We start from the raw sequence: 60,948 nt of genomic DNA, 5'->3' as shown, positions 1-60,948 counted from the left end.
TGTTTATCTTATTTGCCTAAAGAACGACTTAAATGATCAATTAGTCATTAAATATATGTCTAACAAGTCCAAAACATGCTTGTGTCATAATTATAGGAGCAGAACTGTTAGATGGTAACATGTTTGAATGTCTGTTGTTTTGTTTTTGGAATGTTTAAGCCAAGTAATGCCAGCCTGTAAAAATATTATTAATATTCAAGTGTAACCATGTGTTTTTTTTATCCTTAAACATATTTTTTATTAATATCCGAACCTAACCATGTGTTTTTTTTATGCTTGACTAAAACCATTAGCAAATGACAACAAAGTTGTAAAGTGGGAAGCTGTTGGGCAATACTGACATGGGCGGAACTATAACATTACAGTCAGTGGTGCAGCACCTCTATCCATCCCCATCTACTTCCTCCTAAGCCCTTTTGAACATTGAATAGTTGCGTAAGATCACATTTGTGACAGATTCACATGTTTCAATTTGCAAAGGAAATCGAAAGCATGTATCATTTTTAGAGCCTTGAAACTTTCTAAAAATTCTAAAATGCTAAATGTAGACATGTTATGATTCTGAAAGGCAGAAGTAGCCAAACAATGATTCTGTCGCCCCGAAAAGTGGAGTCATTTTACAGAAGTTTACCCTTTATTTATGAAACAGCAACATTTTGTGATGTTCCAACGCTGAAGCTATATGTTCCGTTGTTAGGCTACTTTGGATAAATCACTCAGGTGACATCAAAAAAGGGAACTAAGTGCAATCACAGTTGAAGCAAATTAAAAACAGATCACACAAGAAAAAAAAGAGACAACTGGCAGATTCTGTTTTGGATCTTTAATTGATAACAGTTACGCCAGTGTTACAGTAAACACACCAACAGGCTGAAGGTAGTAAATACCGATACAAGTTTCCCACTACTCTAATACTTCATACAGCAGAATAAATTATACCATGATAATATACACACATGCGGAACAGAAAAAGGAGAAAAGCAAAGCACAGATGTCAAAAAGCAACTAAACAGGTTAAGGGTCAAACAGACGGGAGGAGGGGTAAGGAGCTGTATGCCTTAAATATCCAAATGTTTTTCGACGCAAGTGTTAGAAATGGGTTTGATACACTAAAGACAATTCTAAAATTCTTCCTTTTTAAAATATACACGAGTGAGGCGTCTAGGTAGAGCAGCTCCAGCTGCTGCGAATCAGTGCGGAGTCAGAGTTGCTTTATCCTCCTCAAGTCTTATTGGTCCACAAATCAAATGTGACTGTTCAGTATTTCCAGACCAGAGAGGCTGGTGTCAGTTGCTTCGTCGTCGCAGTCGCGTTCATCGTTAGTGCCACACCCGAAAGGCTGTGAGGTCCGTGGTCCAGTCAGAGCTGGTCTGCGCTGATAATCAGTCTGTGAAACCAGTTGGTTGAAATGTTCTCTGACGGGTGACGACGCCTCCTCCAGCCACCTTTCAAAGATACAGCGTGGTCCATCTGAGACACCGAGCTCTCATTTTCCTATGAGCTCAGTTTGATCCTCTTCAACATAGCGTTAATTGGAACGCTTTCAATGGAATTTATATTTGACTAATTTATACAAATTCATCCTCACGTGGGCCAAAACCTGCAACAAAACTTTTGGCTGAATCAAGGGAACCAATTAAATACATTTAACCTAAACAAACAGAAAACAACCCAGTTAGAGAAACTCAAACAAAACATTAACTTCCACATATTCCTTGCCTACCTCCCACTCCATGTAGCTTTGTTTTAGTATAAAACATACTCTTTATAAAGAAACAATACACAATCTTCTCCAGCTACTGTACAATGTTTTTCTTTTCAGTTTTAAAGTCAACATAGGATCAAATCCGTCTTGAGCGGTAACAACTCTGTGTACATTATCACATTGATGTCAATTAAAAAAAAGAAAAAAAGAATAGGTCACATTCACCTTGAGGGAAAGCTGGTCCTGGTTCATGTTGAAAGTTAACTATGAGTGTTACACAAAAGTCTAATTTCCACTATTACTTTCAATTTTTTCTTTTCTTTACAATTTGGCGAGTACGTCAAAGCAGAGGATTAGACGGGGCTCCGGTCCAAACCAGAGTGGGGGGCCAAGCCGTGGTGTTACCTGTGCTCTTTCACAACTGACTGGATTATGTGATTTTCCAGAGTGCATGTGAATGGCACAGCTTGTCTACTTTTTAATCTCACAACAGAAAACGCTGGAATGCTGATAGTGTATTTGTAGACGGAGCCCGAGGAATGTTTCGAAGGAATGCTTGTTTAGTCAGAAAGAGGAAACCATCCGAAGGTGCATTTACAAAATGTGCTAAGGATGCTAAAACAACTGAAATACTGGTGGGTACAGGGAAGGGTCACTGGGAATTATCTTTGACATTATATTTGTGTGATTTAATCTGCTTTACACTGTTTAAGTGAAACGGGATTCCCTGGCAGATGGGATTTGGGTGGAGTGGGGAGGGGAGTTGGGGTTGAGTTAGCCCTCCTTGGCAAGGTCTATATTTCAAAATACATTAATTTCCCCAATCCTGTTTTTGAAAACAATGCCCGCCTCCCTCTGGGCCACAGCTAAGGATGTGATGGAGGTTACAAGGGGAAAGCTATTGGCCGCCAAAAGGCTGCTTAAATTCCCTGCAGAATTCATCCAGCCAGACTTCCCACAGAGTGGCCAAGTTCTTTAGGAATGTCAAGAGGAATATGAAAGTGGGAAGGTCAAATCGCTCATGAGCATTCGAGCTCGGGGAACAGCAGCTTGGAAAACAATCCTCCTCTCTTGTGTGAATGTGCCGACACGCAAGCATGCACACGCAACAGACACTCACTCCCAGATCGTCTCAGTCATCCGCTGTGTTTTTACACACCAACATCTTACAGAGAAAAGAGATACGAATGGAATCAAAGAACAAAATTACGTTAACCATAATCATATAACAGCAACAATAATCTTAACAATATCAAAAAGGAACAGGAAGAAGAGTCTTTCAAATGATATTGGCTTTGTTAACTACTATGAACAGCAAGGTCAAAGTACATGTTGTTGATGGCTCTAAATGTGTGCTGGACTGCAGCCAAGACATCGAGGAGTCCAGGCCAATGCAGACCCACTATCCTTGGAGTCCTGTCTGGCCCTCTAAGCAAAAATAAACAAGCTTTGGGGGGTTGGACTGAAGTACAAGTTGCAGGCAAATGTGCCTAAAGAATTAAGAAGAAATAATGCAGAGCCGCCTGGTGGTCTAAATCGGTTTGAAAAGTTTAGCTCCATTCCCCAGAGCGACTTGTCACACCCACAAGTGTCACTTTCTCTGATGTCATGGCTGAGCTGCAGAGCGAGCAGCAGAGAGGTAAGCTGGAGTCCAGACTTGATGGAGCATGGAGGAAGGTGGCAGAGGGTGAAACAGAGAGAGGGAGGTGCAGAGTGTGTCTCAAGTGGCTTTAGTAGGCCTGTCCCGTCTCCACCTGCAGCAGCCCCAGCACTGCTGAGTGGTCCCCAAGTTTCATCCTCCTCTGGGTGGACAAGCTCACGTTCTTAGCCAGGTAGTCTACAGCCGCTGCACAGAAACAACAAGAGAGAAACAGGCAAACACACATGAGACGTGTGGGGGACTGCAGAGACATATGTGCTTGTCACACTCGTTTATTTTCTCTGATGACTGCTGAAATAAGTTGTGGCAGAAAAGAATTAATGAAATAAAAAACAATTCACACAGCAAGAGTGAGAGATAAAACCCCTCCTGTGTCCCTTGTCTGAGGTTGGCATGCTGCTGGCACAGAGCATGTGCATCCTGGTACAGTCTCCATGCTGTCACTCACACGGGTACCCGTGTGTGTTCTGTGTGCCAGTCTTCATTACTACTGGCATCTCTGATTTCATGCCCTCCACACTCCACATGGCCGATCATTTTCATCCTCAGACAGCAGCTCTCTCTTCTCTCCTCCATTCATTACCCATCTACTGTGCTCAATCACCATCTTAATTAACCTCACATCAGCTCACATCCGCACTGCCATCAGTTTCTTGCTGCTGACAAAAGACTGGAACGCACACCCGAAACGTGACAGACTGGCACGCGCACACTTGCATTCATGTGTAACGAAATTTTTTTTTTTAAAAAGGATATCACCACATGCACAATAAGCCAAGCCATCACTAGAACCTACTCATAAATACAAACAAATGTCAGCTTGCTGGTGCTGGCTGGCTTGTTAGGGAAGTGCGCTTCATTTTACCTCATATGGATGTCTGTGACAGCATCAGTCAATTATGCTAATCTAATAAAGCAAACTCTTTCCTGCCTCGAGGGTGTGTGTGATGGAAACAAGAGAAAGAGAGGTGGGCAAGAGGACACTGTGGCCCCTAAGGGTGTGCCGTTCTTTGAAGTGGCCCTCTTCTCTTTCTCATCCAAGCGGAGTGGGGTGTGACTAAGGCAGCTCTGTACCAGGATGGAGGTGGTGGGGTGGTGTGTGGGTGTGTGTGTGGGGGTCTTTATCAAGAGCACGTGTCTGCCTCCACCATCCCGGGACAAAGGTCACAAGGCTCTCTGGCCTGGCAGTTGGGCATCACTTGAGAGTTTTTAGAGTCAACTTAGGTGTAGGATAGAAAGAAATAAGCATCTCTTGTCACATGAACAGAATAAATTAAGAGGGTTTACTTACTCTGGCCATACTGGCTGTACTGGTAGCCTGCGGTGACAGGGTCCACACTGTAGCTGGTGGTGCTGTAGGTGGGGGGGCAATATGACTGGGAGGAAGCCAGGCTGTCCACACTCTTGATGGTGTCCGAGCGCTGGCTGCAGCTGGCTGAGATGGGGTTAGAGCTCTCCAGGCTGCCGTGCAGAGGGGAAATGGAAAAGTCGTGCTGGGGCTGAGAGGGCACAGCGCCTGGGTTACTCAGGATACTCATCACCTGGAGGGAGCAGGAGAGAGAACGATGTTAAAAACTTGGAAAAGAGAAAATCAAAGCATTGAAAAAGTTGAGGATACTTTTTTCCTGCAAGTACAGTGCCATTGTTGCTCTTCACGGTGAAGATGCCAGTAGAAGTAAACCATTCCAACTCTGAAATGGGGAAAAGGAGAAACTTCCCCATCTTTTTTTTAAGAGCAAGGGGGAGGATATAAGTAGGGTGATGAGGTTAAAAAAAGGAGAAAGGGAACAAGAGACACTGTTTCCATTAGCTGATGCTGCCAGTAAGTGTTCTGCTGTGGGACAGAAGGGTCCCAGGGTGATAATAGACCCACCATCCTTGCCAGACAGCCCCTGTCCCAGAGCCTGAGGCCTGAGCCCAAGCCCGAGCCTACGGCACAACAAGCACCAAGGGAGTCCCTAATCCCTCGCCCCTAGCCTACCCATCTCATGAATAGTAATGGAGTTGGAACTAGTAAATGATCCCCTCAGATCCCCACACAAAGTAGGCTCCAGAAACCAAAGTGAGGGGGCCGCTGATGCGCCAGGTTTGGGTTTTCCTGAACATTACAGTGTGCATATTACCCATAATGCATAAAAGCCTCCAATTCAATATAGTATATTAATGTAATAGCAAGTGACAATAGTCAGAAGAGGGTCTGAAAATATGTTAAAATTGGAGAGATTACTCTTAGTGCTCCAGCAATCTTAAGCATAGAATACTGTGAAGACTTATGTTTTCTCATGCTGTGAGTTTCTTTAAGTGAAAAAAGCGGTGAATGTGCGTATGTGTGTGTGTGAGTGTGTGGTAAAAAGGGAACTGTCTCAGACATGCTTCCCACCTATAGCAGGGAAGCCTTCCTTTCAACATCAGGTTCATGTTGAGCTTCGCTATGCTGCACTGGCCTTTGGCCCCTTGGCTGCTAAACCAATTAGCCCATCATGGAGGTGGTTAAACAGGGGGTGATACACACATAGACATATGTTTGCAAGCATGAGCACACAAACGGAGACACATGCATACACATTCCCGCTCACATGCAGCAATGCAGGGGCAAGCCAAACAGTCTGCAAATGATGCGCCAGACCAGGAGCATCCCACAGAGGGGAAATTTACCACATTCTGCAAATTAATCATATTTTTAGAAAGGGCCTCCCTGGAAATATGAAGCACTCGAAGCGCATCAGAAACATAAAGGCCGGTTAGTCATTTCCACATGTTAATTCTATCAGTAAGGAAACCCCCACGTCCCCTCCACATCTGTGAACAGAGCATGTGACATTTATCCATAAGAGAGAGATTCATGGACTTCTTCATGTCGGACACATGCTATGCTCCCTCACATATGGAGCTGAGCAGAAAAAAAACTGAGAAGGAAGAGGAGTGAATGTCCTGGGTTGCTTAAAGTGAAGGGGGGGGGGTCCTGAGAAAGACAGCTGGAGGGCATGAGTCCATTTTAGTCATTGATTAATTGAAGCTTGATTAGATCGCTTCCTTATGAAATAGAATAGCCAACAATTGGTTAAATTATTATTCATGCTAATAAAAGTTCTTCAAAAGAAGATGACTTCTTATCGTAGACATGTTGCAGTTTTGCCATTTTAGCAAATTAGGATCGGTCGGCCACTTTCGAGTGTGACAAGTGTTGGCGTGTGTGAGGATATCCTTCAGATGTCCTCACACACAAAAAAAGAGCATGGTGTGTTAAGTTGTCCATGAGGGGAAACTGTACATTTTACTGGAGAGGTCAGATTCTAATTTGTATTGTGTTCACACTACTAAATAAAAATCAATACAGTTTCAGCATTGTACGCTGAATCTGATGAGGACACAGATGGGGGTGAACTAATCTGTTATGGTTGGAGTCATAAGTAAAGTTGTCTTCTTTCGCCCACATCTACAGTATTTTCAGCAATTCATAGGTCATTTGTAATTTGCCACTTTGATGTTCCCATAAAGTTTTTTTTCTCACATTTAAGTGTTAAATGATACTTTGCCACAAGAGCTCGTAAAAAACATTTACGGCTGGATACATTCACATATTTCTGTTGCTGCACGCTACATAAAACCAACTTTATAGGGATGAAATTTTGGCACAACGTGCATTATTCCTGCTTTTGGCTTCGATTCAAATTCTTCATCACGAACAGTTGAATGTATCAGTGCTGTACTGATGGAGCATCGCACAGATGGAGCTCAGATCTTAAATGACACATTTTTGTGGCGTTTGATTTCTTGTAAAACTTTAGAGCAGAGGGAAATTCTTCTTTATACATTCATACAACATGTTCTTGTAGAGCAGTGTTTCTCTCTGCTCCTCTTCCTTCCTCCCGCCATCACCCGCTCCCCCCCCCCACCTCCCCTTCCCTCCTTGCATACAGCGTCCTCAGCAGCTCGGAGTTCGTTTGTTGTTTGACGTTGTGAGAGTGCTGGTTTGGGAGATAATGTGAGCCAGGACCTAGTTTAAAGGACAATGCTCCAGGGCGTTCCCTGCCCCTCTCTCAACTCCCCCCCTTCTTCTTTTTCTGCTCTCACTCTCTACAGATAGATTACTTTATAAATAATAATAAAAAAAGTAATTAATTCTCTCAACTTCTGAGCCCTCCAGCCTGTGGCAAAGTGAGTGGGGAAGTACAAATTGATACAATGTGCATCCTTTCAGATAAATAAATAGCACACTTGAGACAAAAAGAGGCCCTTTCATACCTCCCTAATTTCTTCAACAGTCAAATTACATTTTTTTTGTTTGCGCTAATGTTTGAATAGTTGTTCTTTGTTGAATTTCTCTTTAGAATAAAACAACGTGACACAGACAGTGCTGGGAGTTATATGAGAGAAATTAAAACCAAAAGAAAAGTCAGTAAGAAAAAAGATAACGCAAATATGCCTCTTGCCATATTCTTGAAAATTATTATAATAAACATATCATGAAATTAATTTGTTGGCATGATTAACCTTTAGTTAACTAAATCACAACATATGTAATAAAAAAAATGTATAGCATTTATCTCTTTAGACTTAATAGTCCAACTTTCAATCATTAAGATCATACTACTGTCATGTTGGCACCAAACCTTAATAAGTGTGCAGACTCACACTGGATTATAACAACACAAATTCACAAGTGCAAAGAGAGGAAATAGAGCACTGAGGATATGATAGCCCTTAAACTATAGAATGAAGGCGAAGGGGGCAGAGGAGAGAGTGATACAGAGTGAGTGAGAGGGAAGTGGAGGCTTTGGGAAGTACAAAGACTCCTGTAGGACTGCGTTGGCCTGAGGGCCAGCCTGCCTGGAGAGCTGATAGGAACCCCTTCTGTTCCATTCCCAGCGCCAGCGCCAACACACCCCACTCCACAAATACTCTTAATCTGCGCAATACTGGATTAGTTCCTCTGTCACCGATACCTCCTCGCTTTGCCCAAATCAAAATGCCCTCAAGATGTACCTTTAAGTTAGGCAGAGGTCACCGGGGCTGAGTGGGAAAACTGAGCACTCCAAATGTCTGTAAGTTATCTGAGCGGTGCAGAATAGCATTGTGCACCTTAGAAGATCTGCTTGGCTGATACTCGCTCTAGCAGGGAAAGATTAAAGATCCACAGTGATGGCACTGAAATTCAGATCAATATTTGAAGGCCAGTCCGGAGGGTGTGATTATACAGGGAGAATCTTGTCTAATTCTGTGACCCACAAGTGACACAAATTCAGTATCTGGAAAGTGTCTGACATTGGAAACAAAAAAAAGTTAAGAGTCACAATTACTTATAAAAATGCAGGCAAACTTATTTTTTATTGTTTCAAAATCTTTAAAAATCTAAGTCAAACTCTTCATAACCTGAAACAAAACAAAAACAAATGGTGCAAATAACAAATGAAAATATCAGGGAGCCCCCCCCCTCCTGCCAAGTCAGTCAACTCTTACTCCCTCGGCATCCCGCCCTTCCCCCATCCCTCACATGAGAGGGCCGGCCCAGCGGGCAGTAAGGCCCCTCATCTGAGCAGACAAAATGACTATTTAAAAATAACAGTGATTGCATAAATTGAATTAAAGCGTTTTGGTCACGGTGGAGGTGGCGCGAGGGGTGGCGTGGGGCCGCAGCAGACAGCCGGGGATGGTGGCAGGCAGCAGATGATGGGCTCTGGCCTGCATGCCACTGCGTTAATTGGCCGCGGCACATTAATAAAAACTGAAAAGTGTCCTCAACCAGTGGCGCAGGATGAAGAGACAGAGGCAGGATGAGAGGTAGTACGGGAGGAAGGGCGGGGTGTGGGGGGGCGATGCTGGTGCTGGAAGGAGCGAAATGGGCCTTTGAAGAATGTAATGCATGTGGGGGGTTGAGGTGGGGTGCTAATTGTGTTCAATTAAGTGGCTGATTGGCACTGACAGAATCTGGGCATTGACAAGTCAGGCACAGATGAGGACGATTAGTGGGCAATGGAACAAGCTGTCACTCCTCCCAACACGTTAGCCACTCTGTGTCTCTTCTATCTGAGCTCCACTAAGTTGTTTATGCAACAAAGGAAACTTAAAGGAGTGGAAATGGAATATAGTTCATAGTTTATTTGAGGCCTGTCCACACCCCCTACATATTTTCATTAAGCTAAATCCTTTCTAGTCCACTTTTACTCATGCTAGCTTTAGCGTTCAAGAAAGCACAGCTGTTCAAGCTGGAGGAAGATCCCCCTCCCTCCTAAACGTCCCACAGTATAAGCTATAAACTTGGCCCTACACTAACCAGAGGTTAATATGCCGTCTATTGGACTGCAATTGGAGAACGTGTGGGGAGCAATCCTCTATTCTCTGCTAGTGATATGCTTGAGTAACTATGGGATGGATTCAGCCACTGGGAACAAGAGAGGCCCCCTCTCAGTGCACCCACACACACACATGCACACGTACACACACGCACACACACACACACACACACACACAGACTTCAACTCTTCGCACCTTGCACAGACGCCTCTTCTAAATTAAACGGCAGATTTTCTGATTCCAGGAGAGTGATTTCAGCAAGGCAGACACTGTGTGTGCGCGGGAGAGCGGCTCCAAGAGGAAGGCGAGGCGGATCGAGGGAGTTAGGAAGAAAAAAGGGGGAGGGAAGAAGAAGAAAAGGAGGAGGAGGAGGAGGAGGCTGTTTGCTGAAAACAGCAGGGGCCAGGTCTAGTGAAAAATGTCAGGTCAAATTGTTCTTGACAGTGTTAATATCTGCCCCTCATAGCCATAATTATATGTAAATAAATAGTGAAATAGCTCTCAGCTGGAGACTGAGAGGTGAGAGCTGCTGCATAAGACAACCAGCTGAGGACCCAACAACCTCCCCTATTCTCATTTTTTTGTCAAGGAGGAGACGAGTGCAACGAAGCTTGCTGGCAATATTAATGTTTCTGGATTTTGTTATTCTTAAAAGGAAAAATGCTGTATGTGCTGGTAAAACTTTTCGAAAGGGCGTATAGTGGAGAGGAAAAGTGGACAGAGTTTAGAAACCAATGAGGGACACGCAGAAAGAAAGAGGGAAGGACAGACAGGATGGGTGAGGGAAGAAGTCAGAGTGTATTAATCACAGCTATGCACCTGTCAGAGTGGCATCTGGAACTAACAGGAACCACATGCAGCTAGACACCATCCCAAACCTTGGGCTAGCAGGGCAGGTTCACAGCAGACAAGCCCTCCTTCCTCCCCAGCCATCCCATAACCCCCTGCACCCTGACCCCAGCCCCTGAGGAGATGAGTCATGCGGGATTTGCGACAGAGACACTTCCCCTGTGCAGCAGTCTGTTACCTCTGACTTATATCATCATCATTATTATTATTATTATTATTATTATTATTATTATTATTATTATTATTATTATTATTATTATTATTATTGTGGCATGGGTCACCCTCACATTGTGTGCGCATGAGGCAGGAAATCTCCACAGATGAGCTTGTGGCACTGTGTATGTCTGTGTGTAATAAATGTTTAAGATAGGATCGATGTCTGCGACTATACTTTAATAAAGGCAGGGCGACTCTCCACCTTATAGGCATTTCAGCTGCGTGGGACACACAGCATGTGAATCAGTCTCAGTCATTTTTCTCCTTAAATCCCCATCTTCTAGGATTTACTGAAATTCATATTGGCTGCCTCTGCAAGATAAATGTAAATCACATTCCCTTATATTTACTATTTATCAGGATGCAGCAGCTCACTTTCAGCAGGAAATATCTCTCACCCGCACACAAACACCCTTGCATTTAAATAGCATTTTTATTGTCCGCCATAGCCTTTCATCTGGGCGTAGGGAGAAGAGCTGCCTCTCCAGGGGAGAGAGCTGGAGCAGGAGAGGAAGGTGGGGAGAGGGAGAGAACGCAAAGCACTATTGGCAAGGCATCATTGGATGACAAAAAGCCAAGAAGAGGGAAGCAAGGTTGGTAGGTGAAAAATAGATTATGAATACACCGAGCGCCCAAGCAGAAATATTTTGGAATGAAAAAGAAAATGGCAGCACTCGGCTGCTCGAGAGACTTAAAAGATGGAGAGAGCAACAAATGGCTCTGGTGCGTGGATGCTAGAGAGATGCAGCACTATTAGAGGAGGAGGTCAACATTTAAAGCTGCAGCTCTGATTATGATGTGCTGTATGAGTGGTGATTCTTATTTCTAAAAGTGTCCCAGAGCCTCCTCTTTTGACAGAGAACCCAAATTAGTCATACTCTGCAACAGCTACAGCTGATACTGGCGCGTCTGCATGCCATTAAAGCAAAGCGACATGGAGAAGACCAATACAAGACAACTACAGTGCACGTAAAGGAACATTTGTGGTGAAAAATTTTTCCCAGAGTTCGAAAACAACAGAAAACACTAATAATCTGTTCAGAAACAGTATAGCCAGTGGATATGATTTACAGTCCCTGGATTTTCTTGGCAACTGCCAACAGCAGGTCTCTTTTTTCTGAAAGCTTCTTACATCTTTTTTTATACTTGCCAAATTGAAACAGTATTTGTTTTAATGGGAGTTCTAATTAACCAGTATGTATTCCCCCACTTGCTCTGCGAGTGGTTGAGCTATGAATGCAGGCGATGTGCTCATCCCCTTTGATTTGTTGTCAGTGGAGCCTGCCAGCTGACACTGTGCCCGGTGAGAGGCTTAATGCCCAAGTTTTAATAATGTGGGGGACTACATGAATCTCCCCCTCTCATTGGTATTCAGGTGCAGGATGTCTTGTTAGAAGTCAGGGAGGGAGGCGGAATGAAGCCAGAGCTCCAGATTGTTCCATATATTTCCCCCTCTCCATTTTTTTTTTTTTTTTTTTTTTTTGGCAACGGCAGAGCTTGCCTCTTAAAAATAATTCATCCCATTTTTAAAAGAAGCGTCTGCGCTAGCTAATGGAAGAGCAGCAGCACAGTTTGGAGTCTCCCCTGGCTTATCTCTCTCAGACAGTTGTGGGGAGTCGCTGGTGAGCATGGTGTCAGCGTGCGTGGTACGGTGCAGCGCCGCGCGGGCAGGCAGGCCTGGGGACACAGATCAAAGGGAGGCAGGGGTGAGAGCCGCTCTGCCTCTGATCCTGTGTACGTTTGTGTGTGTGTATATAAGTGTGTGTGCGTAGGCCCGGCCCACTCACACAGCCCAAAGGCCCTCCTCAGATACATACACGCACATCCTTGTCATTCCAAAACACATAACACTTTCACAAAACTGCAAAACAGAAAAAAAAGTTCCTCACAAAACTTTGCAAACTTCCTTCATCAAAACTGCAATAAAATCTCCCTCCACCACACTTATCCAGCTCACAGGAATAACGCTTGCCCTATCACGCTATCTGAAGACGTTACCTGTGAGCCCCCTGCTACAGCTCTGCTCGCACTTTTTATTCTGCAAATGCTTCTTGTTCTTTGTATTCCCTGAAATTGAGGAGTGCAACCCAAGTTGTGCCGCCCAGCTCATCTTGCGGCTTTCCAGCCAGTGCAGTTGTTTTCTTTCCTCTCCCAGCAGGTGTCCCTGTCATGCAATAATGTTTTCACACTAATGCAACGCCCATGAAGCCTAATTCAGAAAATCATCTAAAAGTATCTAAAGGTCGTCTTGCAGCCTCATATTACTTGCCTTTGTTGAAAGTAAACTGTAATCTTTTAAGAAGATTGAGTGTTGCCTGTCATTACTTAAAACAAAACTGTCGGTCAAAAGATAGTTTGGTTTTTTGTTCCTTAGCCTGCAAAACTTAAAATTGAGATTTTGTGATGGTGAACTGTAAGGCTGAGAGGTTGAACTCAAAATACTGGAATGCCCGTCCTCCATGCCCTTGGTTTTCCCTTTTTCCAACACCTGCTGTCCCACTAAATGAAATAAGACCAGCAACAAGACATACTTCTAGTTTCATACCTTTCGCCCAGTCAGCCACAGCTTCACTTTCACAGCCCCTTAATATACAGTCTCCATCAACCAGCCAAACATGTTGTATGTCCCACAATGACAGCGACCAGTTTGGGGTGTGGATGGCATTTTGACTGCATGTAATGGGAAAATGCGTGCTGTCGGGATAGGTTATGGGATTGGGATGGACGCGAGCTCCTGTCGGGACTGCTGAACGCTGCAGGATTCCATTACAGACTTGGCACCTCGCCACCGCAGCCCATTTACTACGAATCACAGAATTTTTGTCAATCTTTACAGCAACTGCAAGGCGATCGATGCCAGGCACTTGAAGAAATAGCTTGCACATACCAGTGCACAAGCATATCTCCTGCAAACAGACGCCATCTGTAACTTACAAAATCAAATTCTCATTTCCATCTCGATAGAGAGTCTCTTTGAGTTGTTTTTTTTTCCATTATAGGAAAGAAAAGCAGGGAAAATCATGAATTGAGGTGTAGAATATCAGTAATTTTCACAACTACGACTAAATTTGCTATGAGATTGTCTTTTGGTTTAATGTAAATGTTAGATAAGTTAAAGCCAGGTCTGAAGTTAACCGGAGTGTTTATAGTGCAAGTTTTTTGTGTGGTGAGTTTTATGTGGATAACCACATGCTTGTGAAGTGAGAAGGGCTGCCCAGCACAGCAGGATGCTGCACCAGAGAGTGAACTCCGATTCTGCTGTCAGTGGGAATATCCATCTACATGCTGAGAGACTGATAGGAATGCTACACAACATTCTGTATGCATTCAAAGCATTTCACTTCAGTGCAGCACGAATAACTGTGGAGTCAAAACGTCAGCGGCATATGCTGAACACAGAATCCACAATTTTACTTTAAAAAAAAGAGAAACAAAAAAATAAACAATAAACAAAAAAAGTGCATGACAGTTGGGTCTTCGCAGAGGTTTTCATCAATCACTCTCGATAGAGTAATTGAATACTGGAATTCATGCTATACAGTTGCCCAAAGGCTCCTGTCCTAATCCTCAGTATGACAGGAAATGTTTAATATCCCAACACATTCCTGAATGCCTGCAAAGAGGAGAGAAAGCGACAGTGCACCCCATGCCAGTATTAGAAAGACCCATTAATAAAAAATAAAAAAAACACCCCATGTTCCTGGTGTTTTTCTGCAGGTTTGCAGTGAGAGCATTAGCAGTTAAAACCCCTGTGCCACGATTAACAATCAAACACGCTGTGAGCCTCCATGTTATCCTCCGTCGCTCCAGCAGGAGAGAAAATCTCTTTTTTGTCACAAAATCCTTAATTCTTTCTTCTGTGAAGAAAGAGGGTAATACCAAGAATGTTTCCAATCTGCTTTGAGAAATATTTGAAGAAGAAAAAAAAAAACTCCCAATAAAACACGTGTGAACGACGGGGTAATTGTGGACAAATGCAGCATTGAAATTCATTTTCAACTCTTTACACACCATTTCAATCTTATTTTCTGCTTGTTAACCACATCTTGTTGGTGAGGGTGGGCAAGACTGGCCAGTATTGATGGGTAATTGTGTATAATTCAGTCCGTACACACGATTTGCATCAATAAAAATAATTTTTCATTCTGTGCTACTTAAAGCTCAACCCTTACCATAGAGTCGCATTTAAACGCTCGTTAATGGAGGTGTCCAAAAGAGGTTAACAAATGAAATCCAGAGCTTTTCAGAGAGGGAGGCAAACAAACCTCACATACAGCTCGATGCATTAAGATGGCAAAGAGGAGCGGGAGTAGAGTAGAAATGTAGAGGCTTATCATCATATGAAGAGTGCATAAGAGCAGATGAAGTGACCAGCATGCCGACAGCATTTGTCACTCAGCAGACAGAGCTGCCTGGAAATCATGCAGTAAAAGACATGAACAAAATCACACATAGCACTGGAGTCTTCCAGCTGCAGACAATTACGTGAAGAAGATTATGGGTCTACATTTATAAGCTTTAGCTAATTATTTCATCTGCATGTGTTCTCACTGCGCTGTGCAGGATTTAGACGTCCCAGGAAAGTCGAAACTGCTGTTTGGAACAGCTTGAGGACTTGCCATGCTATCAAGATGAATTTTAATTTGTTGATGTTAATCCAATTGTTTTACAAATGTAGCAATTTGGAGTAGCTAAAATAAATCCAGGGCTTTGGAAAGGCGAATATAAAAGCCCACACTGCCAGTTATTTTGCTGAACATGCTATTTCGCAATTTTAATTTCAGTTAAATACAATTAGATATTCTGAACAGTGAGAGGAGGAAGTGGAGGAGAAGTGTGGTAGTAAACCAAGGAATGTTAACACCACCTATGAGGGAACATTAAATTCAGAGCATATTCAGGCATATACCAAACGTAAAGCCTGTTGGACTGACCTGTGGGGAGAGCCCGTTGCCGACAGGGTTCATGTGGTTGCTGGATGCTGAGGGGCTCATGAATGTATCGGAGTAGCTGGAGAAACTGTGGCGATTGGATGACAGACCATAAGCAGAGCTGCTGTCAGCGCTCAGACCTCCCTGGTGCATGGAAGACGGAGGTAGGGGTTGGGGTCGGTGCAATGTGCTGCTGCCCTCTGACACACAAAAAAACATATGCAACATACAAATCAAGGTCAAAAATCTGAGCAGGGGCACAAGAATCCTCAAGGCAGTGTCCTCAAAATTAAAGCTCAGAGTCATAAGTCATACATTAAGTGTCCTTCCTGAAAATTCTTTAGAAAGTACAAACATGTTTATTCATGAAAAGTGTAAAGCACTGGCATGACCCCAACTCATAATGTATGACTTGTTTTTTTTTTCCTCTGTGACAAAGATGTGATTGTAAAGATAACTACTTGCTGCATGGTTCTTATATGCAAGCACATGATTCTTACAACTTTATTAACATGTACATGAAATATGGATGGCATACCACAAATAAACAGGACTAATGTAATCTTTACAAAAATTGGATTAATCTCACACAGCACACTGTATGTTTTGGATGTTATACTGCAGGAAGTATGAGTTTTACCCTGTGATAGTGTGGTGCCGGGGTAGCTGGACTCCTGCAGCTGGTATGTGGGTAGAGTTGGCATCCCTGTTGGTGGGAATCCTCCAGGAAGCAGGTGGTTGAAGGCCGCTAGCTGATTGGCACCGGCCTGCTTACGCCACCGAGCCCGCCTGTTGCTGAACCACACCTGTGAGATAAGTTAAAACAAATACATTTCAAAACAAAAGCATGTTTATTCTTAGCTTTGAACATTTTTTGAGTCTCATTCATTTAAACACTATTTTTGCTTGTGTGAGCTCAGACTCTCGGTAGAGTCCCGCCACGTGAAAAATCTGCTGGTAGGTGTTGCTGGCTTCTAGCTGAGGGTCTGCAGCCCATGTGGGAGCTCTGTGGTTCGTTCCTGCTGTTCCTAAGTGGTTGAGGTTATGATCTGTGTAAACAGGGTGCTCCAAGCCCCCGTTAGAGGGAAGAAGTCACTAAAAGGTCAGAGGCAGGCAACCAGCCTGTGCCTCACACTCCTCAAGTATGTTTGTCAGAGAAGGTTTGGGAGAAGGCATCGCTTATCTGGAGATACAGAGAAACAGTATCTGTTATGCTGCTGATGTGTTGTTTTATGTGACTGATTTCCAAGCTGGAAAAGTCATTTTAAGGAGGGAGAAGTGCTTCAGCTTTAGAGAGAGACAAGTTTTAGCATTAAGCTCACAAAATGCAGCACCAAAAGCACAGACACACAATGTCAATTCTCTGAATGAAAGGGAACAAAATACCACTCTTTAGAACGGCAAAGATTTACACATTTTAAAAAGGCTTCTGCTTCAACAAAACATGAATATAATCAGGCCTTTTGAAAAGAGCCAGCAACCTGTTCCATTTAACCAAGACAAGGCCCGGGCTTCACTGTGTGCTTGGGGTTGAAGGACATTGATCTATGCCTCGCACAGGCAATTCATCAGAGTTTAATACACTGTCAGCGCAGTTCATCTACTGTTGTGTTTCAAACGGCCAGGGCTATTGTGAGAGCACATGAAAGAGGGGGACAAAAGCCCCTCCATACGCCACAGAGAACAGTGGACACAAAGAGGGGGCGTCCCTTTTAAACAGGTCTTAAAGAGGGACACTTTCAAGGGGACTTACACAGCGACGTCCTCTGCTCTTTGGGGGCTGCCTCTTTTTGTACACACAAACATACATATAAACTCGTATAGGCCTAAAAGGGGTCTTAATTCGAAGAGATCTTAATTCGAATGTGGTTCTTTTTCGCTGCCTCTATAAAGACCAGCTACCTTTTTGCCTTTTGCTCACTTTACAAGGAAGAAAATAAGATGAAACAGGCAATGGCTGTGCTGGTGTTTGAGAATAGGCCAAACCTCAGTTGTCAAAGTGGAAAACCAACAGGAAATCTTTAACTCAAGCCTGATTGCTCCTAAAGACCAGGTCTGAATCCCTCAATTAGCTATTCCAAAACAAATGTGGTGTGTGGCTCCAGTGAAACTTCTGCTATTGGGATGTAGTGGAGCGTGGTCAGAGCTCTGAACTAAGCTCCAGCTGGGCCAGACAAACAGCTGCCTAGCCCAGAGGAGGGGGAATGGGTGGTGGGAATGGTGGGGGGGTGCACACCCCTTCCTTCCACACACTCCTGATCACCCCACCCTGCAGTGCCACTTCACCTCCGACCTCATCCACTCACCCCACCCCTCTTTTATGCTCATTTTAACTTCCTTCCCCCTTTGTCATCCAAGCTTTGGAAGAAGGTGCTCCATCATGGCAGACACAACTTCTCTTAAATATTGAAGTCGCATTTGGCTTTCATTTTTTCTTTTTCGGAGTTTCATTTGAGTTTCGGTTTTGCGACTTTCAACTTTATTTATAAACCTTAAATTTTTATTGATTTTCATGTCTTCTATTCAAGTTTCAAGTATTAAAACAACGTTTTATTTATTATCTCTGTCTTAGCAACACTATAACATATCATGTTTGAACAACATATGATTTTGTCATGCAAAAAATTATACTGAGGGGAAAACTAATAGTATAGCTGGTCAATCAATGCTTAGTTTTATATGACTTGAAAGACATATGTGGAATTGCATCTGTGCATGCAAACATGTGCGGTGGAATTCTCCTCCTTTTATTCCTACTGCCAGACAACTTCAAATAGGGGAAATCTATGAATTTAAGTCTACAGTTTCTTCATAATCTTTTGGAATTTGCAGTATTCTTTGGATTTGGGTAGGCGTACTGCCACATAACTTTGATAAAATAAGCCACTCTACCAAACAGGCGCCAGCGCCATCAAGTAATCATGCACAAACAGTGTAGGCTATACATCCCCACTAATATATGGGAAAAGGGAAAACTATGTGGCAGAGACTGAGTGGCTTTTTTCAACAGTCATCAGGCTCACAGCACAGACAGTAATAAAAACGCACTCAAGTGGCGATTCACATGTGTCCATATGCAATCACACGCATGCATACATTACAAGCACAGTCTTCTACAGGCACACGTCCATTCTCATACTGACGAACACACAGCCTGAAGTTGAGGATTTGAGGCTGTGCTCTGGAACCTGATCACAAAGTCACCTTGGACCAGAGATTCTCTTCTGCTCTCCCCAATCCGGTTTAATTCCCTGCAGAACAGAGAGCTTCCTCTGTGTCTCCCTATCTACCTACAAGAGTGCAGCCAAATTCATGTGGCTCACTTCTGTCTTGTTTGCATGAACTAAAAGGCTTCCCTGCATCTAGTGTGCTTGGACAGGTCTGCATCTCTGGTTCATTGTGGAGAAAGTTTTGGGAAGGAGAGAGCTGTAACTCATCAAGAGTCAAGCTTAACCCTGCTCGAGAAACAGACGGAGAAGAGAGAAGAAAGGAGGAGAATTAAACTAGGTTTAGAGCAAAACCAGAGCAGGGGTTATTTGTGCAAACCTCAAATGTGGAATTGTGTAACAAACCTGAAACATTCTGTGCAGTGACACAGTTTCAGTCCCCGGTTCATGTTTGACTTGATGCATCCATTCATCTCTCTTAATCTTCCATTCACAGTCAAAAGAATTGATTCCTAGCGATAAAATGGCATTTTCCTTTGCTGATCAGTGATAATACACACTCATACCAACACTGTAAAGGCGTGACACCGCACAGCAGTAAAAAAAAATCCTTTATGTTGTTCCTCTTAAACAGGATCACTCACATTTTAGAATTGCCCATTTATCCAATCCTCCATGAATTATTTTGCCAAAGACAAGTCCTGAATGTGTGACGCGTTTCAGGAGCCAATTTGCAACATTCGGTAGATGAATACCGAGTGCCGAGAGATAATGACAAAACAAAATGTGCTGCTGACTTCATACCCACAAAAACACAGGGAGGTGATGCAACCAGCTTCAACATACAAATCCTCTTCTGTCTCATACCACGCAATACCCCCCTCCTCCTCATCCTCTTCCTCCCCTGCCTAACACCTCCTCCCTCTCTATGCTTCCCCTCTTCTTTCCCCTCTGATTCCCTCCCTGCTTGCCTTCCAGACTGGCACTATGCTAATTAGTAGTAGCTAGGAGTGTGAATTTGTGAGGAGAGTGGGATTAGCTTGATAAGTATCAGGAGTACAGAGGCACTGTACCAAAGTCATTTAAATTCTAATAATAAGAAAGTGTTAGAACATTCACACTGATGCATTGCAACAATTTCTCCCCTTCAATCTACACAAATCCTATTTATTCCTTTATGAAAAGTAAACCCGCACTAGCGGGAATACAGTTGCCTGTTGGGTTTGGTTGCTACCACTCGGCTCTATTGAAACACGGCTGACAGTAAGACAATGAGGAAACATCCTCATTACATCATATTTTCATGAGCTATGTTCAAAAACTGCTTAAGAAGATCTGCATCAGGTTGAACTCAGCTGTACGACTCTGAACCACACAGCTATAAAGGCCATCAAAAGACTCCATATAGGCCTTTTCCCTGTGTTCGCATTCAGGCCAGCACAAGCCACAGATAGAGAAAGAAACTTTTTACCAAATTGATTTGCACGCTTCGTAAAAAGCTATGCTTATGCCTTATTAGATTCTACTAACTATAATAGCTACATGCAGGATGTTTATTGGTAATGAAAGAGGACCTATGTGACAGATTTGGTAAAGCGAGCCGGCAGCGGCATGCTGAGCTGAAGCGCTTCAGCCAAGACTCAGGAGTCAGTCTCTTAAAAACTTCAGTCTAAATAGGAGGGGAATGTAATTTGCTTCATCTGAAAGAGCTGATTTACAGCGACCTGCTGCCGATTGCCTGTACATCTCTCGCTCCTCGCCACTTCCCCCCACCTGGTCCACCCCTCAGAGGGAGCGGACATGAACGATGCTCTCATGGAGTGGCTTTGCTGCCTGCTCCTCTTAAGACTGAGGGGTTATCAGATGGAAAGTGGCAGAGCACACTGCATCAGTGGAGGATATAGTGAAGGTAGACTTGGCAGCATCCCCTCCTACTGAGACAGCCTGGAACTAATTGTTGAAAGATATGGATCACATCACACAATTTGTCAGCTGGGGTGATAAAACCATTGTAGGGCTCATGGTGGTACGGGAGCGCCAGTAGCTCCCCTGAAAGGGGCAGCGGGGCTGATCAAGATAGATGGTGAAAGGTTCTTAAGATGGCAGGCAAGGGCAGGCAGAAGGGAGTTAGCTCTGTTTATGAGTTTAGGTTTTGAGTCAGCGCTAAGCCAAACACTCGTCACTTCTACAAGAATCTAGCCGTTTAATTTACAGCACAGCTTTGAGTGCCATGTTTACAGAGGCCCTCTGCACACAGTTTACCTCTGCGCCCGACCTAAAAACTGCTTTCCACATTATCACCATGTTTAATGACAAATGGATAGCAGTGAACCATGACAGCTCACACATATTCGAGTTAAAATATGAGTGTGTGAGACCCTGCCATAACCCCCCCTCAGCCTAAAACTGCGGTTAGTGTCTGAACGACATCTGGAAGATGCGTCATTGCAGCTGTGCTGGAGAAGCTTTGCGCTCAGGCCAAAGGGTCTCCTCTCTTCTGGCCTGTGATGGGCCATTTGGACACTAATATGGAAGCCCAGCTGGTGGACAGCTTCTCATGTACACACCAGCAAATTTACATTTTAGCATTCTTTCACATTGGTTTCATTTTGGTTTAAAGGTATTTAAAAAGATGTTAATTGTGCTTATGAGGTATGTCCAGTAGCCACTAGGAAATCAGTTTACAAACCTGTGATGCATTTGTAGAAAAACTATCAGACTTTTACCAAAGTTACTGTTTACCATGTGTTCCTTGAAGCATGCAAACTGCGGCATCACTTTGGGTATTATTTATTTTGGCTACCAGAACCCTTTTCTTCATAACCTTCTCAGAAAATTAAATTTGAGTTGACCTTTAGAGACTTTCAAAGCCTCAAAGAATTAGATTATGAGGAAAACAGCATTAACAAATTATAGCCATGACTCAAATTCCTCAGATTTTCACATGACATCATTTAAGTCTATTATCTAACTGCAAAGAGATTGCAGTCACTCAGATGTCTTTCTTCTCTTGCCCTCATGTTTTGCCACTTCTGGCAAGCTGCTCCATAAATACACAGTGGTTGATACAAGCATGAATTATTCCTTTAAATGAGGTGTCACTGTCCTTTATAAGGACTCTGAGAGGCACTGAGCCAATGCGTTTGTTTTCATAATTTTAACTGTGAGGCAAAAAATTTGGTTTGGTCACTCCTGTGGCTATTTTTTTTGCAATGTTATGATTGTTTGTAACTCAATCTACAAAATGCAAAATTTAATTTACTTTCCAAATAAAAATGATCAAAATCAAGAAAATCACAAATGAGGCTTTCACTTTTCTATCTCTTGCATTTAATTGTTAGGCACTAAATCCAAAAAGAAAACAAACAGTCGTGAGATATATTTCTCTTTCCCTGAGTGAGGCATAAAACACTCAGACATATTGGACACCCTTGCATGTTGGGGGGTTACAAGATGGACAAAGACATGTGTGGAATCAGTTACCCAAACTGCGTGTTTGTAGTGTGATGAACAGTTAGCATGCGGTGAGGAGTTTTGGGAGCTTTGGCGTGAGTGTGAACGACTGTGGTAAGAGGAGAGGGGTGCCACAGACTTTCTTTCTTTTTTTTTCACTAGCGGCTGATTGATTAATGTTGTTGTCGGGGCATGGGGTCCCTAGAGAGGATGAAGAACCCTGTGTGATATGTGGAGGGTTTTACAAGCAGCGGCGAGCTTGAAAGTGATGGGATGAGATTCTGGCCAAAGGCCGAAATGAGAAATCCATCAGGAATGCATTCCCTTTCTCTCCTCTCCTCTTTTTTCTCTCCCCCTCCATCTTTGGAAGAACAGCTGTTGCTGTAACTCTACTGTACACATCTTCCTTCAATCTTACAATCTACAACTGTAGGGCACTCAGGCTGTCAGAGTGGGCTCCGTTGTCTCAGGTCACGAAGAATGGAAGTATTTCTTCCATTTTTCTTGAACATGAGGGATAATAGTGAGAAGCAAATTCCCTTACATTTCACTGTGAAATATGATTTAAAAAAAAAGGGAAACATGGCCCTGGTGGATGAATACATCATTGCCATGGTTAAATTAAGGAAAATAATGTTGCATTTTTGCCTGAGAATTGTGATCTTTGCTGCACTGTGAAGGCTGCACACAGGTGTGGACAGTTGAAGTTTTTCAGCTTAATATCAGTTTCACATGCACTTTAAATGGTTTTTGCACCTGAGTGATAAAGACACAAAAAATAATCAGATGCATCAACCATGCAATGTTCCACTTTGAGATTTCTGCTTAATGTAATTTTGTCTCAGTCACATCCCAGAAACTACTTTTGTCTTAAAGTAGCCCCTATAAAAAACAGTACACCATATCATGGCTGTTAGATCAATAGCAGGTTCATTGCCTCTTGAAACAACAATAACTGGTTGCTGATTACTCTGTCATGGGTGTCTGAAAATATTAAGAAATTTGGTAACAACCGTCCAGATATACCCAGAGATAGTGTTTTCATGCAGGCCTTACTATGCATAATATATGGTTATCAATTTGAGTACTGCTACTGTTTGTCTAACCTGTACTCTCGCCTCTGTGAGTTTTGTCCTCTGAGCCAGCTCCTCTCTGGTGTAGATGTCGGGGTAATGCGTTCTTTCGAAAGCCTTCTCCAGCTCCTCCAGCTGCTCAGCAGTGAAGGTGGTGCGGCTGCGCCTCTGCTTCCTCTTCAGTGGCAAGTCGGGCTCCGAATCTATGTCTGAACCATCATCTGTGCGGTTACCTGAGGTGAAAAGAAAAGGGGCACAAGGTCATCTGTGTGATCATGTAATAAGAATTGAGTTAAGAGGTCTTTTGTGTGAATTGGGTAAAACTGAGGGGTGTTTGTAGAAAATAAAGGCATTATCTGCACATTAAAGGGCCTCTTTTGTCGCTGAAGAGAAGAGGGCTGGCTTCAGAGGGGATTCAAATGACAGCTACTTTTCTCTCAATATACAACTGGGAGAATATTATCTTAATCTGTGGATATTTATTTAATATAGAAGAGGCCCTGATATACAATCCTGAGTGTGAGAGGGGCCCCAGAGGCTGTGGAGGCTGAGAGCTGAGGGGGAGTGGGGTGTTGGTGGGTAGAGGGGTTAATCTGCACAGGCCACCTTGCTGCTGCTCAGCCGGGTTTTTTTCTGTCATTGGCCCAGGGCACACTGCTCATATACAGCTCAGCCAAAGTGTATAAAATGGAACACAATATCACACCAAAACCATTCAACCCCATGTGTTTCCACCTGCTGTCATTAAACGAATTAGAGCATATTTTACATTACTTTTTAGGCATTCAACTAAGCTGAATTTTTGCTCGAGGAATATAGATACAGCACAAAGCTGTACAATCCAGGCCGACAGGGAAAAATTTTGACAGCAAATACGTATTCCCATTGCACATTACCATTATAACTGAATTTAGAAAATTGCATCATTTTCACCTCCTCTGCATGTCTATTCAAACTACATGGCCCTTTTCATTTCATGTCATAAAATTCTTATTTTCATAATTTCCTCATTGAGACATTGACAAGGCAGAGTGATGTGCCAGTGTTGCTCCAGGCCTTGTTGGATTGCATCATGCACCGTCCAGAAAGTGTGGGAGAGAGAAATAAAGGGAGATATTGAAGAAAAGGGTGCAAGAAGAGATTTCTGCTACTGACAGAGGCCCCTTTGCCATCCAGCTCAAATGAAAATGCTCACCTGAGTGTCTCGCCTGAATCTAATTCTTTGTTTAACCGCTCAGATCAGTCTTTGCTGCTCACTCTACTCAAATCTTTCAGTTTAAGTGGACAAAAGAATACTCAGACCTTGCCTCCAAATAACAACTGTGAGAACAAAAGAGCAACAGAGCTGGCGGAATCTCAAGGCCAGCTCCAGAGTTTAATTAAACAAGGAATTATGGGATTATATGGAGACTATCATTACAGGCCACTCTATGAGTCTTCTACGAACATTTTTTGTCCCCCTGAGCTCATGCTCAATGATTCTCTGCGGATTACATGTGGCCACAGGACATGAGGCCGCATTCATTAAATCAATTCTTCAGTCTTATCCTTTTTAATAAAGATTGATTCTTGAAGCACGAGCTCACTCTGCTGCAGAACACCCTTGAACATACAAAGTTGAATATGTACATACACCACATATCCCTTTGTTGGTTTTCATGAGGATGCGTACATCCATTTGCCCAGTAACTTGCCATGACGACACTTGAGACCAGACCAGCAGTCTTCAGATCACTTTCCAAAGTCACCTCTCTGTCCCTACAGGGAGATGTCGGGGTCCGAGTTGAGACAAGCTCGAAGGGGTTTTGAGACAGACACCAAACTCTTCTCCTCCCTAAATAATTTTCTCACCCTCTCCTTTGTTTGAGGCACATTCCACGACTTTATTTTGCAAGTAAACCTCTATGGCAATCTGTGTCACATTTAGCATGCTACCAGGCTGATGACTGATAAACCTCAAGAGGCAATGACTTGTACTGCAGCTCGTCATTAAGCCCGCAGAGCCAACACATCTGCTCTTGTGCATGAACCAGAAGCACAAGGTCAACAGCCCTGTCTGTAACGAGTGAGGGAAAATGGAACACGGCACAGGCTGTATGGAGACAAATGGAGCTGAAGATGAACGTAAACTCATCTATATGCAGACTCTATTGGAGAGTGGGGGACAGAGAATGTCCTGAAACACCTGGCTGCTCTCCTTGATAATGTAAGACAGAATCTGAGACAGAGTCTGAATACACATTGGTAAACACAAGCACAAATTCAGAAAGACAAAAGAAACACCTTTCAGACTGTTTTGTTTAATATAAAGATGAAATAACAAAAGACAAAATAAGATCCCTGTGGCACTATTAAGGTCAATTCTTCAATGGCCTTCAAGGCACAAATGTACACTCTGATTAGACCTTTATAATATACGACTGCTGTAAGATCTATTCACAGGTCCATGGGATATTGATAAACCACTCATGCCTTGTCTCATTACTTATTGTCCAATTAGAATCTCATTATGTGCCAACCAGTGGGCATGATTAGTGTTGTGTTCTCTCCTCCAGGGGCTCTCGAAGGTTTTACCTCGATATTGATTTAAAATTGCATCCATTATAAATAGGAATGAATGAGGTTTACACTCTTCTTTGTCAAGGTAAATGCTTGATTAAGATTAAGAATAACACCAGAGGCCGTTTAAGTAAAAGCTACCTTAACCCCCATTTCAACACCGTTCATGGCTTCTTAATGACACAATTTCAATACAAAAGAGTTTAAAGATTTAGCTGACCAGTAATAGAGCTGTTCATGCAATTAACAATCCAAGAGACTGATCAACATATGCAAAGTTAACGCAAATCTATGCCTGCTTAGAATCAGGACGCAGCACAGAAATAGCCAATCATTCCACCTTTCCATCTTTATAAAATTCAATATTCATGTATATAATATTCATGAAATTTGGTGGAGAGGTGTAGCATGGACAAATAAGAACTTATTGAAATTTGGTGCAGATCTGGAGATCTTTGTTTGAAATAGCTAAATAATCGAATGATCTTTGTGGAAGACTGTGCTGCCAGAAGGAGATTTGTTACAGGTGCTATTCAAGAACATCATAAAAAATAGAAAAAAATAAACAAAACAAAACAGAAAACAGTCAGTAATGCTATGAACTCTGCTTGCATAATGGGTAAGAATGCACAACTATGATGTTGCACTAACAACAACTGGTTGACCGTGTTTAATTAATGTGGGAGAATTTCAAACCACAAATGAACTTTGCAGGTGTGAAGGACCACATTAGCTCTTCTCACCCAGCTGTGACTTTGATTTAATGATACTTTAATTCTGACCAGACCGTTTAGATAAAAAACACAGCTCTTGAAGGACTTGAGGTGCTAGTTAATAGTTTTAAGGTTGCCGTGAGGTTTAAAGCCTGCTCTCTCCCCTGATGCTCCTCTGCTGACCTTGCAGACACACTATAGGCAGATGGGATCCTCATCACCCTGTTTTCTCTAAGACAGCCCTCATGTCGACCCCCTCCCTGCTACACTCCTTCAGAGCTCCTTCTTCTCCCTCCAAACCCTTGGACTCCCCCAGTCCTCCACCTTTACCCCTGAGACGATGAGGTAATACTGATTAAATGGACAGCTGTCCATGTGGCAATTAACCAAGTGATCTGTAAGGTTACGAGTTTATAAAAACGTAACAACACCAATAAACTTCATGTCGACCAGGCTGTCGAAATATGTTGGCTAAATTTGTGGATCTGATACTTCACCACTTACCTCCTTTAGGTTTATTAACGAACCTTTACAATTTTAAACCTAATATCTTACAAAATTGTTTCATGACTAAAAAACATTCTTGTATGTATAACAAACTAAAAATGTTACAAAAAAAAAAACATAACAAAGAAGTGGCTTAAAAAGGCGTAGACGAATTAAACTTGACTGTGCAACACGTTAATTTGAACAAAAAAGGGAGAAAATAATGTAACAATGTGTTAGAAAATAAGATAAAAACTTTACTATTACGAAAGTGAAATAAAATCGTGCTTTTGCAGCAGCAAGCAGACTTTAAACCCCTCGTCTCTCACTCACCTGTGAGCAGCACAAGCCTAAAGTAAAGTAGCTGTCACTTGTATATTATAACCTATAGCCTCAACATTAGCCATACCTTTGCAAACTATCCAAGACAGAGGGACAAAAAACAGACAGGGCTTTGGCAGTGCAGCATTAGCTCATAATGGCTCATTTTGAAAAGCATATTAGTTCCAGCATAATTACAATCAGGCCTCACGCTCTGTGTTTTGCAGGCATCCACGGGACCAGCCTCTGAGCACCGAGTCGCACCAGTTGACTGTGACTGACAGCAGATTTAGTTAAAAATGCTGTTTTTTCCTCCCTCTTTTTTTCCCACAGGACAAAAATAACACCACATCTTTTCTCCCTATTTATGTTGACTTGTTTATTTTGTGCCTACCTTTTGTTGTATTTGATACTGCAATTATACTTTTTGTCAGTCAGAGGGGGTGAATACCAAAAGGCCTAATTATGCAAACAGGCCTGTGATAAGAAGCATCTGCCTCAGATGGGATCTGCTATCTCTGACATGCATCTGTCTCTGCGCTGTCTTCTCTGCTCCAGGCCTGCATATAAACAGCCCTGCCTGTCCCCAGGACTGCATGCAATTCACCCACTAACACTGGAGTGGAGGGATGTTTCGGGGGCGGGGGGATCGTGCAGCAACATCAAATAACTAACAACTTCCCAATTTGCATTTTTCTGAGAATGGTGTGGCATCTCTGTTTAATGCACTTGCCTGTTCATCCTAAAGGGGTTGCCAAGTTAAAGGAGGCATGTGATTCAATGCATTTACCAAAGGATGTATGAGATAGGACCCTTATGTGAATACAAGATAGAAGACAACGATAATCATAGTGGTTTAAAGACAGATTGTCTCTGAATAATCTTTTCCTGTGGATATCTCCATGCAATGAAAAACAAAGTCTAAACTCTAAAAGTGAGCGTAGCATAAACTCAATTAGAATATATTTATAAATATTAGATTATAACATTCAGATCAACATACTAACTGAATACGTGGCAAAATCAAGTTAACCGTTTACTTGGTCTGGTAACAAGTCAAAATGCATCATCAATTTCCTCTGGTTGTCAGTGACCTTCTCTGGATCGTAATTTGACATTTAGCTAAAATTGAATCTGGATGAGATGTGTAACTGTACATAAGGACATTAAAAAACCACAACTATCTAAACTAAAATCATTCTCAGCTCACCTTTATCGACAGATGTCTGTGGTTTCAGCTTTATCTCATGCCTATCATGTCAATTACTGGTTTATGGCAGGTGGCCGAGGGCCACGGGCACTTGTGCCAAAATCCATTTTGAGTGGAGTAAGTGAGAATACACAGTAAGAACTATGAGATTTTGTCAGTAGCTTTTGCAGAATTCATACACGTTATAACTTAATGCAAACTTCCATCATCCTTAACAAATATCTGATAAAACTTGATAAGAGCACCCTGTTTTTTTGCGACTGGACACATAACCTTTTACTGCCAGAGAGGGAATTTTATCCCCTCTTATGTCGACATTCCTCAAGAAAATTCCAACACTTTTCTTCCCTTGTCTCTCTGACAGAATCACAGTCTTTAGAAAAAAAGGAGTAGGGGGCTTTTAAAAAAGGAGAAAAAGGCAAGGGAGGAAGAAAGATGGGAGGCTCGATAATCTTTGGCTCTCACAACAAACAATTAGCCCCCTTCTCTCTGTCTGAGGTGGGGAGAGAGTGGGGGGGGGCACGTAAGAGAAAGCTGAGGGGACAGAGAAGAAGAAGCAGCGAGAGCGATGCTCTTTTATAAGTCTTGTCATATGGATGAAGGCGCAGCGCGTCCATGAGAGCGCACGCTCACCTTCAACAACAGGGCGTCCACAGGGCCTCCCGGCCTTTTCAGCCCGGAGAGACGAGCTCCTCAGGGGGCCATTAGAACATGAATAGAGGCCTGACAGCCCTGTGCAGCTCTGCAGGGCATCCATAAACGCTGACATATTGACTCCCCATGCCTCTGCGCTGCCTGAGTTTGAAAGCGTGAAGGGCTTGAAGGGTGGGATTCTTTTTCTTTAATATACTTCTGGTTAAAAGTGGGATATTAGCGACAATATAAATGTTTGCTTTTGACTTTAAGACATTCTCTGCACATGAGGCGAACATTGTCTGTTTCATAGAGCACTGTGTACGTTTTGCTTTTAAAATGTAAACTCTTCTTTTGTAGGGCTTCTCTTGATGTAGCTGCTTGGAGAAATATGCTTCAAACATGACAAACATGCAAGTTGTCATCATGAATTTATTTGCTAAATTACCAAGTCCTCCCCGACAATGTCAGTTCTTTAGAACAAAGCCAGATTACAGGGGATCTAAAACAACCTAAAAGAACCACATGGACCCTTTAAGACTTCAGACGATACACCTTTTCACACCAGGTTTCCTCTTCTGTGGAGCAGAATGTCACCGCCTGAGCCCAAGTCTTTGCTAATTGAGGTCACAGTGAAAGTAATGAAATTAAGAGAGCACAAGAAAGTAAAGAGGAGCCCATGGGGGTCTCTGCCAAATGGCACTCGAGCCAGAGCTCCGGTCCCCTGGCAAAAAACTCTAAAAACATACGCAGGAAATCAAACAGCTACGTCTCAGGGCTGTGAGCCGAGGTCTCCTGGAGGAACAAATCATTTTCTTGACAAAGCCAAGCAGAGATTACTGGGCAGCGTATAGGAATGCACAGTGGACATTTTTATGTGCCCAAAGGAAGTTTCCTAATTTTCTGGACAAGGATGGGCAGCAGATATTGTGGAAAAGTTTGTGACATTGAAAAAACCATGTAGTTAAGAGAAGTTGGTAAAGTATAGAATGATGGAAACTACGAAAAACTAAGAACTGATGTGAACAAAGCTCAAAATATTTAATCAACAAAAAAGAAAACTCAAATTTCAGTTTTTTCCAGGTGACTTTATGTTGCATAACAACACTCCTTTTGCTTTTTGCTCACAAGTTTAAACAAAACAGAATCCTCCATTATTCCTGTACATTCCTGACATTGGATATCTTTATAGTAAAATCTAATAAAAACAGCATAAATGTTGCGAAATTTCAGACAAACGCATGTCCTGAAAAACTTTTAAAAAAAAAAATCATGCTCATCTGTGTACCACAGACCCTTAAAAAACAGTTCCCAAAGAGCTCCTTTATGTACAACAATCTAATGAATATTTCCTATAAAGAGCTTTTTTCTGGGTACAGTGAAGCATTACAGTGCTTGGCATTAATTTCTGAGAGCCCTCCATATTGAGGGATTGTAATGTGCACAGTAGAAAAGCTTTTTATACTGAGACTACATATTCCCCAAGGAGAGAATGACTGACGATGCAGAAATAAGCCCATTAGTTGAAAAGAGGGGACAACATTTGAAGTTGTTATTTTGTCGGCGAGGACAGGAGCTCCACCCCACTGTTTGGACAAGCGCTTTCACATTTTAACTTGGTAGGAGGAAAACACATTTCTGATTTGCAACACTTAGGGAACATGTTTATTGTTTTTGTGGTTATGAAAACACACGCACAATTAAAAACAAATGAATATTTCATTGGTGCAGCACATCAAGAGCATAAAATGTTAAATGTTCTGGCTCTAAGTAGCATAGGCTAATGGCGATTTTTAAACTAGCAGACCATGGTCAATGTTCCTCATTCATCACTGAGGGAGAGCGCGGGCGCACTGTGCTAAACATAATTACTGTTGCACATTATGTGGGCTATTCCTGTATTGTAATAAAATTAGGCAGAAATGCTTTTTGTCTTTTCTAATGCAGCTCCATGGTAACCAGCGAATGGTCATAATGCAACACACTGTTCCGATCTGTGCCAGCTGTCAGAGTTTGACAACCTTAGCTGGCAAGGCGAATTGGAGGAAACTACAATTCTTTCAATAAATTAAGTGGCTCTGACCCGCTCATCTGTCGCACAATTTAACATGGACATAATAAAGCCAGAGACGTCCTGATGCACTGTACTCTCAATTTTGTGTCCCTTTATTGTTTAGAGCAATGAATGAATTAGTTGCCAAGACAAAGATCTATTTCAGTCAAACATCCTACTTATAATTTCAATGCTCATCTTACATTTTTTACCTTAGACAGGCAGAAAATTCAATTGGACTAGAGATATTAATCCATGCTCCTCAAACACACAGAGAACTTTATAAGGACAGGAATAGAGGGAATATAATTTGACTGTTTCAACATATTCAATTAAATTCAGTCATCGTTGTTAATATCTCAAGACCACAGAGAGGAAAAATGGAAAACTATGTAAACTATGTGACACCATATGTTATGTTATTAGCCTCAAAATAATGCTATCGGGGTTTATTTTTATTTGGCTGTAATCAAAAAGCCATCTCAGGACTTCCATCTCCTGACTGATGTTTCCCACACAAATATCGTGCATAATTACCACAAATTTACCGGTCTTTTATGTGACACTATCTGTGAGCTTGCGACAACATTTTTGTTGTCTGGTAGATAATTTATTAGGCAAAATGACTACAATTTATGAAATTACATGCTTAATTTCATACTACTTAGAGCTGAATTTGTTACAACCGGTGCACTCTCTTTGGCAGTTCACCTACAGTAATGGAGACATACAAAATGATTTAACGTTATATTTTATCTACGGTCTACATCTGGGGCTTTTTCCTCTACATTTCATCATGTCCTGATGCCAGAAATGCTCAGATTTACTTCACTGCTGTTGTTGGAGCTGTCTGACAAAAAGCACCATTGTTTGTTGAGGAGCTGAGTTAATTACAATTATTTACTGCAAGAAAATGAGCAGCCGCTCTAGTGATGTGTGCAGACTAAGTGCACCATGAGGTTTGTTTTGGTCTTTTTTTTTCTGGAAGTGAAGAGGAAAGACACAAAGGGGACATCTCAAAGCAATTAAATGAGATTTCTGTCCGACAAATACCATAGGCTTTCCCATTAAAATCTTTGAAACTAATCTCCTATGCTGGGAACACTTGTCTCTCCTCGTGGCATGGCCAGGAATCAGCAGTGAGACACAAATAAATAGCCTTTAAAAAACATTGGCCCTCTTGTCAGGACACATACCTACTCAACAGCAGCAACAGTCCACATGTCAACTCATTCTCTTCCCATTTCCTCAGATCTCTGCGCAAAAGACACTCCTGTCTAATGAAGTAGAAGGATTGCAATCCCACAGGGCAGAGCAAGGCTCTGTCATCCCTGAGTGTTGTTTTCCCTCCGGACAGCTCGGTCATTGTCCGCTATCGAAAGTAATACTCGCCAGTAAGGAATCATTACAACACCAAATCTGTGAATGAACTGCCCACTGCAAGCACAAACACACAACTGGCCTAGAGAAGAAATAGACCTCCCAGGGACCTTCTAAAAACTTAATTGGATTGCCAATACGGCCCACAGACGTTTGAGAAGTCGAGAAAAAACAATGGAGCAGAAAATAAATACTCCAAAGCCACTATGATGACTCCACTTGGTAAACTAACACAGTATTGATCGCCTTCTTCTTTTTGTTTGTTTGTTTAGAAAAGCCTCATCCCTGCTAATAGCTGTCTGAGAGTGTAATCTCTCCCTTGTCCTCCCCCTTCTCTCCTCCCTTCAACATACCCTATTATGAGGCTCCTTTCAGGGAGCCTCAAATAGTTTAGGTTCAGTGTCGCACTGGGGTATGGGGCATGGGACTGGGGACCAATTGTTTGCTAATGTTGACACCTGCCAGAGCAGGCTTGGCCTATTTGGGGCCCGCCAAGCTGTAAACTGGATGCTCCCCCTCTTTAGCAAGATTAAGTGTGGGTTGCTGGGGTCACAAATCACTGGACTCCCTCTGATGTTGTGAGGCACAGAGCCAGAGACTGAGAGGACTAAAAGGGAAAGCTGGAGAGGGAGGGACAGAGGAGCGAAGAGGGATAAAGAGTGACAGTCCATTGTCTACTGAAAAGGAGAGGAATAATGTATCTTCTTGAGTGCGCGTAACCAGAGTGCCCTGTTCAGAAAATAAAATACATCAACGGTGAATGTATGTTGCCCTGCGAAAGCACACAACAGATTTCTGGTTGCATGAGTGACAAGGGATTCGACAGCTTTTTGTTTAAAATTCAGCTTTAACAGGAAATTATCACACTGTTCTCTTGATCTCTAGACAACAGCTTGTGTGTTTTCCACATCAAAAATAAAGCAGGGGAAAACAGAAAGGAAGGAGCACATTAGACCATCTTCTTTTATGGTGACTTGCTGAACATGCTTATTTGAACATAACTTGTGATCTTCGAGAACAAACAAACACGGAAAATAGAGCATAACGTGGACCAATACGCTGTCCTTCTGTTATAGTTGGGTTCAAGGAATCTGAGGATTTGCTTATCTATATTTTGACACATATAACTTAGCTTTTTTTTCAGACAGATATATTACAAAGCCAAAGAGAAAACCAGTGGCTATGACAGACAGTGCCCAGCTCCTCCTCCTCCTCCTCCTCCTCCTCCCTTCCTTTGCAGATGTACATTAATGCAAAAAAGGCAGAGATCTGAGCTGCAGCAGAAGCACCCTGTCTCCCTTTAAAACTGCTGCTGTCCAGCCTGATCGTGTCAGTTTGAAGGCCCCTATTCAAAAGTATTCATGCATCTGCCTTTGAGGCACAATAGCTGCTAGTTTATAAACTGTCTGCCCAGGCACCCAAAGGCTTTAGTTCTTATTGTTTTCATCCCCTTAATAAACTTTTTGGAGGAGTTCATCAACTTGCCTGAATAGCCTATGCAGCAAGTCTCAAGACAGAAAATAACAGAAGGGCCTTTTCTCCTCCCTCTTCTTTCTCTCTTCCTTTTCTATCGGCTGTTCACCAAACAATGGTGAGAGTAGGCTGTCAGACATCACAGGGCTTTTTTTTAAATAAAAAAAAAAGGCAATACAAGAAAAAAAAAGTATCCCAAATAAAGGGAGAAAGCTTCTCAAAATGGAAATTTGAGCACAATTTTAGTTGTACATAAGCACAGGAGATAGGGATAGGATATATCCAGCAGCCCAATAAGTTAAAAAAAATGTTTGCAAAATATAAATATAAAGGTTGGTAGAAGTAGAAACTAAAATACTGATATTTTTCTCAGAAAAATGACAGTTGAAGTTTTGGTTTTTATTTCTAAGCTTGCATTTGCACTGTTAGATTAAAAATGCTGTTAGAAGTGAACAAACAGCAAAATTCTATTAAAATATAAATTTTTCATTCATATTGAATTCACAGATTGCCTGACACCTGTTATACAGGCAGCACTAAAATGATGGGATGCAATGAAATGTAATTTTGGGTGTAAGCCATTAATCCACTGTTATACCTTTAAACTCTGTCAAAAAAAAAGAAGAAGCAGGAAAAAAAAAGCCCAACTTTAAAGTCTTTAATAGATGTCTACTCTAATTAATTTCATACCTAATTAAAAGAAGGCCACAGTCCACGCACGCTGGCCTGTTTAGCCCGCTGGATGGCCATAATTGAAGTAATAGCGGAAAAAAGAGGGCTGCTTAGAAATAAAACCCTGCAGTGATCCAATTCAGCAACATCACCATCCAACCAAGCTGCTCCCCCCCTTCTCCCCCCCCCACCATACGACCCAAAAAGGTCTTATTGGCTGCCCCGGACCAACCACCTACTGTTTCCCACCGATGCACTCGGTGCGTTTTAACACCCTAATTAGATGTGACAAGTTCAACGAGCTGGTTTCAGAGGAGGAAAAGCTGGTCAGGTTATGATTTCCGAGTCAGACTCACAGGGGAATCTCTGGACAGCTGATTCCTGTCAGACTCATTCATCTTCTTCCAGCCAATTAAACATTAATGCTAACAAAGCGCTGGCAATTTGGGAATACATTAAACGCCTGAAGTGGAAATGTACACGTTTGAGGTGCATGTCAGTAATAGTAACAAAAACAACCAATAAGGATAAGAATAAGAATAGGAATGAGAACAAGAATAAGAATGAAAACACTGTTGTTTATATCAGCAACTGGAATAAAGGGGTAAAACATGAATTAGGATAAAATAAAAATAACACAAGATGGCCCTTAAATAGCCTCTAATACCATGCAATCAATCAAATTCCTCATAATTAGGCTACAAAATAATTTCACCACTATTTTTCAAATATTTCAGCTGTTTCACGCCACTCGAATTATCCTTTTTTTTTTTTTTTAATAAACCACATTAGGGGTTCATAAAACGACGAGTAAACATTAGAAAACAGGTCAAGTTACACAAGTCTTAAGTAGTTCGGACAGTTTAAAAAAATCAAGCAGCCCAGACGTTCGAACGGACCCCACCTGTTGACATGAACGTGTGACGCACGTGTGTGAGAGAAAGAGGGAGGAGGCGCGAGAAAAGTCAAACTCAAGCGAAGGAAGAAGATGAAAAATTTAGATTTTCTGTTTCTGTTGGACCACAACCCCGCAGGCACGGCGCAGGATCCCAGAGCCCCATAGTGAAAATTGGCGGAATAAAACACAGACAGAAATGAGAGACGCGCTGAAGCACCCTACTGTTGTGACAGGATACCTGGAGGGCAGCGCTTCCTCTTTAATTTGTCTCGTATGGCTTGAGACCCCCAACCAGTCATTCAATCCTCAGAGCCCGCGTAAGCCTACGGAATTTAATTCTCGGTGGTGAAATTATATGCTATAATTAAATATCACATCATTTTAAAACTGCTCGGTTGCATGGAGGCGTCTTATCGACTTGGTCTTCCTCGTCGTCGTTGTTATCACATTAATAGTAACAACATCTAAAATGGGCCTATCAGCGTTTGTGGGTGAAGTTGCAGGCTAAACAAAGGGCACCTATGGGTTTACAGCTTATATTCTGATATTTCTGAGCAGGAAACGTTAACCTTGAAATGCTGCTATCTGCGTCTAACAATGTGTGATCATAACCCCATAAATGAGGGGAGAAATTGAATCCTTTTAAGTTATTAAGCAGGAAAGGATTATAAACTCCTCTTTATAAATGAACTAGAAATCCCCATGTCTTCTTCTGTACACTTTTAAATTTCCCACAAGAAGCTGGGGAGGAAAGATTGCCCCTTTTCAAGAGCCCCACAAGAGATGGAAAAACCATTTTTGTGCCCAGATAGGAAGTCGTCCCACATGGTAAGCGCCACTTTAATTAATAGACAGCCTTGAGAGGTATCACTGTCAGGCTGGATAATGGTGACAGAGCTAGTGTTTGTGCTTCCATGAATATTTCTCATGTGATCAAAGTCAAATGCCAGCACAGAGTGAATTTAAGCCTACTCAATTTTTTTTTTCCCTTAATGCTGTCGACACTTAAGGCTCCTGACACTGAAATGCCTCGCCGGGCTGGTAGGCCTGCAAGCTTAAACTGCGCTCTTTAAAATTGATGTTCATTACTCATAAGAATTGGGTTTCATGTTATTGTGTTGCTCGGTAGGCTATGTTCACGTTACCTTGCTGGAACCAACATACCGATTTGTTACACCAGTGGTAGCTCGTCTCATCAAATCTCGCGATAAAATAACGAATCAAATCTAAAATTATTTCTTATTTAAAAAGGTAGAAACGTACTTTCACCTATTTTGGTCGTTTCTATATGCAGCATCTTCAGTTCGAAATCTACCTTTAAGCATATACTATTGAAACTAGAAGTAAACTCAGTCACATGCTTTTGGCCAACTGACCAAACGGATGTTCAAATATAGCTAGTAGATGAGTGGTTGCCAAGCGACAAGCGAAATATCACAACATAAAAAAACTGTGCTAAGCTAACAGGAATTTAAGCTAGCTCTAGGGGGTGAATGAGCTCACTACTCATCCACTTGATGTCTTGATAACCGTAGGCTATGGTATTATTGAGCAGTTTTTGAGATTATAGTCAGCTTTCTCTGAGACTTTTTTTTTTTGTAGCTATCGATAACAGAAACGATAACAGGCAGGTGAGCTAGCTCGCCAGGCCTATGCTGAATGAACGATTGAAAGAATTAATAAGTCTACTGTATATATTAAGAAAATGAATAAAAATTATTTGGAAAAAAAAGTTTTGTAACAATAAAAAATCCCCGATGCTTTTCAATCCAGAAATCTTAGAAAATGTTTAAATTGATTATATAGGTTAAATAGGCCTACCTATGGATTATAGGGCCTACATATCATGGACCTATGTAGGCCTATACATACACATAGGATAGGCCTATGTAGCTATTTATTTATCATTTATTTGTGCGGCCCAGCTGTAAAATAAATTAGGTCTTCAAGTTTTCTGAAACAAAGATTTTAAAACACATAGGCTAATTCTATTTTTTCCTTTTTGATCAACCAAATATTTTCATCGCAGTCCCAAACTGCGCCGGTAGCCTAATAATAATGAAAATACTAATAATAATATACAATAATAAAGTCGATCCTGTCTTTCAGCGCTTGCCCCCTTTATAAGAAATGTAGGCCTACCGATGTAAATTCCAGTGAAATGTGGCTTGAGTGGCTGCGGGGACAGGGGAGGTTAATCCGAGTTTAATGCAGTGAAGCACAGCGCAGGGTCTGGGCTATGATGGGTATGTTATCTCTGCCCAACATTTGGGTCTCCCTCAATTTCCACCCAGCCAAATAGCTGCGAGAAAGTGCAGATGGAGTCACTCTCAATGCCTGAGGAAAAAACGTTATTAATAGCTAAATAACTTCCCCATACTTTCACTGAATCTCTCTCACACACTGTTCCAGATGGATTTGTTTGAAGTGGTCTCTCGCTTCATTCCCCTGTCCTTCTCATTCAGCACGGCTTTAGACCCGAAATATAGCTACATTATATTACCATACACTTAGAGAGTGGGTGAGCGCGCGCGAATGTGTACGTAAGCGCAGGAGTGCATGTGTGTGTGTGTGAGAGAGAGAGTGACGTGGAAAGGCACGGAGGGGGCATTTTTTCACACTTTTCACACATTTTATGGAAACCAAGTATTCATTGTGTTTCTTTCTTTCTTTTTTTTTTGAGGAAAAACACATAGCCTAGGTTTTACTAGTTTTTGCGTTATTGGTTGGGGTTTGATGTAGATTAAAGATTCGCAGAAGTAATTCGTGCAAAACCAGTGGAAATACAAAAAGGAAATCAAGTAGACATTTATTTACTCCAATTATAATTGGACGTCTCCTATTCGCTGCTTTACAAATTGCGCCTCACCAAATGTAGTCACTTCTAACCCAGCCCTAGTCTGGATCTCTGGGCTGTCTCTCCGCTGCTCTGTCACTTCCCCTCCCCGTTTCTCGGAAATAATCCCACCTGGCATCTGTTTAATTACACCGAGGACCACAGGTAATCCTGCGATTTGCTGAAGTGTCCATCTTCTGTCTCCACCTCATCTGACGGTCAGGCAAGATGGATCAGTGTGGCAGACAGCTGATCCTGTTTCCAACCGGTGTGGCGCAAAACAAAAGGATGCCCACGTTCGCGTCTTTTGCATTTTGTATCTTGGATGAACTCCCTCTTAAATTATGAATGAAGGAGAGTCGGAATTGTCAGGAATGCAGAATTATTTTGGGTGCAAAAAACGCCCAGTTTTGCTTGGTTTCAGCCTACGTTTTTTGTAACATCCCGCTGATAGAAAACTGCTGGCTCTGAGCAGGAAAATAAAAAAATGTACATTATTGCAATATGATTAGAAGTTTAAATAGGCCTACACGTTTGATAGAGCTAGATTAGAGCTGGGATAAATCCCTGATGTAACCTTTGAGAAAATCAAATACGCAGACCTAATAAACAAACAGATAAATAAATAAAGTCTTAAAAATCTGGATAAGTAAACGAAAGAAAAAAAATCTCATGAATTTTGTGCCCAGGGCGAGCCACTGTGAGCTCCGCTCTGAGATGAAAGTGAAAAGAAATAAAAGGCTCTATTTAATCTGCTTTAAAACCCCTCTCCACATAAGGGCTGTGCTTCAAACCCGCGGAGTGAGGGGCTGATTGGGGATAAATACATTTCTTACCATGCCTTCAAGCTATTACACCCGGCATGAACACAGCCACCTATTCAGCAACCAGCGTTTCCAGCGCTTACTCTAATAAGTATTAACATTATTAAATGCCATCCGGATGCCGGTAGTCTAAACTGCGCTGCGCACATGGTGCGTCTCTTATTATAGCAACGTAATTCAATCCTAATTTAAAACATAAGCAGCTCCAAAAAGCAGAAGAAAAAACGAAGCAGGCACATTACGTGAATATTTTTCTCCAACAGTAAAAAAGAAAAACAGTTAATGATGATGCAGTTAACACTTTACGTGTCAAATAAGTATCGCATTATCCAGCAAGCGTGTGGCTGGTTGTGCGTAAAGACCAGGCTGCACCGCAACATGTCGGTCATTTTTTTCAGCCAGCGGGGTTTACAACTCATCTGTTTGGACACTGGAGATATTTGCAACAAAATGGTGACGTTTTTTTCTCCTAACATCTATGCGTGGTGCGAGAGAAAAAGAAGAGCGTTTTCACGCTATCAACCGATTATTCTCCAACCGGCCATTATACAACATTACAAAACTATCTAGCAGCGGGGCGTACTGAATAATTCATCTCCTTTTATGTCTCTTCTTGCCCTTTGTCCAAACTTTTTCCAGCTTTTTGAATGAGAATGGATGGGCCCATACTTTTCTTTTTTCGCCGCCCTGCTTTCCAGGATTTGCTTTTGTACCTCGGACTCTTCCCTTTAGAAACGCCTCAATGAAGGGGAGGTTTTGCTCATGAAGTTCACCTTCAAGTTTGAAAAATTTCTGGCAGTGTCCCTTTTGAGGAGAAATTGGGGCTTTTGTGAATTCTTATCTCGAATCCATTCACGCGTTTCGTTATCAAAAGGGCCATCGTTTGCAAAAAGGGAGGCGGTGCGCGTCTCAAAATCGTGGCCAACAGTCAGGCACCAAACCAATAAAATACGACAATAAAATCAGGCGTTCCTGTAAAATGTCACCTGAACGCTCTTTAAAATTTTAATTAGCCTACCCATGGTTAAGAAATTCCCCGAGCTTTCTCGTTTAAAATCCAGTCAACCACGGTTGTTATTTCTCACATTATATTGAGATTCAAAAATAAATAAATAACAAATTTAAGACCAATTAGGTGACAAAAAAAAAAGATAAATATAGAAAATAAAACAAATTAAAGTTTATCGTAAGCTCGCAGACAGCCGCGCCGCTTTGTTTCTCTCATACCTCGCAGCACAACCGATGGAGCAAATGATAATTTGAACATTGATTTCCACTTTAACTGACAAGTGGTGAAATGTCAGCGAACTGACATCGATTGTGAAATGGGTCAACTGTCAGCTGTCGTTTAGGGGTCGTTAAATGAGTGAGTGAATGAGGAGGAAATCGCTACACAAATTAATTTTCAGCAGCTAAATACCTTCTGCCAAGGCTCTCATAAATAATTGAGTGAATGAACAACTGCTGGCTTGGAGTTAAAAGCAGGAATAAATTCTCTGCGTTTAACTGCAGCTCGGATGAAGGACAATTTCCCAAGAGGACGTGAAGGAGGAAGTCTATTCAAAACATTTGCTTCTAGTTTACAAATCTACTCCAAATAATAATAATGATAATAATTTGTTATTTCAGACATAGATTTTCTGAAGTTAACTTACATTTATCACCGAGGATGCCATCGATGCTATGCTTTGTTTTCTTTTCTCCATCTTCATCCTTCTTATCACAGTCATCCTCGTCATCTTTTTTGCCAAATCGGGCCCTCAAAACGCGGCTGATGGAGCTCACTAATGGCAACAAAAAGGTAAATGGGTGATTAGCTCTAAAAACCCATAAAAGAACCATAGTAATCCTATCATACATTTTTAGAAGGATACAGAAATGTCACAGGAAAAGTTTTTACATGAAGCAGCAGCGTGGAGAAAATGTTTAAAATGGAACTATTTGATTTTAATGGATGAAAAAATAATAATAATACAGTGTCTTCACAGTATTATGAATTGACTATGAATTGAGCACTGAAGCCACATTTCGGGAGGAAATTTAGTTTTTTTTTCTGGGTCAAACAGCTGTAGGTATGCTTACTGGGGCGATTTATTATCAGAAACGGGGGCTTAAAACATGGTGAATTCAAAGTGATGTTCATTCAGAAGTGATGCTGCAGTGTTCGCTGTATAAGGAAAAAAAAAAAAAGTGCAGCTTACCAGATGAAGCCTCACCTGAAGGAACTGTGCTTCTGTCGCACACCCCGTCCTTCAGCAGCTTATCCCGGATCTCCCAGCTGAACATACCCGGGTTTTCTCTCTTGTACTCTTCGATCCGCTTCTCCACGTCAGGAGTTGCCACCTGCTTTAGGTTTGAAATGGTGTCGAATGGAAGGAATAAGACAAGCGAGGAGAGAGGGGAGGGGGGGATTCAGTTTTAACTGGGGTGATTTATTTATTTATTGTTAAGTATTTACAGGAAAATGTCCATATAAGACAAGAAATGTTGAAAAATAGAAGTCAAAAGTCTCGGTTGTTTGAAATTTTTATGGGGGTGTTATGGGCTCAAAATAGGGAACAAACAAACGGACAAACCTGTTTTTGATAGCACTATAACCCATATATAAATTACGTTTAATCAAAACGTTACCAAAAAAAGTGCGAGAATAGCCTATATTGCACAATTCATTAGAATATAAATTTATGACACGGAGCTATATCCACATTGCCTTAGCCTACACAAACGTTTTTAACTTAAAGCTTCTTTGGTTGTAGCCTACATATGTTTAAGAAATATAGCGTGAAAAAAATGAATATTCATTGTAATAGTTTGAAATTATATGACAAAAGATATTTCTTTTTCACCGATATGTAAATAAATAATGTTACAGGTGGCTGCACGTACGATAAAAAAAATGCCAGAGACAACAGCTAACACTGACTGGACAAAGTATTCGTTGCCGTTCTAATTATTATTATCATTATTACTATTATTAATATTTTTTTGTATTGTGCTCAATCTATAATCTTCACAGAGCTATATGGCTCGTGCCACTGCCACTAAAGCTCTCCCCGTCCTCGTGCTGCTGCTGTGACCCAGTCAAATGACCACGGAGCGCCACTCACCCTGGGCTTGCTGCCTCCAATGGCCCCTGGACGGATCGAGCCAGTCTCCTGGTACCGGCAGAGGATCTTGGACACGCAACCGTGAGAAACTCGAAGTTGTCGCGAGATCACGCAGGGTCGGATGCCGTGGTGGGCCATCTCCACTATCTTGTGTCGGATGTGATTTGGCAGGGGCCTCCCGTTGATGAACACTCCGCCAAGTTGGTTCACCCTACCTTGGCCCAGAGGGGTGGACACTGCGCCACAATAAACAGTGACAGTCTCAAAAAACAATAAAAACAACAACAACGACAACACACTGCGCCTTCTAAAGCTTTATTTGCCTTCAATTAGATGGGGCAGCAATTTTAACAAATAGTGGCATCTTTGTTACTGATTTTTTAATAGGACGCAGATTATCATATTATACAATTTCAAGGGAGCGACATGCCAAATTCATCCAGCCTCAGTCTGGCTGACAGGATGCATCCGAGGCCACTTCAGGATGCAATTTCACATTCAAGAGACACTAAAGAGGGTGACACTCCCCACCTTGATTATTCCTAGTCATGCTGTACAAATATTGATGTGATCCTTTGAGCCGTCTCTTTGCTGTGTGTATTACTGCCATTTCCAGCAGCAGGACACTTGAGCAAATCCCGGAGCTCGAGTAACTTACGAGCTACGTGGTTTTTGTACATTTCAGTCCAGAGCACTTGAGCACGGAGGGAGTGTAATGGGAAAACTGTTTCCACAAATGCATGCAAATACAAAATGATCTTTTTTTTTCCGCCCATATGTTCAGACGACTTGAGCGTGATGGGTATTGAAGTTGAAAAAAAAAAAGAAAAAAAAAAGAATCAAATTAAACTGCAAACAATTGAAGAACAAGCTAACAACCTTGTGGGGTATCTGTGTTTGTTTCATATAAATCTTGAGGTCTGTTTAGTGCGATTTATAGTTCAGTATTTTATACTGTCATGAAACATTTGAGCAAAGACAAAAAAAAAGAAAAAAAAAAGAAGAAGAATCTGTGCTTTGAAAATCCAAACATTAAGTAAACACATATTAGAAAAAACACATTTACATGAACAGGATTATTCCAGACAGAAATTATGTGGAGGGCAGAGACCAAATTTGTCTTACATGTTTCAAAAGTTACAAATAAATTGGGGTCAATACATAAAAAAACACCAAAACAGCTACACGGAGCGAGTCAATTTAGAGGCTGTAAACTGTTTTTTCCTGCAACTATAATTCCCCTCTGACCATGACTTGAGGTTAACTTTAATCAGCCCTGACTGCAGCGCGCATTGTTCACCCATCTTTATTTCCCCGATGTCACCGATGACAAACCGTGCTCAGCGCCACTACCAATACAAGCTGACAGAGCGGACAACTGACGACTTTAAATCAGCAGAACTTCAAATATGAAATACTCGCTGTCCTTTTTCTTACCTTCCAGGGGGAAACCGGTTCGGGGGTAGTTCTGGCCTGGTGCAGGGCGCATCATTCGAGGCACTGTTCCTGGTAAAGTAGCCATTCCGTAGCTACTCGGACAAAAGCACGGAACCGGACACTGCTCGAACCCGCTGCTCTCAGAAAGTCCAAGCCAACAAAAAAAAAAACAAGGAATGAATTCAAAATGCTCAAAAAGATGCGCTGCTGCTGTCAAATCCCAATCCCTGGCGGAGAATCTGGACAAGCCCTTCTTCCACCGGGGGGAAAAATAAAAATGATGCTCTCCACTGACGCGATGGATATGCCAAAAATAAAGAATAAAAAGCAGCAACAAATTAATTAAAAACCTCTACAGAGGTAAGTTTGCAAAATGGAGGAGTGGCACCTAAATGATCTGCACTGGGAAAATGCGGTGTTATTCTTTTCCCCTGGTGTAGTTTGGGTTCAGTTTAATGTCTGCTGGCAGGCTGGAAGTAGTTTAAGTGGCCAACTTTCGTGCTTGTCGTAGGAGGAGACAGCCGAGCGCTCCCATAGGCTCCCTGCCCTTTCTTTTATGGATGAAAGAGAGTGGGTTTAGCCAGAAGCCGGCCGACCAATCAGATCCACACATTACACTTTTAATTCACTGCCGCCTCTCTAATAAGACCCCATACACCGAAACCAACGCAAAATGTTAATATATCTAAATGTTATTCTAAAGCCTGAGTTTCTGAAACGTGTCTGCCTCAGTGACATTCAGCTCATCGAGCCCCTGGTATTTTAAATATTTCTTTCTTTCTTTCTTTTTTATAAAAAAGAAATAAAAAAAATTAAACTTACAAAATGCACTCATAGCAGAGCCATGAATTCCTACTTAAATATTTCTTTAAAAATCTAAGGAATCAAAACGCGTAACCATTTTACAACCATTCAATGATTCGACATCCATTCGGTTTAAAAAAGGTTAATTTGGAAAAATATCTAAATTGATTTTCAAAATCATACTTTTTCCTATAAAACTATAGATTTGTCTCCAACCAAAGTTACTCTTCCATGCCCGGTGCAACACGCTGCTCTTCATTTGCAGCTTTTACAATAATCCGAAAAGCACCGAGTCCAGAAGTGACAGAAAATGCGCTACAGCAGCCCTGCCAGGCGAAGGTTACCCTATAAGACGCTTTTAGCTTGTTAACCTTTCAATTAAGTAAATGTGCGCAGCATGAGCAACCAAATCGCTCCTATAGCTTTTGTGGAAGCCTAATTAGACGACAACAATTGGATCGACCTGGTACTGATGACAACAGGTTGGCTCGCCCTGGAGTAATTGCTTTAAGGTAATTGTTAAAAAATAATGCGTCACTCTTAAAGTCAAATAGAAAGAGCACATATGGCAGAGGAGAAGAGGTGCATGTGTTAACTCTGCGGGCCCACCGTGCATATAAAATCGTGTGACAATTGCCGTGGAAAACACTCCTGGTGGAAGGCAATTTCACAAATAATTTTAGCAACAATTAGGGAGTGTGGAGGGGTGAAATGGCGATTTCACATGCAGATGTGCCGGTGGGAAGGATCTGGTACCCTGCCGAATAGCTATGACCCTCACTCTCCCACTTTGGTTTGCTTCACATGGGACAGAGAAGCACAAAGAGACCGCCTCACCCCTCCTGGGAAGGCGCAAAGACCACAGGATTAAGTCGAGCATCAGTCACGTGGAATCCAAACAACAGCACATTTCTGTTAAGGAAAGCACAAACATTCCACCTCTCTGTTGCTTTCGCCCTCTGAGGCTACAACAGGTATGTTTTTAAAACGAAGCTAATAACCCCATATTCGTGAAAACCTCATTGGTTCAGCACCATCAGGTCTCGCCTCTGTTATCCTAATCATTACAAGCCTGATATTCATTTTCTATGCAGCTGTTTATAATTACACCAAAAAGAAAAGCATTAGCAGTGCGCAGAGAAATTCATTATAATGAATTTAAGTGTGATGCTGCGCATAGTTTGTAATATTTTTGAAAACATGACACACTCCCCCCTCCTGCAATTTTTTACCCAATTCAATTGTAAAGGTGGTTATAAAGTAGGTCCTCTTGTCATTTTTCACCCAAGACGAGTAAAAGACCCAACAATACCGTTTCCAAAAAGCATGTAAGCTAAAACAAAATCAATGTCTGAGCTGAATAAAAATAAAAAAAATGTTTTAATTAATAAAAAGAGAAAAACAAAAAAAGGCAACATGTAAAGTCTGCGTTGCACCTTATTTGTGTTTATATTAATAGTTGTTGTTTTTTTTATGATGAAGTAACAAGTTAAAAAAGATTGAAAGCTGTCAAAGTGTCCAATTCTAAAATTACTACGACTTCATCTGCCCATGAATATAATGAAGTTATTAGGGACATTAAATAACAATCAATATTATTCAATTCTTTATGTGGTGACATGGAATTCTGAGCTCACTGCAACAGAAACGACTCATTTGCAGTCGGTCTGTGTTTTCAAAAATGATTTATTTGCGTATTTTTAGTGTTAAGGGAACAGATGAGCCTACAGGGGCAAACATGCTACCATAAAGACACCATGTCCACTAGTGGGCGATTACTGCCTCACAACACCTAATGTTGAAAAGGGGACAAAAGACATTTTACTGTGAGCTTTAAGCTGCTTCAAACAACGGTTTTGTAGTCCCATGTGTGCATTTAGCATCTGAAGTGGCGTCTGACTCACGCTCATCCTCGTCACACCCTAAACCCCATTTAGCCTGGTTGTTTCTGCAGGGTTCGGCTCAGCGTCTGGCTCATATAAGTAACTGTGTCACTGAAGTTTCCTCTCAGCTGCAGCAGACAGAAAAACATTTCCTCTCTCTCATGATACTGTCTCCAATCTTATCTTGATCAGGACCGCTCTTCAAACACTTTCCTGCATAGCCTCTCATTATTTGTGTTATGGCAATTACCAAAGTTTCTTTTTTGCTCGTAGGTGAACACTTCTACCCCCTTTCATATCGCCTTGTATTTTCTCGTGCACAGTTTTTAGTTATTCACACTGAAGAGCACAAAAGAGAAAACACCTTTGATAAGATGCATCATCACTTTAGGCTTTATCCCTTTTCATCTAATTATTTTTCTAAAATGAACAACAGCAAGAAGCAAAGTTAGTGCCCAAAAACAATGTATTTTTTTAAAAGTTTTAACAATTCTATAAGTACTCCACTAGGTGGGTGTTGAATGCAACCAAAGCACCAGTGAATGTGTTTTTTCTTTTTTCATTTCTGTAACACAGAATACGACCACTGTCTGAGAGATATCCGTCATAGACACTGGTTCTGCACACCACGAGTACACGCCATCATAAAGAGAAATAACCTTTCCTTTTCAGTTCAAACCCTCTTTAAATGGAGAAGATAGGCAATGAAATCCATGTAACTCAAGAGTCAAATATATATATATGTGACAAGCATTATCATGCACAGTTTAGCAAACAGCAAACATTCAAACAAAGACTCCATCTCCTGAGCCCTGCAGGAAGTAACTGTAACAGCAGGATGAAACTCATAAATATGAACTGATTATTTCCTGAAGCTTTTTTCCATTTCATGTGCATATTAATGCTGAGGGCATTCTCTTCTGTTCTTTGTTGAAAATGGCAGATGTTTCCAGAAATAATCTTAAATCTGCAAAAGTAGTCAGTGCATCAATCAGCTGCTTTTCTTTCCAACGAAGGCTTGTCTCGCTGGTGTTGCACTTTAAAGTTTGTCATGCAAAATCTGCACATGTAAAACAGATGTCAGCATGATAAACTGCAGCTCAAAGATTTCAAGAGGGATGTTGTCGTTCACTGCTCGAAGACCAAAAAACGGTGACTGCATTTCATCCTGCATCTATTTATATTTTACCTCCAGTGCAAAGCTCATGACTGTGGAGGATGTTTTATGCTGCTTCAGTGGTGGCAAAGTCTGCACTTCCGCCAGTGTCTTGTTAACATGTTGAGACATTTTCACATCTGCTCAGAATTATCCAAATGTGTAATCACCTCCTTATGGGAAATTATTTTCATCACGATAGAGAGCAAGCGTGTAAAATGTGCTCTTAGAAGGAGACTGGTGAAAAGCTTACTATGTGTCCTAAGTGTAATTAAAGAAAGCTGATTGGAGATATTCATCACCTTATGTGTGGCACAGGGAGGAGCTCTGAACATGCATGCAGGGTCCGACAAGGTAATGTTTGGTTAATAAGGAAAGCGAGGAGGCAGGAATGCCTCAAACTCATTTGGAACAAGTTAGCTGACATGTGAACCTTGCCTGACATCTTACTGCTCAGTATCCACCTAGCTGGCTCTATACATGTATAGGAAACACGGGCAGAAGGTAAAATGAAGACAGGTGAAGGCACTTAGTTTGGAAAATGTTGTAAATTCTCTAAAGAGCAACAGAGAAACCCATTTCATACAGCCATAAAGGCTCTGCAGTGTGTGGAGGCCTCTCAGAATTTCCCTCTTTTTTAAATCATCCCTTTGTGAAAAAGCAGCTCCAAACCTGGACGTTCAGAGAGTTTGAGCAAAAAGAACAGAAAAAAAGTCTAATTTTTTATTCTATCAAAAACTAAATGTTTTTACCCTGAAAAATAACCAGATGAGATGAACCAAGTGCAACATTTCCATTTCATGTTTTGAGAAGACACAAATTAACTATAATCCAGTCTGGTCTCATGGTAAATTCAAGTAAATATACTTTTTCCTTTTAAAACTGGCTAACTCTTATTTTAAAAAGCTTCATTAAAAAAATAAAATAAAATCCAACAAGACTGTTTTTTTATGTGTAATTATTCTTATGTCAATCTATATTAAAAAAAATTGATGGCACGCATTTTGGAAATATACTGAATGGAAATATGTTCATCTTAAAGGAAAATTAGACTGTTAGTCTATGGATTAAGAGAAAAAAACACAAATATATACAATGAACAAATACTCATTGGAGAGAGTCATTATGTCAGGCTATTGTGGTGGGTGGGAATGACCTCTTGTACCAGTTCTTATTGCAGCGGAGCTGGAGAAGCCTCTGGTTGAAGACCCTCTGTTGTTTTGGCAGCATGTTGTGCAGTCTAGTATTGTGCAACATTCCTTTTTCCATAATCACCTTTAGGGGCTCCAGATGACTCATTTCACCAACTGCTTTGCAAGTGTGTCCTAAAATTTCAACATATCTCAGCGTCACCTGCAAAAGTGTGTGTTTTATCAAACTGTAAACAATGGCAATATTTTAGCAGACCTTTGTTTGGGAGACCCAAGTTTGACTGTAGTTGAGACCACAGAATTGTGATCACAAAGTATCACTTAACTTAAGGTCAGAGTGATGTTGGCCACTTTTCACAAAGAAAAAAGGATCCCACACATATGTGTAAATTCAAGAATTGACTACATTTTACTCTGGCCAGTTTGTTGGGTGAAAAAATCAAATACCAGTCAAAATGTTTCATTTTGAGGTATTTCAAGCCAAAATCGTTGGGAACCAATGCTTTAGAGCAAACAAAACACTCATTCCTTGCAACATGTGCACTGCTCGCACACAATGTGTGGTAGGGGAGAGGAAAAACAACACATGTTAAGTTGACATCTGAGTCTGGCGTCTGAGTTACGAGTCATGGAGAAATCTATAACTCAACCAGTGATCAAACACAGTAACAGGCCATTTCGGGATCGCAGCTTCCTTTGGATTTCCAAAGAGGTCAGAAGACTGGAGAGGGGCTCATCTTTACCAAAGATGGTAAAACTTTGACTAAAATGAAAAGACAGCTCAGTTGTATTTAGCCAAGATCCAAAGATGTGAAGGTGTACATTACCTCTTTGTTGCGGAGGAGTCAGCCAAAATAAGCTTTGAGGGTGACATCACGCAAACAGGCAGACTCAGCTGGATGGGTGCAGGTGGGTACAAGGGTGGAAGCACAGTGGCTGGGGGTTGATCTGTGTGAGAGTGGGTGACATCCTGTCACTGCTCATTATAGCGTGAATTCTGTTTACCTTCAGTAAGACTTTCTCTTGGCAGGAGCCCTACAAACTTGTGACGTGACACTGTAGGTAGAAGTCACCAAAGGAAAGGGAGAGATTCCAAATCTGGTTTGATCTCTCAAGAATGGGGGGAGATGGTAGACAATCCACTGCAAAGAGACAGGCAATCTTAAGTCTACAAATGAGAGCAATCTCACACTTTGAAGCCAGGGAGCAAATAAGCGTAAAAATACAAGGCACATGATACAGACTGTTGTCTCCTCAGTGTCTCAGGAAGTACTTCTTTTATCCCCCTTAAACAAAATGTTAAAAAACCTGTTGTCTGGATATCCTGAGGCTCTTATCACCCCACAGCAGAATTCACCTGCCCTCTTCCGTTTAACGCAACACAACACAAAAAGAGCTCTCCTTTCCGCTCCAGTGTCATATGGAATCACACCAACACATCAAATACACCAGTTTGTTGCACATTTGTTTACATAAGGATGACGTGAGAGTTTAATGCAATGCCTGCTTGCCTGAGTTGTGCATAAATAAGGTACCAAATCATAGCCAACTGCTGATTTCATGTCTTTGATGATTTGCCTCAGACCAGCTCAAACACATGGAGATAATACAACATTTTAAATGGTGTGTAACTTGTCATGGCCGCCTACAATGTCCCTAAGATAAGGCTGTTCTGGGTTTAGTGTCAGTATCCAGAGAAGGGCATTTTTACAGTTACACACTAAGAAATGTGCATGTTGCTACTGGGTGTTGAACAAACAGGTCACATGAACACGTAAATGTGAAAGATCACAGATGAAGAGATTTCCCTCAAGCATGCGTGAGACTAAATCAGTCAACCAGCATTTTGAAAGAATATATCCTTCATGATATCCGTCACTAGCCTTAAAATCTCTTCAAAGCTTTGACTTGAACACAACCAGGAGGGCTTTTCTAGTGATTAGAATGTTTACTGATCTAATTAAACCAAACACATTTGTGAAATTTAAACTCATTTGTACCCTGTCCACTTAAGGAAAAATAAGAACGGCTGTGTTACCATTACCAATAGGCTAATGTTTTAAATGTAAAAATTTACTACAGTCTTGCTGTAACCACAAGACTGGACAATGAAAGCACAATCAAACCTTTAGTGAGCTTCCTGTAAAGGAATACTGTGGGTTGCTGGCATCATTTCATTACAGTGACCAGTGTTACAATCCATTTTACACGACCAGAAATGCTCTGCGTGTGTGTTTTACTTGTGAGTGTGTGTGCATGTGTGTGAGTGTCAGTGTGTGTGGCATGTGATAGGACCAAAATGCTTGGGTATCACGCTCTGATGTGCATGCCAAATCCACTTGTCCTCTCACACAACCTACTAGTGTGGCTCTGCTGCTTCAGCTCTGCCAACTGAGGTCTGGGAAAAAGCAACAGCATGGGAAGAAGATCATGACCTTTTAGAGCAGAAATCACAATGTGGTGTGCTTGATGAATTTTGCCAAATATTACCTAAAACCAGTTATGTTTGCTCTGTCTGTTTTCACTGGTTGTAAATCCTTTTATTTTCTTTACATCTCCGTCAACAGAGAGAAGTCTCAGCTGAGTTAATTCTTTTAAAGCTGTTTGTTTGTCTCTCTGTTAGTCAGTGAGATTACAAAAAAATAAATTACCATGTATGCTTTAGTGAAACCTGATGTAGACTTGAGCATGAGCAAAGGACAAAGGACTTAACACTGCAGAATATATGTGCCAGATGTAGCTAAAAGCGCCTTTCCACCTGAAATCATTGAGCAGGGGCCAAGATGAACAGATTGAAGCGATTAAAGATAATAAATTAAAACTAATAAAATCAAACAAGAAGCTACAGCTACCTGGCAAATAAAAAAAAACAGCATCTGAAGCAAGGGTAATGTAGATATCTGTTTGGATGTAGTGCAGATATGAGCAAGGTAAAGAATTGGCCAGGGTGGGTGACTGTGCTCCATTAATGGTTTCAAGCTACTCAAATCTGGCTATTGATCAGATGAGTTAGATTAAGTTAAATCAACTCTCCGTGTTCAAAATGTAAGAGTTTGTCAGTTTTTAACTGTGTCAGATTGTCTTAAATTCTTTTTATTATTATAGCTTAAACTACCAAAGCAACTAGACGAAGGCATGCAGCATCTGTCATTAATCAATTGTCCTGACCGTATAACTATCCTATTTTGCAAAATTCCTCATTCTCCAACTAAGTCAATTTGGCCTGGTAAGTTTTGGCAAAAATACTCCAAAAAATACCCCATAATTGTTGCATACGAGAAGAATAAGAGAAATAAAAATCTGAAATAAAGGCATTCTCACAGTCGATTTTTATATACCCTTTTTTTACTAAAGATTAAAAATAAATTGGAATAAAGCAACTCCAGTAGAAATCCAATATTCAAAGTGTTACTTCAGTATCATCAACAGAATGTGCAATGACACAAAAAGAGCATTTTATTTTATATTGAAATCCATTACTAATGCATAAACATAAAATAAATGTTTTAATAATGTGGCAATTTGTGCTGTAGCTACTTTGAAAAACTTTAATCTCTAACAATCCTTCATATATTTCAAACTGGTTTTATGTTTTGTGCACACATACATATTCATCTATACTTCTCTGGAGTCTTTAATGTCTCGCCACTGATACAACTGCTTGCTGGGTTTAAACGCAGCCTAAATGGTTTGCTATGGCCATGAAATACTAATTTTCTTCCTGTGAGCAATAATTAAAAACTTATTTTGTTTTTATGACCTAGCTATCTTTTTCTAAATAGTCACAAAACATAGTTTATTGGTGTTTTTTTGGATGAGCTTCTATTCCAGGAGATATGAAATGGTCAAAGCAGATGAAAAACTGAGTTTTCCAACCTCGCAAAGATGAGTTGATTGTGCAGACATATGTAACCATACAATGAGCTGTTTATGAGGCTTTTTCCTATTCTTTCAGGCTTTGAGTTATGTTTAAATCCAACAAGAAATGGTTTATTCATTACAGCTGAAGCCATCAGTGAGGTTGCCTTGTACGACTTGTAAATATTGGAGAGTAGTGTTTTAATGAAGGCCTTGTTGAAACCCAGACGGTACAGTCAAAATGAAAACAAAGCATTAGGAGTTTAGCCTGTTTTTCTATTAAAATGGGTTATGTTTTGCTGACAAAATTCCCTGCCTTATTAACTGAGGCAAGTAAGCACATGGTTCTCAATTCCAAAGAACACAGAACATCTTTGCCTTAATCAGTGGCTGCAAGAGTTGACAAATCTTAGAAAAAAAAGGAACAGAAAAAGAAAAAGTCTCTTTGTGAATAAAGATAAAAGTAATGGCTCCATTTTGCATGCTATCACAATTAGTCTCACCACAACCATCTGAAAGATCCTTCTAGAAAAGGGAGATCACTTGACCCCCCATCTGTGACCGAATCCCATCTTCCCATTAGGTGCTCTCTGCAACCATAACATCTATCTCTACTCATGCTGGACACAGATGCTTAAAAAAGAAGAGGGCATCACAAAGAGCTGACAGTCTGGAAGTCACACGGCGCCTGTGATTGAAAAGGTCCATTATTCTGACTAACCAAGCTGAAGATTCTTAGGAATATGCTGCTCCTTTCATAAACAAAGTTAAAACAACATAAAGCTGCCATGTGGTCGAAACGTTACCAAGTTTAAAATACTACCCTTTATATGAATTTACATGCACACTTTCTTTAGGATGCATATCTTATGGTCTTAAGCTTGCAACAAGATAGTACACCCATTTAAATGTACTATTTTTTCCCACTTAATGGCCCTGTCACACTGTTGCGTATGAGAGAAGCGTATGAGTTGCGTATGAAAATTAATAATATAATTTTCATACGCACGAAAAGTCCTTGAAAATAAAGAATGACTAGCGTATGAGTAGCATATGAACTGCGCATGCCCAGCGTACGTTTCAACGCGCCTATATCAGCAGCCTTTCTACATTAATTTGCTCCATTATTGCAGTAGACGATGCGCTATCAACATCTCTCGAGACATTCATCTCGATCATGCCTCCCAAGAAGCAATCGTAGTTTGCCCGGGCCCTGGGCCGAGGAAAAGGCAAAAAAACACAAGAATCATTCTCACCCAAACCTGCTGAAATGCCTGATGCACCTGCGGCTGATGAGTTACATGCTTCTGAGCGATCAAGATCCCCAACTCCTCCTCCTGACCGCTCCCGTGAATCGTCGGTTGCCTGCCGCCTCCATCTCCGCCCGTCTGGCGGAGGTGGAGGCGGCAGACGGGCGGAGGCTATAAATACTCTAGCTGTACGGTACACCTTCATGCCAACATATGGCAATTTATGTCCAGCGTTCTCGACCTATCAGTAACGTACCTATATCGTACCTCTAGCGTATTCAGCGTATGCCTAGCGTATGCTTAGCGTATTAACCATACGCACAAAAGATTGATTGATTGATTTGATTGATTGATTGATTGATTGAATGTTCAAAAATTTATTTCTGCCTCAACGTATGCCAACGTATGCCAGCGTGCTTGAAACGTATACAACCTATGTCTAACGTTCCCCTGGCGTATGTCAGCGTATACCATATACTCATATGTTTCTCTCATACGCAACAGTGTGACAGGGCCATAAACAGCATTTATTTGCTGGTGAATCCGGTTCAAGGTGTCCTCCTACCTTCCATATTTGCTCCAGCCCCCTAAACCGCCATGTATATAAAAGATACATTAAAGGGATAGTTCGCCTCTTTTGACATGAAGCTGTATGACATCCCATATTAGCGATATCATTTATTAAATTTGATTTACCCCCTGCTGCGTCCTGTGAGCCGAGTTCCAGCCTCGTTTTGGCGTTGACGAAGGTAGTCCGGCTAGTTGGCTGGGGCCACAAAAATAAAGCGTTTTGCTTCTCAAAACAATATGCGTTCAAATGAGTAATACATTTGCATCACAAAATCGTTGCCCAGGAAAAAGTAAAACCTCACAATCGCTTGGCACTATTTTTGCCTCCCTTGATATCAATGCGTCCAATGTAAACTGTGCAGACCGAAGTGCAGACCGAGCAGCCCCCTGCTTCTGAGCAGTAAAAACCGTAACAGGCGCGGCTGTCGGCAGGTGGCTGCACGCATTGATACGAAGGTAAAGAGAAAATAGCGCCAAGCGATTGTGAGGTCTGACTTTTTCTGGATGAACGATTTTGTGATGCAAATGTATTACTCTTTTGAACGCATATTGTTTTGAGAAGCAAAACGCTTTATTTTTGTGGCCCCAGCAGACTAGCCGGACTACCTTCGTCAACGCCAAAACGAGGCTGGAACTCGGCTCACAGGACGCAGCAGGGGGTAAGAAAATGTTCATAAATGATATTGCTAAAATGGGATGTCATACAGCTTCATGTCAAAAGAAGCGAACTATCCCTTTAATAATTTCTTTCGTCCTTCTGTATTTTTATTATTTTTATTCATTGTCAGATTCTTAGTTTTCACAATTTTAGCCCAGAGTCATAGCAAGTACTTTACAATGAGTGTGACTCTATAAACTTGTGTTGGTGCAAACATAATGGACCAAAAAGTTGAGTGAGTGAACATAAGTCATGGCATTATTTGCTGTTAATTCAGTGAGGCATGAAAAAGGGGGTTTGTTTTTTCAGAGTAGCAGCAAAGAAATATGAAGTGGTGTAATCGTTCCTATCAGAGCAAGAGGCAGCTAAAACAAGTAAATTACTGCTCTATGCTATTTAACCCATAACTCCTGTATGTAAACAAATAAAGATATAAATGCTACAGGCAGCAGGATGATGCGAAGGACAGCACAAAAAAAAGAACGTTTTACCATCTGAATCACAGTCAAAATCAATTTTATCCTTTATAGTAAGTTAGAGTAACAGCAGAGTATTAGTCAATATTTTTGCTCTTTGGCTCCCCCTACAACTGTGGGCTGTAACTGTCATTAAAACAAATCTCTGTGGGATCCCTGCAAATGTGCAGCCAAACACACAGATTTGTTGTCAAGTTGAAGAGGCCACAAAGACGCCAAAACCCCACAAAAATATCAACTAACCGTTAAGCAAAACGGTGTGGCGTGGGGCTGAAAACCATAGTCAAACTGCAGTATCTCAGCCTCCAGGCGCTACGGTGCAGTTTCAGACTCAATAATGGGCATAGCAAATGTCAGTGTGCCTGAAAAAGAGCCAGAAGTACATGGTTTTAAGGTTCACAAACTTAGTGGTGCTTTAAGATGATCATTTCACAATAAGAACCAAACTATGTGAAAAAATGCGCAACAACCCTAAAGTTACTGTGTGTAACAATGAGAAAGATCTATGAGAAAAATGAACAATCGAATCACTTTGCTTGATGAGCTGTTATGTTTCGATTACCTAAGAAAGAGCTGTAAAAATAAAGCCAATCTCCAAGAATGCAAGTATTTGCAAATTTGTGTTGACACAAACGTAATGAACCTAAGAGTCATCTGCATCAACACAATCATGTATCAGTCTCATGTTTTTCAATAACTGCAGTGAAACAATGTTGGTCATTGTTGTTGACATTCACATTTACAATAAATGTGACCGGGTTCCATTCACAAATACGTCTTTAAGACACTATCATAAAAGTTTCTGTCTGGGATTCTTTTTCGTAGCCTAAATGTCACGAAGACAAGTGGATTATTTCTTAGTAAACCCAAATCAGTCTGGTCTCATAGAACAACATAAAACAAGCATGACATGTTAACGCTGCAGTACATGGTGAAGTTTGAAATAACATGATGTTCCTGTGAGGTCAGGTTGCCCTGGATCCAGCGGAACATACAAGCAATACCTGACATTTTGAATATTGCCCTTTCTTGCAGAGATTTACAAACAAATTCCAAAGAAGAATACAGGCAGCTGCCAATCCGAGCAGTTAAAGCAACACTAATGTGACTCGAAACAGGGAAAATGGTTTGCTTGTTTCTGTCATATGTGTGAGGTTTCCTGTTAAGCTCTTTGATAAAAATACTTACATTGTGATACGTGTGTGCATTACACAGTTGAACTAAACTGTTAGTTAGAGGTGCTGGCAGTCAATTTGGTACTTGTGTACACAAGCTTTTTCACCATATTTTTGGACTTCGGGCTCAGCTAAGCTTCTGGCTACAATGAGCACAATTACATGTGACGAAGCTGGATTCGTGCATGATTCACAGCAGCATAATCATGAGAGAATCTAGCTTTCTGGGCTCCGAGCTGATAGTTTGCAGCAAAAATACAAATGTTTGGACACATCAACAATATACTGGCAGATGCGTGCAGGCTTTATGTGTGCTGAGAGTTTACAATGTCTGGCTCCAATTGTGGCACTTTACTGATATGATAGGTTGAGATTTGTTCATGATATGCTTTGATAGATTTCATCCAGTCGCTGGCTGGTCTTTTTCTGCCTGGCCTTTTAGAATGGTCAATGGACAATCCAGATTGTTCTAAGAAATAAACCATCTGGTACATCACCTCATGGCGAGATAAGAGAGTAAATCTAAATCTATTAATATATATATATATATATATAATTAATCACATATATATATCTATGTCTATGTATATGCACAAATCTGTTAGTCTTTTCATCCAGCTCTTTGTCAAAAAATCAAATAACTGACTCTCCCAAAGTGTTAAGCTGCTCCTTAGAGATGCTTTAAGAAAACCATTCAGACAATTCTTGGTGTCCGTATGCATAAGAGACCATCCTGAGCATTGATCAAAATATTGAGTTGGCATTAACAACACATTATTAACCTGCAACATGTTGATGGATGAGGTTGCAAAAGCTTCTCAGCTCTTATCAGTGTATATTATTGTTTGAAGGTGAACGAAATGTTCTAGGCGATAGATTACATTTAAATGTCGACTTTGATGACCAAAACCAAAGTGAGGTTCCTCGTCAACTTGAAAGCTCTGCCTATGATGACGGTTGTTTTTCTTTTACTTCAGTCACAATCCTGTTTAACTGGCTTAAAGATTAAACACTTTTTCTTAGTTTCTTTCATTTTGTGCTTATCTAAAGTTTGTGAGCAAGTTTGTGTTGTGTTTGGAGCTGCACATTCATTGACAATGGCAGACTCCGTTTCTAAACTAAAGTTTTAAATCTGTTAGTGCCGTACGACAGGGGGACTGGGAAAAAACATTTCCGAAACATAAATCTTACACTCTTTACATTTTCCTGGAAAATTCCTTTGTGCAACTCACTCCACAGAACATTAAAGGCAGGCAAGAAAGTTGGGGAAGGCCTCATGTTGTGTTACAATCTGCTCACACATTGGCAGTAGAGAAGCGGTTAACACGTGAAATTAATCACAAATCTTCTCTCGATTTTCAGCAGCGTGTCACAGATACACATTGTAGCTATAGATTTTTGTAGCCCCTTTGCTTGAGAGAGATTTTCTGAAGAAAGTTGTCATTTGTCACCACACTGCCGAGCACAGCCAACACAGCTCTGCATCAATCAATATTTATCCTTTATGTCATAATGAAGAAAAGCAACATCTCAGAGAATCTCGCCTGCCCTAAACTGATTCAAAATAAAACAATATTCTCAGCTCAGGTGAGTTAACAAAAAAAAGCCTTTAATACTTATTCAAACACGAAGAAAAAAAGAGAATGTACATCAACCTGAAATTCTTCCATAAATTGACATTGAAAACTATTAATCTCTAATTAAGCACAATACTACACAATATGATAGAGCAATAATGTCAGCAAGCTTAGTGTTTACAATGTACCAGAGGCATCTTCCATATAATCAAATTAAACTCAAGACATGTTTGACTAAAATGTCTGGAGCAGCCTTCGTCACTTCAAGCAGACTCCTCTTGCTTTTTTTCCAAGTAAAATATCTGGTCATCTGAGCGTCCCTAACTGAACTGTCACAGATGATTAGAGGAGGAACAACTCGTCTTGGTATCCCAAAGAGCATGAGGTCCTCACGAGAGAGTGAGCCACAACTAGAATCAATGTCACCGTTCAGATAATCATGCATCGCCGATTCACCATGTAAGATGCATTTTGTTTGCTGCCTAACTGTGTAAAGCCTCTATTCATTTTCAGATTTTTCCACAGAAAAACGTGGTCAGCTCAGTAATGATGCTTTCCCCTTAAAATTCTAGGACTGCTTGTTGAGAAGAAACTGTTCTGTGATGCCTTTTTCATCTGGTTGCTGGGATTATTCCTGTGACAAACCAGACTGACAAAATTTTCAAATCTTTTTAAAGTAATACGCTTGTAATCTTGTTATTCTTTCCTATTAAAGACGTGTGAGACTCAATTAGATTTGTTTGAAATACCATTAAGTAATTCTCATTCTTGAAATTAAAGCACTTAGTCTTTACAATGTTTCATGTTTACCATGTAAAGTGTTAAAATAATTTGCAGTTGACACATCTACAAGGCTGATTTAATGATTCACAATTTGGTTAAATTAGTCAGACTATAAGAGAAGAAGCTGTTGTGCATTACGTGGCCATTTTTGTCCTTTATCCCTCTGAAAATCAGTGGTGACACTTTACAATAAGCAACCTAGTTTTGAGTAGTTAGTTACTCCTAGTAGAACAGGTTCTGAATAGTCGATCGGTTAATAAGAAAACCAATGACAATCAGACCAGAATATCTTGTGGACAACCTGCCTAATGATTCCTAATGGAGGATAATTTAGTTAATGATTACTTATTACTTTAGAACAGAATACAATATCCTATATTGATGGATAATTCTGTAATGGCTAGTTCATAAATATCTGTGAATCTATCACATTTGATCAGTTTCTTCAAGTATTGAAGAAAAAAGAACTATATCTGCAACTATTACCTGCACTGTTCCATAAACCTTTATTGTATGATTAATTACCCTTTTTTTGTCTCACATAGTGGGTGACATCTAAGTATTGGTTCCTCATGAGTCTTTATCTATTTGTAACCAGGTGCCACCTTTTGTCACCCAAAGTGGTACAACATCCTAACTGACAGATCACTGCTTTCTTTTTTGTATTTGCACTCTGTAAAGCACCGTGTGCTACATCTGTCTGACTCAGTCTGACTAACTACTATGAATGATTGGGTCAAGTCATTGATACTAAATCCTTTCATGTTTTTGCAAGTAATCTATCATAACCTCATGATTGTATCACTCTGAACTGTATCATTTGTGAAACCAGATAAAGATGAAATTCATTTCATCCAACCATCCATTTTCCAAACACACTTAATCTTAAAACTTTCTTTTAACCTCTCACATAAAGGATATTTCAATATGATAAGAGTTACAACAACAACAACAATAGTAATCAATTTTGTTAAATGTTTTGTTTTCTCTTTGACAGATCACTGTATGTTGTTTTTGTCCGCGTGACTCCCTCCCGGTTTGTTCTTGTTATCAGGTATTTGGATTTGCATTTTCACTAGTCTTTTGGATTTCCGTTTGGACTTTTTTGGATTCTTTGCTATACAGTTCCTGCTCTGGAAGTATTTATCTCCCTTGCTTCTGCCTGCTGTCTGCAATTGGGCCCACTTCTTGCATGAATCCTGGCATCCCTATATATCTCTCTGCAACCATTTTGGTTAGCTGGAGGGCTCAAGCCTATCATCAGAGAGTACGTGGATGGGTTGTCAGTCCATCACAGGGCCAACGTAGAGACAAATGAGACAAAAATCAAGTTGACTCATGCCTGTGGAGCAGTTAGAATGACCAGTTAACCCTACATGTATGTGTCACCCTAAATTGTATAGTTGAATACGTTGAGGCTGTCATCTTCCTAAAAAAAACCTCTACTAGTTATTTGTAAATGCAGGCAATAGCAACCAATAATGATGTTCAAACAACATAGGATATCTAGTTGCCATGAGAGCTACTTCATGTGAAATGTCAACCTGGTGTCAGTAACAACAAAATGCTGATGGTGTTAAAGTGCTAAAGATGCATTTTAGTAATAACCATTAAATTTTTTATTTAAACACGAAACAAATAGTTTTGATTACAATCC

The 60,948-nt window shown here is 41.1% G+C and overlaps 1 protein-coding gene across 4 annotated transcripts; it reads right to left on the bottom strand.

Annotated features, from left to right (window-relative positions):
• Positions 1-808: 808 nt before the first annotated feature.
• Positions 809-44,436, bottom strand: pax7a (paired box 7a). Of its 4 annotated transcripts, none has more exons than XM_075461348.1 (9): positions 43,951-44,436; positions 42,514-42,749; positions 41,608-41,752; positions 41,062-41,190; positions 23,382-23,581; positions 16,296-16,461; positions 15,659-15,855; positions 4,657-4,906; positions 809-3,551 (listed from the first exon to the last, which is right to left on the bottom strand). In XM_075461348.1, exons 1-9 carry the CDS (start codon positions 44,033-44,035, stop codon positions 3,436-3,438), a joined length of 1,524 nt encoding a protein of 507 aa, XP_075317463.1. In that variant the 5' UTR covers positions 44,036-44,436; the 3' UTR covers positions 809-3,435. The 4 variants fall into 4 exon arrangements, with proteins under 4 accessions (XP_075317463.1, XP_075317464.1, XP_075317465.1 ...); XM_075461349.1 differs by having other exon boundaries at positions 41,623-41,752; XM_075461350.1 differs by lacking the exon at positions 43,951-44,436 and adding an exon at positions 43,045-43,077.
• Between the last annotated feature and the right edge of the window lie 16,512 nt (positions 44,437-60,948).

The sequence above is a fragment of the Odontesthes bonariensis genome, chromosome 3, assembly GCF_027942865.1.
Source record: "Odontesthes bonariensis isolate fOdoBon6 chromosome 3, fOdoBon6.hap1, whole genome shotgun sequence".
NCBI classification, from domain to species: domain Eukaryota; kingdom Metazoa; phylum Chordata; class Actinopteri; order Atheriniformes; family Atherinopsidae; genus Odontesthes; species Odontesthes bonariensis.
The sequence above is the reverse complement of the archived record's forward strand: the minus strand, read 5'-3'. Positions and strand labels throughout refer to the sequence as shown.

Bases quoted from the DNA above. Each gene is read 5' to 3' on its own strand.
- pax7a (XM_075461348.1), bottom strand. From the start codon at position 44,035: ATGGCTACTTTACCAGGAACAGTGCCTCGAATGATGCGCCCTGCACCA. The intron at 4,907-15,658 runs GTCAGTCCAACA...TGCTCCCTCCAG, and splicing joins GCAACGGGCTCTCCCCACAG to GTGATGAGTATCCTGAGTAA. The intron at 3,552-4,656 runs GTAAGTAAACCC...GTTTCTGTGCAG, and splicing joins GTACAGCCAGTATGGCCAGA to CGGCTGTAGACTACCTGGCT.